Source organism: Zosterops lateralis, assembly GCF_965231275.1.
Source record: "Zosterops lateralis genome assembly, chromosome: 2".
NCBI lineage: Eukaryota > Metazoa > Chordata > Aves > Passeriformes > Zosteropidae > Zosterops > Zosterops lateralis.
In genome coordinates this window covers 57,699,748-57,768,425 of record NC_139763.1, presented here as the reverse complement: position 1 = coordinate 57,768,425, position 68,678 = coordinate 57,699,748, and the positions used below count along the sequence as shown (strand labels likewise).

At 35.7% G+C, this 68,678-nt stretch overlaps 1 long non-coding RNA gene across 2 annotated transcripts; it reads right to left on the bottom strand.

Moving 5' to 3' along the window:
* Nucleotides 1-16,529: 16,529 nt before the first annotated feature.
* Nucleotides 16,530-44,144, bottom strand: LOC310921588. 2 transcript variants are annotated; one of them, XR_014592171.1, is made up of 3 exons: nucleotides 44,072-44,144; nucleotides 25,772-25,834; nucleotides 16,530-17,979 (listed from the first exon to the last, which is right to left on the bottom strand). It is a non-coding gene; the product is annotated as an uncharacterized lncRNA (long non-coding RNA). The 2 variants fall into 2 exon arrangements; XR_014592172.1 differs by lacking the exon at nucleotides 16,530-17,979 and adding an exon at nucleotides 22,386-22,545.
* Between the last annotated feature and the right edge of the window lie 24,534 nt (nucleotides 44,145-68,678).

Here is a 68,678-nt window from a genome sequence, read left to right as displayed (position 1 = left end):
TGTCTGAAATGATGAATTTTCTTGCAGTATTAAAAGTGTTGATCCAACTCCTGCATATTTATTACGGGTATGGAAGTCAAAAAGAGTATTTTGAGAGGGTCTCATTAAAATCATCTTCATCCTGTTTATTGCAATAGCCTTTGTCTCTGAAGGACTCTTGTGATGTCAATCTGTGTGGCCACATGAGATAGATGGAGGAAAATTCTGATGTGCAGGCTGCAGAATTTGCATGTCATTCACACTTTTTCTTTTTGACAAAATCTATAGCTTGAAGGGGAGAAAAATTTATTTGGTGAGAAGAAATGATTCTTTTCAATATTGATACCACAATCAGACCACCAATTGCCAAAAAAACCCTAGGGGATCTGTTTCATCCCTCTGATTCAATGATATAATACTTTAGTTCCATTTATTTCAACCCCATTGAATTGTTCTGTTGGAAAGGGCCCATTTATGGCTCCATATATAACAAAGAAAATACAATTTAAAAAGGCTTTTTCTTAAACTTTTCTTCTCTGAAGCCCATAATTTATATGCACAATTAAGTACTGCCTATACATATTTTGTACATACCCACAAATATATGTTAAAAGAACATATTAGGTTGAGTGCTCAATTGCTCAAAAATGTTGGATTCAAGATTCCTATTGCAATGTTAATATTATCCCTCATACATATGAATTAAGCTATAATCTTTAATTACACCATTACACAACATATTTTCCACAGGACTTCAGTCTCTCTACAGGCCATGAATGTATGATCAGACCTAGTGATCAATATGATGATCAATATTTGCTTTTATCCTCATTATTCAATGTGCGACCCAAGGCTTTACTTACTTCATACAATTTAAAACCTTATTTCTGGATAGGAGCCATGATTACTCTCTTAGAGGATCCTCTAAGAAGTTCATGATGAGGGTATCCTAGCGCTTCATTAATGTGGAAGCACTTACTATAATGTAATATATGGTGATATTACCCGGTTTTGAGGATAGGAAACTGAGTCAGAAGTGCAGAAGTCAAATTCATGCACTAGCTGGTGACAAAATTCGGAGTACAAAGCATTAGTGTCCTTCAACCTTCAAAACTCAGCCACAGCAAAGCATTACAAGACTCCAATCCTTGGGTATTGTGGTGTGCATTTTGGGTTTCCAAAGTTCTGTATGTTTTATTATTGGTTGTATAATGGTTTGTTCTTACACCCCCATCCCCAAACCCCCTGTGGTCTTTCCCTGGTGACGGATCTTGTCAATCCCACTGCCACCCTAAAGCCTGAAAAGTTCTAGTGAGGTTTCAGGGTGATTCAGCGAGTTATCAAGTTCCCTATTCCCCTTTCTGTTCATAGATGGTCCTGCCAATTGTCCCCTGTTCTTGGTCACTCCCCCTGTTTCCTGAGATTGGTTCTAGGTATTCACTTGCTCAGTTATTTAACCTGTTACCTGAAGCCCAGAGCTCACTCTTGAGGTGGGTCTCTGGGTTGAATAAACCTGGTTGCTACCCCCGTGAGAGTCCTCCTTTTTCCACATTACCACATTTCAGCCTGAGGTTCAGACCCTCCAAACCTAAGAGGGACAAGACTGTACTCCTTGTATGCTGACCACTGAGCAAGCTAGCCATAAAGCAGCTCAGGACACCAGCACTTGGGCATGTGTGATTAATTCCCCAAAATTACACCAATGGATGGTGTCATAAGTACAAGACTAGGTATCAGCTGCTACTACAGTACTTAAACATTGATGTTTTAATATGATTATATTTTTCCTTCTTGGAAGTAATTCACTGTAGATATTTCTTGCGGATTTTGACTTTTGCATTTGTGTAAGTCGACTTTCACAATTCCAAATATCTTTCAAGATAAACCTTTCTTTTTCACATTATGAATAAACTTTGAAATTATCCTAGCTGATTAGACAATGCTGCTTGTAATGCCAAGGTTGTGGCTTTGATCCCTGTATGGGCTTAAGAGTTAGAATTGATGATCCTTGTGAGTCCCTTCCAACTCAGTGTATTCTGTGATTCTGTGGATCACTATGCCTTTACTATAAACATGTATAGTATGTATATATACATATTATAAATTGCTGCCATATATCAAATATTCCAGAAGAGATGCAAAGATGACCAAATACACCTAAGAGAAAGTGCTAGTTTAGGTTTGGGTTTCTTCTGCTGTTTTGGGGTTTTTTTAACCTTCTAAACATTTCAGCCTGCAAAAGCAATCTAAAATAACAAGCATATCATGATTGCAAGGCAGATGCATAAAAATATATTCTCTACACACTCCTTAAAATCTTGCAAAAGCTTGCAGCTCCATCTTCCAAGTTTATAGGTTAACTTCTATAAGTTTTCAGAAGTACATTAGAAACCCAGTCTCTGTCTTTTTCTTAGATGTCTAATATGAATTGGATTTCGAATCATAAACAGGTAGTAGTCACATTTAGGTAAATTAAGGACCATTCTTTGTACATTACACTGTTTTTTCCAGCTTGTTGCACTCAGACACAGGCTTTTCTATGTATAGATCAACTTGGGTTCAATACAATCAGAAAATATGCCAAATTACTTTTATTTTTAATAAATAATAATTAGAATCATTATGGAAGTGTAAAACTCTGGCCCACAGAGCTTCTGTATGGTTACAAGAGGAATCTTTTGGAGAAAATCTGCGTGGACAGGTTGTTACAGGGTTACTTCTGAGACAAGGAGGAGTTCTAAATAAGATCAGGCACATAAATGCGCATACATGCATTCATATAAAGGTATGATACAGAAAATACATTTATAAAGGTTAAATAAACATGTATTATTGATTTATAAAGGACTTAAAAAATTTGCAAGAGCACATTTATATCAGGTAAAAGAATCTTTGTATTTTCTGTTGAGAAGTAGTTGGAGGTCAGCTATTAATAGTTATCACAAAATGGATTGTTTTAATTAAATCTGTTGTACTGAAAGAGTCTGTTGTTTATTTGACACTTAGATTTATTTTTCTGTGTTATATAAGCAGAAATAACTCAATGACAGTAGTTACACAAGTTGTCTTAGTGTCAGCTTCAGGTTGGTGAGAAAGCTGACATTTATTCCTAAACAAAGTGAGGTTTAAAAAAAACTCATGAAGAATTATTTGGGTAACTTACTGTGTATAGGACTCCCCATGGTGTGTGGTTCATTTCTATGTGTGCTGTGGCCACTTTCATGGTTTTTGCCAACAGCCAAATAATAATAATAAAAATAAAAACCCTTCCCCCCCCCCAAAAAAAAAAAAAAAAAAAAAAACCACGAACAGAAAATAGAGCACTTCTCTTTTAGAACACTATATAATGCAGAGGTGTGTGATGTTACTGGCAATAGCATCCATCTGCATCCAGTTTTATCATTAACCCTCCACACACTCATTTCCCTGAAAGAAGTATCATGAGCACTAAGCCTGTTTCCCAGAAGAGCAGCTCATAAAGCTCATAGAGTAATAGTTTGGCACTCTTTATGTTTATTTTGCATAACTTCTTCTTTCCACCCTGTATTTCAGTTACTTAAACATCACAGCCTCAGCGTGTTGCTGAAACAGAACAGCTTGATTGAGTTTCCAATTTTTGTGCTGCAACTAAGTGTAATTCTAATCCATATATTTGAACAGTGTTCCAGAATTTAGAGACCGTCAGCTAGAATCCACATGGTGATGTGCAACTCCTCACTCTGCAGATGAGGGAAAAGTAGGTTTTGAAGATCATTGCTTTTCCAATAACTGCACTAGTGTTTTCTAACCTCTTGGATTTTTCATCAGGCTTTTAGCAAAGTCTCTATGTTAATAACATCAGTAGTTTGAAAATTAGCATATTTCTCCCATCAGCACTATTTGTCACCTTAAAATTTGTGCTTCAGAAACTACCCTTCAATGACTGAGCCAAAAGAAGTCATTTAAGACTGAGGTAAAAGAAACTAATATTCTTTTCCTTGGAGAAGGAGGTAAAGAAGATTCCCTAATGAATGTTCAAGTGCCTGTAGATGCAGTGCAAAAAGAACTGAGGAAGAATCTGTACCAAGTAAATGGTTAATGTCTGCTCCCCAAATGACTGTGATATGCCTGTGCTTAACAGTTTGAGGGTATCTTAGAAAGGTATTATGTTTTTAAAGGTGTGATGATCATTAAAACAAAATCTATTTTAATACTTTTAGATCAGAATAAGTAAGGCTTCAAAATCTTATTCTTGCACAGTCTTTCAGTTTCTCATGCTTCCACAAGTTTTTTATTTGTGTTGATCAAGTGGCTAAGTGTAAGAAGCACAGAGCATATAGACCTATCTACATTCATTTCAATGGAAGAGAAGTTCACATATGCTTCTAGATTCTGGGCCTTCATTTCCTGATACTACAAAAAGGAATTACAGCACAGAAGTGCCTGAACCACCTGTCAGCCAGCCAAATGGACAGGAATGTGCCAGAAAGTGCTAGAAAGAGCTACCAGCATGTGTCTGAGAGTGGTACAGCAATTTTGATGTTGCGGGACCTGCCAGTCAACAAAAGCAACCTCAGCAACACCATTGTGCCAATACAGCTGTACCTTTCCATAATTTTGGCTAGTTCCAGGGTCACTCCACTAGTTTCATCTTACAAGAGGGTGCAAAAGCAGCACAGCTGAAAGCTTGCATTTATTAGGAGAAACCGATTCTATGACAGGACCCTGGAGGATTTGCCTTATTAAAAATAATGTTAACTGCTACATATCTAGTGAATTTTTCCTCTTCTCATAGACAGAAAAAGAAATAGATAATAATAAAAAAAATCTTGAAGTTCAGAACTTTATGTTCATGCCAGCATCTGCTTGTAAAGCTGTGTTATAGCTGGAAATACTTTGACAATGCTATAAAAGCTGATTTTCTGGCACTGCATTAGTTTGTTCCTGGAAGAAGTGTCTTCCATGGTACGGTACTTAATATATTTCAGAAGAAAGATTTTCAAAACTCTTGTTCCATGGGCATGACTTAATCACTCAAGCATTCAGTTATTTTAAACTAGAAATATATTTTTAAGAACTTGTATATAATTCAACACTATACATTCCTCTGTTTTTAAAAAATAAAAAAGAGGAAGAGACTTTCAAGATTTTGTTTTTTTTCCAGAGACAGCTTCCTATTCACAATAAAAATTCTAAGATAACTCAGAAATACATAGACAATATCACCATGTAACCTCTTTCAGATGAAAGGTAAAGTACACTTCTTCTCTACTATAAACCCAAGTAGCACAGTACACGTATTAAGCATAAATAAATCAGCAAAAATCACTTCACTACACATATGATTCCTTCCTCTGGGAGAAGATGAGGGGAAGCATAGACCACATTTGAATTCATCATCACATTTCTTATTGGAAAAGCTCAAGATGAATGTGACATAAAAACCTGAATACATTACTGCAGTAACCGTAGCTCTAGTCTGGTGGGAGCAGAATATTTAATTGCAATCAGGCACCAAGGAAGACACAGATCAAGAAAATTCATACTTGGATTGAGTTTTTAAATGAACTAAAAGACTGTGGCTTATAGATCAGGCCAAATCTAGGAAGTACATAGTTAAAACTTTTAGATATTTTATGCTCACTTTTTTCCATGACTTAGGAGCATCTTCCACCAGTACCTACAATGGTCAAAATAGACATATGTTGCATCATACTTTACCTGTACCGTCTCTGTCTAATATAAATGCTCTAAGGTAGCATTCTTTGGTAGTATCTGCAACATAATTCATTTCAGCTCATGGAAGAAACAGGGAGATTTCTTGTTTTAATAACAATGGCCATAAAACACTCAACTATGAAGTACTCCAGCTGACTTTGCATCCTGAATATTTGTTTACCTGTGACTGGGTGTATAATATAAAAAGATGGTTATGAATAAAGTCACTTAAGCAGTAACAGAATTCTCTGGTTTAAATCAAACTGCTAGTACAGTATTCAGCAGGTTGCATAATCTTTCAGACAGAAAGCTGATAATGGAAATTAGTATTAATCACATGGCCTTGCTTATTTCTGAGAAATCATTTTAGAATCTTGCTTTCTAATCACAGGGTGGACCAATGAAAAGGAAGCCTTTAAATAATTTAATTTTAATTTTCTAGGTATTACATCCAGAATTCTATCAAGCAGCACTTGTCCCAAACACCACCTCTCGAAGTTTTGGAAATGCTTGAACTTATGCACATGATTGCACTCATGTTAATTCCTGATTAGCTGGAGTAGAGTTAATTATCTTCACAGTGGCTGGGATGGGGCTGAGTTTTGGATTTGTGTTGAACACAGGGTTGATAATAGCCACATATTTTTGTTATTCTTGAGCAGGGCTTACACAGAGCTAAGGCCTTTTCTGCTTTTCATACTGCCATGCTGGCAAGAAAGTCAAACATGTACAGGAGCATGGAAAGAGGCACAACCTGGACAGGTGACCCAAACTGACCAAAGGGATATTCCAGACCATGTGTCATCATGCTCAATATATAAAGTGTGGGGGAAGAAGGAAGAAAGGGGGACTTCTGTAGTGATTTCATTTGTCTTCCCAAGTAACTTTTACCTGTAGTGGGTCCCTGCTCTCTTGGAGATGCTTGTACACCTGCTAGCCCTTGGGAATTGTTGAATTCCTTGTCTTGTTTTTCTTTGCCTGTGTGTGTGCTTTTTGCTTAGCATATTAAACTGCCTGTATCACAACCCAAAAGTTTTCTAGATTTTACCTTAGCAGTTGTCTCCCTGATCCTGCTGGAGGGGAAGAGAGCAAGTGTCTGTTGCCAGCTGGGGTTAAATCCTAACAACACGCCTTCCTAAAACAAGTGCTCAACAAATCCTCCTAAAAATACAGTTTGAAATCTTGAGAAATTTCAGACATGCTTTTCTTTTGAGCGTCATCATACGTAGGTCTTTTCTTTAGGGTGTCCTATTGTTTTTTTAAAATAACAAAAAATTAGTGTTAATGTCTCTAGTTTCAGCAAAATTTTCCTGAAAGCAAACCATGGTCTAGAAGACAAATTCTAAAATGCCTAATCCCAGTAGTCAGCTGTTTCACTTTCATTCAAGTGAAGCTGTGCTTCAACACACCACACAATTTGTATGGACTTTACTGTCACTACTAAAATGTTCTATTATGCATTGTGACTCCCTGATGTGTCTAATTGTGTTACATTGTCAGCTTTATGAAATCTACTGTAAAAAGCACTTTATTCTTCTGTCTTTTCCTGTGATGTTGTGCATTTCTTTTTGTATTAAGTGTTTGCTAGGTTTCTATTAGATGCTTTCTACTTTAATTAGATGTTTAAAAGTCTTCTGGCTATGAAGGCTGTAACCAAGCTGCAATGCTTGATTTTGATTTTTTTCCTGAAAAATATCAAGAATGTGCTTGAGTAATTTGGGGAGACTGTGCATAACTATACTGTAGAAATGCAATATGATAATAGCTTCCAAATAGAAATCCTCAATACTCAAATGGTCAAGAATTCAAAATGTTTTGTCGAGATTTATCTCTTTTTTTTGGTAAATAATTATTCTCAAAGTAAATCTAATGTGGATATATAGCAATCTACTTTCCAAACATTTATTTGATAATTATATTTATAAATAAAAGCTCAAAAGCTTAGATAGGTTTGGATTTATGCTTTTCTTTTTTTAATTTCTCCACATACTTAAGAAACTTACTTGCATCCAATTATCCTAGATTTAGGCATACCGTTTTACTATTCTTTGAATGACTCAATCTTCTGATGATACTAAGATTTTTTCAGACTTTCCCAGACAGGTATTCTTTAGAGTATATGAAGTATTTTTTAACTGTAACATGAAGAAGTCATAAAAAACTGACTATTTTCTATTTTTTTTTTTCCTTAATAATAACCTTCATACCAATGTGGACACAATGCCACTTTAAATCAGGAAATACCCATGGATTTAAAAAATGTGAGAAGGCAGTAGATGTTAAAATCAACATAAGACCATTGCTACATTTGAAAAAGTTCTTTTATTTTAAAGTTAATTTTTTATAGAAAGAATAAGCTCAGATATTTTAAAGATATATGGAAAAAATACGTTAAGAAAACAGGAAGGAAAATAATACAATGGCATTTAAAATATGAAATGCACTTTGTTACCAGCACACAGATTAACTGTGACAGGGACATCTAAATGCATCATGAAGAGCTGCATGTAAAGAGCTGTACGGAGAGAATCACTAACAATGCATGAGGATTCTTCTGTTGATCCAACAAAACCTATGAAGAATGCTTTAATATACAGTCTTCTGTAATGTCTTAGGATTGTCAACTTCTGAATTTTTTCTGACTCTCATAATAGTATATATTGTTTTTAAGCTTAAAGACTTTTTTTCAGACAATAGTTTATAAAGGAATCTCAAATGTCTTGAAAAGTTTTTCATGTTTGGATTGGTAAAGAAAAGACAGTGAGTATATAGATTCTGAGTTTAAAAACAAAGCAGCAAAAAAGGATCATCTTCAAATTAATACTGTTTTAAACTCATTTTAAAATCCTGCGTCTTTTCGTTTTGCATTATATCTTTGAATGTCCAGAGATGGTACCATTTAATCTATCGTTTTATAAATTTACTAATTTACACTTTGACATGCTCAATCTTTTGAAGCACTTTCTCACAAAACACAGTATATATGGAAATCTGAGTAACTTCTAGGAATAAACAACCTCTCATATTATAGAGTGCAATTTAATTACAGTGAAACTTTTAAAATCAGATGCCTGTTTCAATCTAAAATTGCCAATTTAGATGCACAGTCAAATCCAGATGAAAAAAGGCAGCTTTGTCTCTGGTGTGACTTCTCTTTCAGAATGAAAGTATTAATTTAAAAGGCTTTAAAACACCCTTTTAGTGGGATATTCTACATTTTAAAACTTTTCTGTAATGTTCTGGAAGTGCAAGCACAAATAATTCAGTTTCTTCTACCCCTCTCCTCAACTGACTGCCTCTTTATACTCTGTAGGTTTGTTTTCCAGGGGTTGTTTTTGAAAATTCCTTTGAGAGGCAAGAAGAGTTTCTGCAGCATTTCTAAGAATAGGAGAAGCCTTTGTGACTCCCTACAAAACATCACAGGGGAGCTGCTGTACAGAGGGATTTAAATCATCTAGAAGAAAGGGCAAATAGGCACACAGAATCTGTAATCAGTTAACATAAACCATCCATCTATTAGTTCTCATTCCAAGAAAAGAAATGGCAGGGTGGGACCACCCCTCTGACTTTTGGGCAGTGACACAATGCAGGCAGTATGCCTTCCTTCCTCCTGGAGCTCTCCACTGCAGGCAGGAAGTCAGGAGAACATGCCCTAGCAACAGATTTTCAACAGGATTATAACTCCAGGCAACCTACAAAAGAGATGTAGGGTATCTGAAAGAGTTGTCTTTTGCACATTCATGGCTTTTGATCTGAGACACTCTGCCTGTGTTTGAATTTGAGTTGAGGAGACTATTACAACCTTAAATACAGTAGCACAAGAATGTAGTTTACTGAATTCCATATTAATGACTGTTATTCTAAAATATCACTGAAATGCATTTAGCAGTCTTACAGTATCAAGAAGGAATCATCCCTTTCTCAAACAATTATCTTGCTAAATTCCTGAATAATCTGTTAGAATCATCTCACATAGGCTTTTTTCTTGTATAAATCCTCTAAGATTTTTGGACAGATGGATGAAGTTTAACAAAGAAGTACCAGATTCTCTTCAAAAACGTTTGAAAATAACAATATACATCAAAATTTTTCACAAAGTATCATTAGAGATATCATTTAAATGTTTACAGAGGTATCATTTAAATGTTTGCAGAGATACTACAGAGACAAACCAATTTTATGGAAAGGCTAATTCTATCTCTGACAATTTTATTTGAATCTAAATATTTTTTATTGCCTGTCATATTCATTGTGCCAGTGATTCCTGAATACTTTGCCATATGTGATTTCAAATTATGCCCATCATTGATTTTCCCTTTTCTTCCTTTGTAGAAAAATAAAAATCAACAAAAATTAATGACATTTTTCAATCTTTGTAGAGAAATAAGAGAGAGAGAGGACTCTACAGATGTTACTGACAGTTACCATGGTTATAAAATGTGTTTTCTTTCATCAAGCTCATTGTACATTTTCTAGTGTAAGACAACAAGAGATAATTTTACTATATCTACTGTGTCCAAAGCTTGATAAAATAAGAAAGACAGTGCATAATTAATAGTTTAGGTTACGCTCAGGACAGTAAAAAATCTGTTATATTCAAAAGATTTCATGACATAGTCCAAATATTTAATATTCAGTATGATCAGCCATCAAAAGATTTATGTCAGATTAAAATAAAATATCAGTATAGAAAGCAGATGAAGCTCTAAAGATTAAGCACATGAAGAGAGGAGAGGAAAACAAAACAAAGCAAAAGCAAAGCAGGAAGCAACAATCATACAAATCATCTCCAGCCAATAAACTGTCAGCTTCTTTATCAAACTCAGTCTGAGAAGCTGAGGAATTAGCTTGAGGAATAGCTTTGTGTCATCATCATTTACCAGATAAATATCTTTGTTTGAATAAACACTACGAAATAACCAAATGAGATTTGAAAAAAAAATAAATAAGAAATACATATGTAACTCATACTATATTAAGAAAAACGAAATTCCATTAAAAAAATTACTTTTGGCCAGTTCCAGTAAGAACGTAACCAACTTAAACTGTTAGGAAAGTTCTGTGCTGATCTTTGTTGCCCTTAAGTCTTACATTCTGAGGCTGGTGTCAGAAATATTTTTGTATAAAAATATTTTTATTGAACTCTCAGTAGTAAAGACTATGTCATAAGAAAGTCACAAGATATTTATATAGTATTGCCTGTAATCAGTCTAATTCCTTCATATAGACTTCAGATTCTCACTGAAATCTCAATTGTCTGCTTTCAGCATTGTTCATCACAGTCTTTGTTCTTCGCTAAAGTGTCATTAAGTCACATTACAGACTCATCATTTCCATCTCTCTCTGCTGAGCATCTATCAGTATCCACATCTCACTCTTCCTCCAATGCTTGCCTTTCAACTTTCATTATCCTCATTAGAAACACATCCATATTTTTGCTTTCATCTTTTCTTTAAGGAGCTGAAGGATGACAAAATAGTTTTCAAAGGGAGCTGGGTCAGAAGAATAAGACATTTCTGATGAGATTTTTCTGCCGTGCAAAACACAGCAGAAAAGAAAACAAGAGACAAACTAGACCTATGTAAAATTTATTTTCTTTTCATAAAGACGCTTTGAGAAAAACAAAACTTTTTATGGACCCTAGCAAAGAGTTTGGGAAATATTTTCAACATATGTATTTACAGTAACTCCATGGTTCCAGTGATAATTACATTGATTAAATAAGTTTTGGTACAGAGACTGTATATTCCGATCAAACTCATTTAGCCCATTGGATAGTACTTAATTTCACAAAGGGGTCTTGAAAAGATCTCACTAAGATTGAGTAGTGTCTACTTCCTATCAATAAAGTAAACAATTTTGTTCCTTTGTCAAAATGTGTTTGTAAAACTTGTCAATTTCTCTCTTGCTACAGTGAAAATGAAAGAGGAAAAGAAATCCTGTGAAGACTGAGTACATGATGAAAAAATGTCTTTTTTCATGAGTTTTATATAAACATGTTTTGTCAACTGTTTTGCCAATTACAGAAGAACTGCAAATCTACCAGCATGTGCTAGCTTTGAGAATCCCTTCATTTTGCTCACAGCATCCAAGTGTGGAGTAAGAGATAATTCTTTCTTTCAATCACTTCTTATATCAAATAACAAGTTTGCTATTTACAAAGTTAAAGAAATAATCTGCTTTTCTTCATAGAAAATAAAAAAAAAATCTGTGTCTTATACATTAAAAGTAATATTTTTAAACCATTTTAAAATGTAAAATTAATTAATTAAATTAAGAGCCTCTAGAAAATGCTTCCAAAGTCAAACCCACATACAGAGCTGAGGTATGTAAGAGTTTGTAAATAGGGTCTCTCAAATCAGACATGCTAACTAAAAGACCTGTCCTAGAGCAGTTACGGTACCTGTAGTTTTAGGCCAAAAGTTGAGAAGCAGGTTTATGGAATTCAAATGTGGACTTTCGGACTCATGAACATTCCATTTCAGAAACCTTTTTTTTTTTTTCTGTATCTGCCCCCAAATAGAAAATAGTTCAGCATTCCATTAGCTGCAAGCAAGTTCTTCTTGATTTTGAAACACTGATGAGTACTTTAAGATATAAACCCTTAGTCAAAATACTTCAAGTATTACAGTAACTTTAGACACTCGTCAGTTCAGAGTTTGTATTCAGTATTCAATATATGAGGAAAAAATATCTATACAGGATGAAATAAGTAATATATATAGGATACATGTTTTACATGCAAAGGTAATTGTCGCAAAGACAATGAATCCAATTCATCATGTCTCTAACAGACATTTGAATTTTAATTATAGTATAGATATTTATGGTATTTGCCCTAATTCTCCACCTAATGCAGGATTAGGTTTTTGATTATCGACACAACAATTTCTATACATTTGTGTCTTCAGTCATTTTTTTGATGGCTGTTGTCAAATATAGCCCAGCTATTATAAAATACACTGAAAAAAGAATTAAATCACCAGAACAGATTTTTTAGGTAGATAGAAGGGAGAAAAAAGTAACTGAATATAAATGTGCTGCATAAGAATGAAACAACAGTCTTCTTGAGGTCGTAACAATGGTCCATCTAATCTGTCCTGTGCCCAGGAAAGATGCCTATAGGAAACTATAAGAAAATGGGGCAAGAAGAAGGCAATACTTCTCTCTAATAAATTGTAAAAAATGTCAGTAACCTAATGTTTAGAAATTCCTAATCAAAAGTTTGCATCTGCTTTGCAAATCTAATTCCTCCTGCAGAATTTTACCCAGCTTTATTTTTTTTACTAGCTCATATTCTGAAAAGCCAAAATCCTAGGAAAACTAAATTTATGGTTTGAATTTAAGTTGTGTGAAAACCTTTGATTTAATTATGATTTTACTGAACTTGTGTGTCTGTATAATTTCTAACTTCAGTCAACCATTTTGTACTCTGAACACTAAAGACCGTCTTCTGCTGCTATTTTTGACATCTTTTCTAGGAAGAAGAAATCAGAACTGTGGAAGCATTCAAAAGAGAGGTGTACTGTTGAATTAATCAGTGTTATAATTTGATTTTCTATTGCACTGTTTACCTTCTTTTTGCAATTTCCAATTTTATTTTTGTTCTGCATTTGACAGTCAGATACATAAAATAATCTGCTTTAAAAGCTTCATTTCTGGGACTTTATACCTGATTTAGTATCTACTCTTATTTCTAAACTCAGATTTGACTTTTTGCTTCATGTGCATCATTTGATATTTCTGAATCTTGAATTTCATCTACCTTTTTATTGGTACTCTGTACTGTGAAATCTTACTGCAAATTCAGTCAATTTCAGTTTTGTTCAAGATGAAGAGCTATACAACAGCACCAAATTTTAAGATCTTGCTATTCATCCCAAATCCTGAGTTATATAACAGCATTCAAGCAACTTCAAAACCCAAAACTTGTGGGATATTTACCTTTCCTATTTTAGCAAGTAACCACTTAAGTCTATCTTTTAATTTCCATCCTTGTACCTATCATTGGTCATGAAATTGCATCTTAATCACGGATAATTTTGTTTCTTTATGAGCAGGTGGTGAAGAATCTAGTTGATAGCTTCTTGAAAATACATGTAGGGGGTTTCAAGTAGATAACACATTCATGTTTGTTAACATTTAAAGAGAAACCATGCATCTACTCCATTTGTGAATCTTATGCTTAGTCATAGACTATTCCTTTAGAGTAAATATATTATTGTCTATGGATATTATTTAACACATTTCCTTCAACATTTGCCTGAAATAGCAGTCAGACATAAAAATCTTTAATTTCCCCAATGCTTTCAGTGTCCTTTTGAAAATAGTCATTACATTAATTCATTCATCTGATACTAAAGCAAATTTAAGCAGTAAGCTATCAATTACAAACAACATCAGCAATCTCATATTTTATTTTATTTGAAGCTCTAGGGCTAAAGTCACTTTGTCCTGAAAATACATAGCTATTAATTTGTTATAAAACATTTTTGGGACAATTCCTTAGACTTGACACTCATATGAAAAAAACTTCTTTAATGGCCATCACTGTTCTTACCAATGCAAAGAATTCTTTTATCTTTTATGGAGGACCTTATCATCTTCTTACATTCTTTTTAAAAATCAATCTTATGTTGGTTATACACATTTTGTTGGCACAGTTTCTGTTTCTCATATATTAAAAAAATAAAATATATTATTCATTTTTATGCTGCTACAAAATTACTCCACAAGATCTTTTTTGGCCTGCTTTATTGTGTACATAAGTTTATGTTGCCAAAGTCTAGACTGCCTTCTTTTATCTTTCAGACACAGTTTCTGATTTTCAATTTTAATGACTTCTTCAGCCTTCTTGAAACAAAACCATGGGCAGTGGGGAATGCAAGAGTCGTAGTTCCAGGAACCAAACAGACAGGAGGGGCTTGAACCTAGCTGAGCAGAAAGAGTAGAAAGTGAGTTTCTGATCTCTTATTTGAGGAGTGCTCTGCTTTTCTCTTATGATGATCTGATATCAAATGCATATACTCTGACAGAAGCAGGATCTATGACCTGTCTGTCCTTATCCAGGGGCGAGCAGGGCTGGCTTCCTAGCCTTCTATTTTCTACATGTCTGAGTGACTTAGCAAGGTGACCATCACCTTTTTATTTCATAAATGTCTGGGACGATAATCATTGATTTCTGGAGGAGAGACTTAACTGAGGCAGAGACTGAGACTTCACTCAAAACTCACATTTCTGAGTGCACTGGTTTTGTCTAGGATAACATTCTTCATAGAGGTTTGTATCCTGCTGTGTTTTGATTTGTGACTGAAACAGTGTTGATCATACAGGGATGTTTTAGCTGTTGTTGAGCAGGGCTTACACAGCCTCAAGGCTTTTTCTGCTCCTCACTGCACCCCAGCACCAAGGAGGCTGGAAGTGTACAAGGAGCTGACAGGGGACACAGCTGGGACTGGTGATCCTAAAAGTCAAAATGGATATTTAATACTATATGACATCATGTTCATCAGTATAAGTTGGAGGAAGAATGAGAAAAAGGGTGTGTCCAGAGTGACGGCATTTGTCTTCCCAAGTCACTGTTAGGCTCCCTCCTTGATGATGGAGCCCTGCTTTCCAGGATATGTCTGAACATCTGCCTGCCTTGGGAAGCAGTGAATTAACTCTTTGTTCTGCTTTGCTTCTGTGGGCAGGTTTTGCTTTACCTAATAAACTGTCTTTCCCTCAATCCACAAGTTTTACTATTGTTGCCTTTCCAAATCTCTCCCCATCCCACTGTGGACAGGGTGCAGACTGAGCAGCATTAAACCTCAACAAGCAACAAAAGTTCTCTAAGCACAGGAAAGGCTCCGATTTTTACCCAAATATAAAATTAGAGACAGGGATATCTCTATAACAAAAGGCTGTAGTTTGCTTTCCCACAGCAAGTTGTGTCAATGAAGTGAAATGGCCTCAGTTTACCTTCCATTTATTACCCGGAGTTTTACCTTTACATCCTTTTGATGCATATCTTCCAGAAAGCTGAATGCTACAATTAATATATAGTCATTCCTGCAGTAAACATTCATGTTCCTGTATTGGTGTTTCAGTTTGAATCAAACACAATTTAAAAAGAAATCTCCCCATTGTTCTCACTAGTCGCACTTTGTATCACAGCATGCAGCAGTCTCAGCACACACAAACCAAGTTTCTTTTAGAATGAAAATAAACTGAGGCTTTCAATGGACTCCAGGTACAAATGAGCCTTCAAATATTCATGCATCAGGCTGGTCTAAGTGAGAAACATTGTGCCACAAGACAAAACACTTAGTCTGAAGACCTGATGGTTATTCGATACACAGACTTTTTAGTCATGTAGATGGAAGGTATTAAGAAATTGGTACTAACATGCCTCTTACTCGCAAACTTCTTTTTCTGACAAATCAAGTCAAAGAGTTTAGCCATGATAGACTCAGAAACATTGAAAAGATTAAGTAGAGTTGCATTACATAATACTTCTTTTTAAAGTCTATATAAAAAATAAAGCTGTTGTGATATAATACACTGATAAATCTATACAACCACAGCATAATTAGATCAACATTTTTGTCTACGGCTGCTTATGGCTCAATGTTGTATAATTCTGCATCCCCCTGGGCATCCAAATAAAAAAAAAATCCCTAAATTCAAAATAACATGATTGTACATTGTCCTGATATATGTACTGTTATGCCAAAGAAAGCAATTTAATTTGTTTTCAATTACATTTCAAAATGGATATAAAAACAATTGACAGTTATATATAATATGTTCCAAGGCTTGAAACCTCAGCCAAAAATATATCTCAGTATTTAAATCTATACAAAGCATGCAAATAATCTGGTCTTCTTTTTATTATGGTTTTCAGTTATCTTTTACTATTCGTGGTTCTTTGACTTTTAATAAACAGAAATTTATTGCTGCTTGCCATCAAAGTAGCTGAGATTTTCTAAACTCTCCTTGTCAGAATCATGCAAGTTATGTAACCAATAAAGTACATTTATCTATGCTGAGACTACCAGACTAAATCTTTTCACATTTTATAAGGAATTGTTATTTTACAATATAAGCTACTTGCCTAAAATTTTTTTCAGAATGTAAATAGTTCTAATATTTATCTTTCAAACCATGCAGTTTTCTAAACAGTTTTGTTCTTCTTCAATTACTAAACATTCTGTCAAAAAATCTGTGCTGTTTGTTAGCCTGGTACAACATCTGCACAGATATTCAGAACTCAGAAACACACAGGCTTCCCAAATATCCTTTTACGACGTAAAACAGTCTACCAAACAGTGCAACTTACATTTATAAAGTGTCCTTCGTGGGAAAATCCTAAGCACAACACAAATAAAACCAAGTGCAGTAAATATATAAAAGGATAAATAAAACACAGTATTAAATCTGCCTTACAACTGGATAGCGATTTTCATAGAATCCAAAACTATAAAATCATAGAATGTTTTGGGCATGAAGGACCCCTAAAGATCATCTAGTTGCAACACCCTTGCCAGGGGCAGGAACACCTTTTCAGTAGACCAATCTGGCATCTGGTATTGGACATCCAGGTATTGGACATCTACAACTTTTCTGGGCAACCTGTTGCAGTGCTTCACCACCCTTACAGTAAAGAATTTCTTCTTAATGCCTAATCTAATCTATCCTTTTTTCAACCTGAAGCCATTCTCCATTGTCCTTTCACTACATGCGGTTGTAAGTAATCTCTCCATCTTTCTCATAGGTTCCCTTCAGGTACTGGAAGGCTACAATTAGATCACCCTGAAACCTTCTCTTTTCTAGATTGAACAATCATTGTTGTCTCAGCCTTTCCTCACAGGACAGCCGTTCCATCCCTCTGACCATCTTGGTGTCCATCATCTGGACTCACTCCAACAGAGTCATGTCCTTCCTTTTCTGCAGACCAGAGAGCTGATGCAGTGTTGCAGGTGGAGTCTCACAAGAGGGGACCAGACATCCCTCCCCGGCCCTGTTGCCCACGCTGCTTTTGCTCCAGGACACATTTGGCTGTGAGTCCATGTAGCTGGGTTTTGTCCAGACACTCATCCAGCAGCACCCCCAATTCCTTCTTGGCAGGGCTGCTCTTGTTCTATTCATCCCCTAGCCCTTATTGACACCCAACCCAGGTGCAGCATCTTGCACTTGGACTTGTCACACTCCATGAAATTCCCATGCATCCACTTCTTGAGCTTGTCCAGGTCCCTCTGGATGGCTTCCTGTCCTTCACATGTGTCATCAACAAATTTTCTGAGCGTGCACTCAGTCTGGTACCTATCACATTAATGAAGATGTTAAATAACACTGGTTCCAGCATAGACCCCTGAGGTTCACCAGTCACTGATGTCTACTGGGACTCTAAGCCATTGATCCTCTGGATGGGACTAGATGATGGGATGGGACTCATCCCAGAGTCCTGAGGAAATTGGTTGATGTAGTTGCCAAGTCATTCCTCATGCTATTTGAAAAGTCATGGCAGACAGGATACATTCCTGTTGACTTATAAGAGGAAAACATTATACCATCCTTAAAAGAGTTGGAAATGAGGACCCTGGGAACTATCGATCTATCAGCTTTACCTCTGTGCTTGGGAAGGTCATGGAACAGAAGCTTTGCTAAGGCACATGGAGGAGAAGGAGGTGATTCAGAATAGCTTCACCAATGGCAAATCCTGCCTGACCAACCCAGTGACCTTCTACTATGGTGTGACTGCCTCAATGGAAAAGGGAATGGCTACAACAGTCATTTATCTGGACTTCTGTAAAGCCTTTTACAGGATCCTTCATTACATCCTTCTCTCTAAATTGGGTGGGTGGACTGCTAGACAGGTGCACTTAGCACTCATAGGAAAGGAACATGGTAGCAATTTTTCAGATTACAATTTAAAATTTCAAATGTCTTGCTTTAGACCTGATCAGAAAAACAAAACCAGCCTTAATTTAATCCTGTTTTTTTAACACATGAGACAGTAAAAACATGCTATGAAATTGTACAATCAAGACTTCTAATAGGAGTTCAATATAACCAAGGTCATAGTCATTATCTGAGGAAATTAGAAGAGCTGCCACTTGCTGATATGAGCATGGATTATACCTGAGATATCTGTGTTGAAGAACCAATCAATAGGAATTCAGTTTTATCTTTCCTAAATACAAAACAATTTGTTGATATGTGTGCTTGAATAGCACAAAAAATTAAACAAGTCATCAAGCAGCCTCCCAGGACTGCAAAGACTGGAACAAATGTTCCAGTGAGCTATCAGTACACATGTGACACACCAGGCCATGACAGTAAATAGAAGCAGAACAAGCAAATATAAAGCAAAGGAAAATCCTGAGGAGATGGTGAGAGTCAGGGGGAAAAACAGGAACTCCACAATTTTAAAAATTAGTGGAGATTAGCTGAAACAGTAATTCTTTAAAGCAACAAACTGACTTTTCCAGAAGGAAAATATAAACCAGGCCAAGTTAAGAAAATCAAATTAAAATATTGTTGTCCCTAGTATGATTAGAAAGAAATATTTTTGTAAAAATAATTAAATAACAAAATAATTAAAATGCAGATACTATGCACAGATCTTCTTTTATGTTGTAACAATCTTTGTCCATTTAAAGGCTTAAAGAATGAGGAAACCAGATCCTCTGGATTTCTGTTAAAAACTTTAATGTTGAAATTCAATGGCCTTCACTATGGAGGGTGACACTAGTCAATAATGTTTTCCCATCATTGGCTTTGAACTTGATGAAATAAAACTAAGATAGATGCAGTAGGTAAAAAAAATACAATCAATCCATAAACAATAAAGTTATTTCCTTTAGCAGAATTTTCTAACTACTGCAGTGTATAGTTTTGTAAGCACCTGGCTTCCAACATATCAAATTTTACAGTCCAGTCTTAGAAGCAATAAGAAGGGTTTTTATGAATTGTGAACAGGATTTAGAACTTGTTCAGACTTTTCAAGCAGTGAGGATCAAGTCTGGACTTCCTAAAACCAATTTCCTTTCAGAAATGGGAGATGAGTGGCAGCAGTTAGCAGAGCTTCTCAGGACTGGTGTTTATAGAACTGACATCTAAGTTTACTGTGAGGATAATTCAGTTGTGTGATACCTTGCTTTATCCTGAGAACCAAATGTGATGCTGACTGCATAACCTTGTTTAGGACTGCTTATGGACATTGCCTCAAATGCTTTACCTAGTGAATTTCTTAGATCCATTTAAACTTTGCATGGCATTTTCCGGTGATACTCTTAGGCCTTTTTCTTGCAGTGGTACCCTACATGGAAACCATGAAACCCCTGAAGAGAAATGGTCAAAGATTTGGCTACATCCAAAGAAATGCTATGAAGCTAGTGAAGGACTTAGAGCACATGTTTTATGAGGAATAGCTGAGGGACCTGAGGTTGTTTAGCTTGCAGAAAAAGAGGCTGAAAGAAGACCTCACTGCTCTCTACAGCTACCTAAAAGGAGGACATATGTGGTCCCTTCTCTGAAGCAAAAAAGTGATAGGACAAAAAGAAATGCCCTCCAGTTGTGTCAAGGGGGTATTAGATAGGACATGAGGAAAAGATTTCTTCTGAATGGGTTATACCCAAAAAGGTTATTATTGGGACAAGCTGCTCAGGGAAGAGATTGAGTTATTATCTGTAAGGAGTTAAAGTGCAGGTTATGCAGTGCTGTCCTGAGGCACAGTAGGATGCACACACAAAAGTAGTTAATGTTCTGAGACTTATAATTAAAATATCAACATATTAAAGCAGTGTGAATATTAGTTTCCTGGGTACTGGCTCTAAAATAGGACAGAATTTTACATGACTGATGCAGCAATATCAAAGCTGAATAATTCTTAGATAGTGCTGACAGTCAAATATTAAAAAATAATTCTTTTTAAGGGGAGGGTTATCTTATCCTATTTGCATTCTGATTAGAAAACGAATGTCTTCATTAGTCACAACTCTCTCTTACTATTAGGAAATTAAAATACATACAACATTAAAAGTACATATTTGGGGTCAATCCAGCAGTTTAATACAACAATAGCAGTGAAAAAATGTATCTTGTATACGCAACTACTGCTGGAACATGGTTGGTTTTTTATTTGTGTTGTTTTTAGAAACAAATGCTACAGAAACAAGCAAAAGGAGACCCACAGCCTTGAATTTGTTTTGGCTTTTTCCACTGATTTCAGTCAAATATTCATGTGTCTATGCTCTAAAGAGTTTAACACAATTCACCTCAATTAGAATGTTTTTATCCTGCTATTTGATGATTCCCAAATTAAAAATTTAAACAAGCTAACATAGATAATCCTTTCATGGTAAACAAGCACCATTGCTGCTGGCAAGCTGAGGCGCTTGAAGCATCCCCCTTGAAGCTGTGTATGCCTTGAAGGTGTCCATCTGGTTCCTCAATCTCTTCTTAAGGAAAGAATTCATGGCTTCTCCCTAGGGGAGCCCTGTTTGGATGTTAACAGCTTCAGAATAATTTCCTCATTAAATCAGAAGGTAACCTGGTCAGGATCCCTTGCAAGGCAATAACTGTTCAGTTAAAATTAAGGGAATTGTTGGGTTAATATCTTGGTAAATTGGGGTTGGATGTCTGAGGTGTTTGGGAACAGGAAACTGAATGTTTCATTGCAAGGTCAGAAAATTTAAGGTAGTTTTGATAAAAGACTCATTAGCCTCTAATAAGCTCTCAGTGACATTGCTACATAATATTTTCAGTGTCCATATTTGAACATGATGCAGAACAGAGCAGTTACCAGTTCAGAAATTTATCATATGATGACAGATTTAAGTAATCATCATGTCATACTACAAAGAATAAGATTCTAAGTGGATGTTAATTGCAAATGGGATATCAGGTTATGGTAAAAAAAGAAAAAAAGAAAAAGAAAAAAATTTAATTCCAGGAAGAATAGATGGGAAACTATTAGAGTTACTTTTAGTTCTTCACTCTAGTTGCAGTTCTCAAGCCAGTCCCAGCAGGACTGACATTCCTCGAACAAGCTAATTTCTTGTCATTTTGGCACATTTACCACAAAAGCCAAGGATGGAAGAAGTATGAATACAGAACTATCACCTTGTATCAGCATGTAGGAAAGGCTACAGAAGGGAAGGTTGTTGGCTATTGCTCATTCTCTACCTGTGTACTTCTATAATTTAAAAAGTGAGCTCCCATCTGCAGAGCTGTCCATCTGGTGCAGCATAGAAGCATTAAATTTAAAATGAAACATTTAAACACAAGAGGAAGGCAAGCACTGAACCCCAAGGCAAAACAGGAGCAGCACAGTTCTTATGGACATTGCATACAACACTTGTTTGCCCTCAAAATGAGCCAGAACAAACCTTTATTCCAGAGGCATGACACATGGGAGAAGAAAGACAAGACATGGAAAAACTTCTAGCTGCCATTAAACACAGGCACTGAACCCTCTGCATTTCTGTTTCACAGTGATTGAATTCAGAAGTAAAAAACAGATGTCCTTAAGAGCTCTCTTTAACTTTTCTTCTCTGGCTTAGACCTGAAATAGTACTTATTTATCCTTTTTACAGGTGTGGAAAAACAGAATTATTTAGTTAATTTCTGCAGCATTCTAGCCAAATACACATACAGTGTTTTACTATTTATAATTGAATAATAAAACAATTTTTGAAAAGGTATAATAATTCTTCAGAGGCATAGTAAGATTTATTATTGTACCTGCACTTAGCAATATAAAATAGAAGTCATCTGTCCAAGTCTCTGATCTGACATTGTGGAGCTCACTGCACTCTGATGTTTCTCTTCATTGTACATTTACTGCATATTTGTAGTACCTTTTAAAATCCTTAACAGATTATACTGAAAAATACAAAAGCAAGCAAGCAAGCAAACAAAACAAAACAAAACAAACAAACAAAAAAAAACCTTGCTAAAATCTGAAATGAAAAAGAACCTACTCAAAATGTATTTTTTCTCAATTATTGTTGCCTGTGGATTACTTAGTTGAACACAGACAAGTTATTTTGAAAGGCAGAAAATATGTGATATGACAGTAATTTGAAATAAACAAATAGCAACTAAATTTGACACAATGAGATGTAATGCTTTTGGGAAAAAATCATACAGATATTTTATAAAGAAAGGAAGTTTAATATAGATGGCACTTTGAAAGCACTGAAATTCATAGGGAGATTATTTATTCCCTAAATCTTGATAATTATATCAAAGTTATATTTAAATTTTATTTATTTCTACAAAGAGAAAGCCATGTAAGAGAAGCATAGTTGGCTTTAAGCATAACATAAAAAACATGTAAATACATCATCCCACCCAACTCCTTATAGATGACCCCCTAAAGCAAATAGACTTGTATGCAGTGAAGATTCTCTCAGATCCAAAAGGTAGTACTGATCTCACTTCCTCAAAGGGAACTGTTTGACATCAGTATCTGAACTACTTGCCCAAATATGTCTTTAGCTCAACTGAAAATAAAAAGCAACGAAAAATAAATAAAAGATATAAAGAATAAGAAGAAAGAATTCTGTAAGTACATTGGTTGGAAAACAAAGACCAAGGACAGTGCACTCCCAATAAACAAGAAGGGAAAACAGGTGACAACGTATGTGTAAAAGGTTGAGGTACCAAACAAATTCTCCACCTCAGTTGTCATTGGCAGACTTCCTACATCTCTTAAGTCTCCAAATCTCCAGTTGAGGAGCATAGCCCACCTCCTCTAAGCAAAGAGCTGGTTCAAGACCATCTGATGAAACTGAACTGGCACAAATCTATGAGGCTTCATGAAATGCATCCCAGGGTCCTGAGGGAATTGGCTGATGGTGTTGCCCAGCTATTCTCTGTCCCATTTGAAAAGTCATGATGTTCAGGCAAAGCCACCATTATCTGGAAATATCTTTCCTATTTTTGAAAGAGGAGAAAGGAAAATGCAGGGAACTACAGGACCAGTAAGCTTTGTCTATGTGCTTCAATGGAAAGATCATAGAGCAGATCCTCGCAAAAACGTTGTTGAGGAATATACAAGTCAAGGAAGTGATCCAGAGCCACCACCATGGCTTTACCAAGGACGTATCAGGCCTGAACAACCTGGGGCTTCTATGATGGAGCAATTGGAATTGCTGACAATGGAAGACTGAATTTTCTCATCTACTTAGACTTCTGTAATACCATTGACATAACTCCACATAACATTCTTGTCTCTACATTAAAGAGACATGGACTTGACAGGTGGGATTTTGCTGGATAACAAGTTGGCTGGATGGACACAAAGGGTTTTGGTCAATTCTTATATGTCCAGGTGGAGGCTGGTGACAAGTTGTGTCCCTCAGAGCTCTGTCTTGGGATAGGTGCTCTTTAATATCTTAATCAATTACAGAGACTGTGGGATTGAGTGAACTCTCAGTAGTTTGCAAATGACATAAAGCAGAGTAGTGACAGAAGAGAAGGAAGAGTTGCCATCCAGTGGGACCTGGACAAGCTTAAGGAGTTGGCCCAGAAGAACTACATAAAGTTTAATAAGCTCAAGTGCAAAGTTCTGCACCTGCGTTCAGGGCATGAATATGGGAGAAGAAAGAATTCACAGAGACTAGTCCTGTAGAGAAGGACCTGGAGGTTCTGGAGGATGAAAAGCATGAGCCAGTAATAGGCACTCACGGCACAGAAGGTTGGCCTTTTCAGCCACCATCTGGAGTAGATTAAAGTAGCATGGCCAGCAGCTTAAGAGAAGGTTTTTGACCTTCTGAGTGGCGTCTAATGAGGTTCTGCCCTTGTTATACCCTACCCAGGGTGCTGCACCCAGCTCTGAGGTCCTCAGCACAAGAAAGACAAGGACCTGTTGGCTTGGGTCCAGAGGAGGGTCACAAAGATGATCAGACAGCTGGAACATGTCTCCTATGAAGCCCAAGGTTTTCAGTCTAGAGAAGAGAAGCCTTTGGAGAGACCTCATTGCAGCATTTCAGCACTTAAAGAGAGCTTATAAAAATGATAAGAGTAGGCGAATAGTGATAAGACAAGGGCAATTGTTTTAAATTAAGAGTAGAAATTTAGATTAAATGGTAAAGAGAAATTCATTACTGTGAGGGTAGTGAGGCTCTAGAACAGGTTGCCCCATTTGTGGGAGCGTTCAAGGCCAGGTTGGATCAGGCCCTGGGTAACCTCATCTAGTGAGTTGCTTCCCTTCCCATAGCAGAGGGGTTGGTATTATGTGATCTTTAAGGTGCCTTCCAACCCAAATCATTCCATGATTCTATGAAAAACATTAAAAGCAACTTTCAAAGTATATGGGCTCATTTCTAAAAGTACACTCCAAAAGAAGAAAACCATTTTGCTATTTACCATGAGGAAAGTGTAAGATTAATAAAAGTTCTAACTCATAAGTCTCTTCCTAAAAGTCTACCCTTCATCATGCTCGTATGTCAGCTTAATCCTTTCCAAGATACTTGTTCCTTTCCAGTCCTGTTCACTCACATTAATAAAGAGAAGTAAAGATGTCCAATATATTGAGCAGTGACGAAGTGACAAATAGAAAGCAGAATAAGCTAGATTCATTTTTACCATATGTCATAAATATTTATTGAACCGGAATAGAGACTATAATATCTGTTTCTCTGCATTTTGGATTATAAAGCATGTTCAATGTATCTAACAAGATCCTACAGCACCTTAGGACAGATACATCTCTCTAGCACTAGACAGAAGATAAATTTGGACATTTATGTGGACCATTTTTATGTCCATATGTCCTAATAGATCTAAGCCATATGAGGACTTCTACAGCACACTAGGAACCTAATAAAAATGGTTTTTCAAATTTGGCCTAAGTGACTATTCAACATCTAAACCAAATCTGAGGCTAAATAGGGAAAATATTTCTTCTGCCCAAAATTCTGGCTAAGCAACCGAGTCATCAAACCCTCTTTGGAACCCACAAGTTCCAAATACTTGTGGAACTATTTCTTTAATGAGCTTCTGTTCTGCAACATGATTTTTGTAGAAGAGTAACCAACATTGTGCTTTGATGAATAGATACATTGCATATACGCTCTAGGCCTCAGGAAATCAACTTTCTCACCTCTGAGAAGTAGTTCTCTTTCATGTCTTTCCTTAGGTGGTTTTATTTTGTCCTAATTTTATACTGTAGAAAAAGTACAAAAGGAAAGACAATTTATGAGTGGCAATTACTTAAATAGCAACAGCTATATTTTCTATTACCTTCTGGATTCTCTTATTCTTATAAGTTATATAGCAGACAGACAAGCAATAGAATTATAATAAATAAATCTTTTGTTGATCTTCAGAAAAAAATATAATAATTGTATCATTATAAAAATGGTGCTTCCTTTCAAAGTGTCACACATAATTGTGCATAACCAGACTCAAATGAACCAGTAAATGGATTGGCGTTAATAATTATATTGGATATGCATGCAGTTTCAAGTATTAACTAATAAAAATGATTGATAGTTTTTAGATAATTGCATTTAAGAATATGAAAGAACTTTTAACGAAATGTGACTTGTAGCTTTTTAGAGAAGTTAATTAAATACTTGTTAAACATAATAATTTATTATATCACTGTTGTTTTTTGAATAAAATAAATTTGAAAAAAAAGGATAATCTGCATTTCTTATAGTGATGGAGTGTCACAGGCCTGTAAACATAAGTGTCAAGTCCTTACGATTGTTCTTGTCTTCTATCCATATTATCAATATGGATACTCATTAAACTACAGTGGTAGTTTTGCCTTTAGATCTTATCAAAGATTTGTTAGTTAAAAATCTAAAATAGAATAAATAAAGAATAAAAAAAATAACAAAAAAGCATTACAATTAGGAAATGCTTTCAAGACTCTTGATCCTGAAGATTTACCTGAGATCTTCAAAAGATGATGATGCTTCACATCTTGCAATAAACAAAATCATTGGTTTTAACTTGATTTGTTATAAACTATCAAGTGTTCATCTTAGCAGTGTCAGTTACTGAGGCAATTATTACATCAAGTAATGTTTGATTTTTCAGGGGCTATGGCATATTCTTAATAACATTGCCTAAGTAAAGGTGGGGAGGAAATGGTCTTTATGGTTAATAATTCATAATTTGGCTGAATATACAAAGATATACCCTTAGAATCTTTTTGGAAATCATATTGGCCTACTGACATATATCCATAAAAAGAGGCAGTAGGAGAGCCTTTTCCACAAGAAAACGGAAAAATAAGTGTTCCTTATTAGTTTTGGTTTGTTAGGGATTTAAAATACCACGGCAGTGATCAATAGGAAGTAATGCTTGGGAATTTTCCCCATCAGAGTGTGATATTGGTTAACACGAATGAAAATTCTCTGGATTTCAGTTCAGTAATAGGATTTACCTAAAACATGGGGAATTCTTGGCATGCTGTAACTCCCTAACATGCAGTATATCTAGTACTGTACCTGGAGAAGCAGGATGTGGCCTAGCAATCCCACCTATCCCCGTATTTGCAATGTTGCAAACTTAAAAACTAGCAAAGAAACACACCGGCCAAGCAGCAGAATGAGTCATTCAGAAGTTACGAAATGCTGGAATCTTCATTCATCTATCTTCACACTGTACTTTATGGTGCAGTTCATAACTATGTGATGAGATAATATTTTTACACAAGTTCATTCATCATTTCAGATAGAGAATGGAATATGTTCTGTAAATGAGAAATTCAGCAAAAAAACTTTCACTAAGCTGTCTTTGGTTCCTTATCTTTAGTACTGCAGACTTACACAAGTGATAGAAAACTAAGACTTGGTTTCTACTTTTCTTAAAGGAGTATTTGAAGATCTGACAGTCACCTCTAAGATCAGAGCCAGAACCAGAAAGCTATGGAATATTTGGAAAGGTTGAAAAAAACTTTCAGAGTGTTTTCTTGAGGCAGTTCAATTCTGGTGAGCACAGTCAAGAGAGAAGGGGCAAGAATTTTTGTGACCATCTTAGCTACTGGTCCTCTCACTTTGTATTTCAAAAATCACTGAGTGAGTTTAAGTGAGGAACAAGAACTCGAAGCACTGAGCTGAAAAGAGCCTTCCTTTAAATATCCTACAGACCAAAAGGTACAGCATTCAACAAGGAATATTTAAATACTTTAAGGTGCTTGTATTTGAGGAATGTAGGGATATTTTTAATATTTTATTGTTCACATTCTTTAAATATTTTCTAATTAAAGAATAAGAGGAAAATATAAATATTGTCAGTTCTCAAGGATGATTGATGTGGTTCTTGCAGTCCACTCAGTAAGACAGTTGGTAAGATACGGGGTAATGAGGCACTTAGGTTTCAGTCTCTGCCCTAGTGAAGGTTTAGATTTTGTATAGGAAAAAATAAACAATCAAGCAATTAAATTTCTCCAGAAAAGTATCAGTGACAGAATTTAGGCAACAAAGCAGTCTCTGCTGAAGATATTTGGCAGTGGAGCCAACTTCCAGAGGCAGAAAGGGAGTCTGTATATTTGACTATCTTCAGGATATTATTTAGTTTTTGCCTTTTTTGGGCAAAGCAGCATACAGGGGGAATAGGGAAAATAACAGGGGACATACTGTCTATAGTTTTTGCCTATGTGCTTTTCTAAGGGAAAAAACTCTTTCTCTTCCAAGCAAAATTCTCATTCTTTAAATTAATAAACCATATATCTCCAATCAATCTCTGACTTATGGATCACATATATATCAGCAACATAGTTATTCTGTTTTGGAAAGAGTTATAATGTAATCACATTAAATACAGCCAAAACAAAAACAAGCAAGCAAAAGAGCAAGAGCAATATGTACATATGTATTTATAAAGTTGAAATATTTTAATTGTATTTTTCTTCTGAGTTAGCACTAGAGAGCACCCATACAAATTTTTGAATGTTTGACAACAACTATGCTTTTATGAGTAACAGTACACATTTACTGAACATTACTGTTCAGAATACAACAACCTTGCTGATCAATAGCGATGCTCAAATGTACACACCTGTTTTCCTCATCTTACCAAATAGAAAAGAAAGGAATTGCTCAAAGAAGGTTTCCACTTCTTACCCATCTCACCACCATCATTTCATCATTTTCCCGAGAAAAAATTAGACAAATAGATCTTGCAATATTTTTGTATGACCATCAAATTTAGATTATTCTGAAAAGGAAATGTAAAGAAGAAATTCCAGATTCTTAGGAGATACAGACACTTCTTCTTCGGTATTCTCCCTGTTCTACACTGTATGTGACCTAGGTTAAATACCTAAAGTGACTTAAAAACTTTTCAAAAACTCTATTGTTAGACACTGGCTTTTTCTTTCTAGGGAAAGACTTAGCTCTTTAGTTAATGGTGTAATTAACCCTTTGTCAAGCACATGACTACTGTTACTGCTTTTATTATCAGATATATCCTTAATTTATAATAACTGATTACAGGTATATGTTGCACAAGTTATGGATATTTTAACAAAGTATTTATATTTCATCAGCCAACAACAAACACATGCCATTGAATTTAGGATGAGTGAATGTGAAAACAGAAGGCTCAAAGCACTTAAACAAGTTTAAACATTAGATCTGTTCTCCCTTTTTTAATCATATGAGCTGTGAGCACATGAGAGAGGGAAACGTTTATACAGCAATTAAAATAGTCAGACTTCTAATTATTACATACATGCATAATCCAAGATGATCTGATCAACTACTTTTGCATAAATTTTCAAAGGTCAGTGAAAATTGCACCTGTTTGATAATATCACTTCTTTTTTGACTATTTATCTACACAATTTACATTGTTGATTTTTGCTGTTTACAGCACAAACCACTGATCCTTTTTTATCACATGCTGGACAGAATACAAACAAAAAGAGTCAAATCTTTATTTTATGATAGCTTATATCTCAAGCAAGAACAATAATCTTTAACAGAAATAGCTGTAGAGATTCTGTGAAGAGGTTATACCATATGGAGTGAAGGGAAATTTGTTACTCTTGCAACAAAGAACAATGACAAGAAAACAGATTTATCATTTTGAAGTAAGATCAAGGACAGGTCTGTGGAGAATTTTTTTCAGTTAACACTGTATAATGAAAAGGATTTGCATTGTGCAAGAGCATAAAATATCTCTACAAACGTAAAGTGCAGATCTCCAAAAGTTACAAAAAAACTGGAGGTTAAAAATATACTTTAAAACTTTTAGGGCTTGAAACCACAAAAGGCATCTCACATTAGTACTTGCCAGCCTTTAGAAATAAGTCATGATGTAGCCTTGTAATCACTTTACCTGAATATGTCATTCATCAGTGTTGACATGACCATATTTAAAATAGACTTACCAATTTAAAATAGACTTACCAATATGCAGGTTTTTGCTCTTTTTTTTTATTTTCTCACTTACCTTGATAAAGCATAAGAGTAAAATGTTAACATGACTCTTGAAAGTTCAATTCTCACCTTGTATAATGTATTTGGCTCAGAAATGGCATATACTTGGCACTATTCTGCTTCATCAGTGTTAATCATATTTTCTTTCAGCTTATCTTCAAAGACTTCATCTGTCTTATACATTCAGTACTTCTAGTTTCAAAGTCATTTTTTATTTTCTTATCTATTTTTAAGTTCTTCATTGTTGGTTATTTTTTTTTTTAACATTGTTGAACAGGATTTTAGAAGGTATCTCCCAAAAGATATCTAATCTATAGAATATAGAGTTCACCTTCAAAGCACATTGGATCACCCTGTACTTTAGGTTACAGAACATAAAAATGTAAAAGTAAAATGGCTAAATTATATTTTCATCAGAATTCTTGCTCCAAAGTCAAGGAAGTCCATCATTATTATCAGAAGTACAGGAAGCAAAGCAGTAATGGAATCAGAAAGGTAATTTTTAGAGGATACATATTTTGAAGTACTGTACAACATCCAGTAGCATGCACAACAATTTAGATCTCACCTAGGATTCTGTGGAACATTAATGCCTTTAATTTTATGATGTGATATATGATAGTCAGTCATAAAGTACACAGAAATTCTGAAATGTCAATGTATACAGCACTTTGTAAACAAGAAACACAACCAGGAAATCTGATTTGTTCCTGGAAAAAATACCCAGGCTTAAAAGACTGAAAAGGGAGAGCTGCCATCTTCTGTCTAAATTAGAACTCTATGAAGAAGGAATATTTGTTTTTAAGTCTGATTTCACAGAATCCCAGATTTAAAGATAACTAGTCCTTATGAAATTTGAGAGAATTAGATAGAGGGACAGAGGTATATTTTCTTCACATTAGAAAAATAAGAAGTGTAACCAGAAGATCCAAACAATGATTTGACACGAGTGTATCAGAAATAAAGGTTCCTCCTTTTCTTCATGTTTCAAATATGCTTTTATGCTTCCCACAGTTGCCCCAGGATGTCCTACTTATTAGGAAAAAACAGCTGATTTAGGAGTAATATACGTATTTGTATTGATTATAGGGTTCAAATAAAATAGACTTAAAAGACGGCTCCAACAGAATTGAAGTTCACCCAGACAAGGAGAAATCTCTGCTTGTACAAGTGTTTTGAACTGAATCAAAGAAAGGTCATTATTTCTGTTGCAGAATCATAGAATGATTTCGGATAGGAGGAACCTTAAAGATAATCTAGCTCCAAGCCCTCTGGCATGGCCAGGGGCATCTTCCACCAGATGAGGTTGTCCAGAGCCCCATCCAACCTGGTCTTGACCAATGTTGTGGAAGCTTTTTAATGCTTATTCATTAACAAGTCATTATATAGGAATAACCAATTAACTAGAATGCAGTAGGCATTTCCCTCTAGATTTGAGGTACAAACATCTCCCTAATTTCCAGCTAGAAAGCCAAAATTTTTGTGTGCAGTTGGTATAGAGTGTACTTACTCTGCCCTCCTCATCAGTCAGTGAAGAAACTGACACTTCTCGGAAACAACTCAGACCATTTAAGATATGAATCCACCAAAATATTTCAAAGACTTCACCAATCTCAAGTGATTACAGAGATCGCAAAAAAGGAAGACATTTTCCAAGTAGACCTAGCACAGAAGGGACAGTTTCATCTGTGAGGCTTTCATTTCCCAAGAACTACTTCAAAGCGGCTGTACTCCTTTCAAAGCAATGTCAGAATGTGATATGAGTGCTGCAGCAAACATCACAGACTGTAAATGACATGAAAATGTGCAATAGGTAGTTCATGAAACATAAGTGAAGCTCTTTCTTAATTATTCTGGAGAAAAAAAACCAATCTAATATTTGTTCTTGCTTTAGGAAGGAGGGAGAGGCTGTGTTCATCCATTTGTTTGTACAACATGGCACAATGGGCTTCCAAGGCAATAGCAGTACTTCAATACTGCTGACACACTGATAGATCTTGCCAGCAGAAGTCACATGGCAAACTTCAGTGGTAAGATTATTAAAAGTGTTGAGAAACTTCTTAAAATGACCAAATTTTTCTTATATCATGTATAAGAGATTAAAGAGCTTGTTCCTCAACTGAACAAGCTGCTGCATTGCATTTCACCCATACACTATCCTTCCATATTGGAAAGGTAGCCACCATTTTGCTGTGTTGTATTACAATCTACTACTTTGTCAACCCAGCCATAAAAAAAGAAAAAGAAAAACGAAAAAGAAAAAAGAAAAAGAAAAAGAAAAAGAAAAAGAAAAAGAAAAAGAAAAAGAACATTGTTATACTGGCCAAAAATTGTTTGACTGGTCATATTCAAAATTTAGGACATCCGAAAATTTAAGGAAAATAGAAGCAGTCAGTTTAGGTGAGGCCAAAAATTCATCTTGCCCAGTATCCTCCTCTCTGAGATAGGTCTGTTGCTTGTTGAATGCCTGTTTAGTGCCTAGGGAAGAATGTGAGAAAGGGGATGATGTACAAGATCCCAGAACATTCATCCCAGTGAACTCATTTCCTCGTGGAAAATCATAGAAAGGACAAACCTGCTATGTTTCAGTTCATTAACAAAGATAGTGAATTGAAATCTGAATTCAGGACTACAATTTTCTTCTTTTAAAAGAAAATACAAACAAAGAAATCCATATAGAAGCCAAATACCATGAATATATAACCGTCTGCTTCACATTATTTCTGAAAAACAAAGACTACACAGTCCATTTTGCATTGCCTACATTACCACCGAATGAAATAGAAAAGTAAATCAAGGACAATAATGACAGAACATGATTTAAAGAAGTACTATGCTTGCTTCACTGTGATTTGTAGGATCTTAGTAATTATTCAGACAAATGATAGGTACCTACAAAAATGTCTGCACATCCCCAAGGTTTCATCTATTTCACAAAGAAATGCTGTGTAGCCAACAGCCCAGTATTCCAATTGTAAATTTTTGGTTAAAACCTGTTAGACAGAAATCTGGCAGGGCAGGTAATATTGTTTAACTTGTGTCTATGTTCTCACTTATTCCTATTTTTCACTCTTTTAATTAAAAAATTATCAAGGGTTTAATCATATCTCACAGCCTTGGCATATAAAGAGTGATGAAATTATGGTCACAGATGCTAATTTTTTGTGAGCTTGGAGGCATAGGAGCAAAATATGAATTATCAGGTAATCAGGATTTAAGACTAAATCTGAAGGAAGGAAACAGAGTCCAAAAAACTTTCAACAACATGAGCATACAAAGGACAAAATCTTCCTAGTAAAAGGCAGAGATGTTGAATCTTCTCATTGTAGCATTCTACAATGCTGGCTGCCTTGGAGAAAGGCACCCCTAAATGGATAGGTTCACTTACTGATGCTATATGAAACATGGTAACAATACCCATAACATTGTCTTCATAATCCAATTTAGAAGAAAGAACCCAGTTCAAGGGCTGATGTTTTAAGTGGAAAAAATATTCTTTCTGATTATCTTACTCTTGAGAAGTGGTCAAGTTTACTTAATGCTGTTACTAAAATTCATACAAGTGAAATTTCCAAGAATGTTCAAAAATAGTAATATTCATTGGAAGTCTGAAGAAGATATCCACTACACTATTGTCATAATCATAGTGATGATGTCTACTCTCTGACAGACAAAGGACTATGATTTTATTAACAACACTGGCAAAGAACGGCTAGTTTTCAAAATATATATTTTACTCCTGCAACCTTTTCCTCTTATAGAATCTGAGGGACCAGAATTATAGCAAAATCTGCCCAACTGTGCACCATTTATACAGCAATCATATTTCTGTTTTCTATCACGTGAGGCTGCATTATGCTTCTTTACCCACAGGTCTGCAGGTATGTTCAGGATTTGGTAATTGGCACTGGTCTTAGATGGATAACGCAGAATTAAAAAGACAATTTAATTTATATTCTGCTATGTTCTATTCAGACAAGTCATTATATTAGGTGAAGTCTACTGACTACCATAAAAAATCCAGCCTCACACTGCCCAGACAAATAGAGATGTCATGATGAAAATGGAGTAATTAATGAAGTACCATTTACATTAATAGCCCAATTTATATAACATACCAGGCTAAGTTTATCGTGTTACTTCACTAATTCTCTGCTCTGATCTCATTTGGCAAAGGATTTTTTCTTTTCAGTTTTGACAATTTTTTTTCTGTCATCAGCTCTGTGTGCAGCAAAAGAAAAATGAGTAATATCTGAATGTGGGTGATGGACTCAAAGAGACTTCTTTTATAAAACATCTCTTTAAAATTACATGTACTGTTGACATTTTTTCACCATCTTTTTATCTTTTACAAGATATTTTAGATGACAATAATTCCAGGAGTGATTATGTTGATTTCCATAGAGTCACACCTGTCATGAACTTGGCCCTTTGTGTTTTCCTCAATACACAGTTGTCACTTAACTCTGAGACATTTGTTGGATCAAAAGGGACTTTTCTTGACCTCAAAGCTCCTCTAATTCTGTCTGTGGCTCTTTTTCTTAGTTATGTGAAATGTAATCACATTCTGTTGACTGATCATTGGTCTGTGATGCACACTCGTTATGTAGGAAATCTATTAACCCCATGGTAATTTTGCATATTATTGTAATTCCCTTAACCACATAAGGTGTCCTTACTTCTTTCTTTGTAATAAATACAAAAATTAAATGGTGTGTATGTGGATAATATCCAAATAGTTCAGCTTTGTTCTTCTTTAATCCGTATTTGGCCAAAGATATCATCTTGAATGTCTTTGAAAAAAACCAAGGAATTATTTCTCCAGAAGCCTATTTAAAAGGACCACAATGACCAGGATTATAAAACAAGCTATACTTTTGAACTAAAAATAAGAAACTTTTATCAAACTATTTCTATTTCTGCTGAAAATGAGCAGGTTTCACTACAGGTTTATCTTTTTTGGCAAGTCCTTTCAAATCCAACCATACTGGATGAAAATTTAGGTCTATGGAGCAATGTTTCCTCAACCCTCTTTTTATTGTTTTAAATTGGCTTTGAATCCTTGCCAGCCATGTCTTTCCTCCTCTGTGAGCTCTTTTTTCCTTCTGTGTCTCATAAGTTTCCAAAAGAAAAAGAGAGCACTGCATCAAGGGGAACTGAGAAAAACATAACTAAGTAGTGGACACATACAAAAGATCCCAAAGGATGAGGAAATGATCAGACAAATGTTCAGTAAGAATCCTTCTTCTACCTGATCACTTGTATCATCAAGAGATATCTTGAGAAATCCTCCGCAGTAAGGTGTTCTCACTGGATATTCAAGTCTTCATTGTATTCTTTCAAATACTGTTTTGTGACACACAAGATTTCTCACTTTTATATATTTTTTGTAAGAAATTGTGCCAGTCAAAAGTACCAAACTACATAAGATATGCATTAAGGTGAAATATAAGGAAAAACATGTTTTAAGTCAAACTTACACTCTTTGAAGGATGAATAGTTGTTTTGGAGGACATGATCTGTTTCCCTCTACAAGAAAAAAGAGAAAAAAAGGTCTAAAGTAATGTCTAACTGGTTATTTATAATGGTTTTAAACTCCAAATTTTTATTATTTTGCAAAGAATTATGGGATATTTATAACCTCTTTTGCTGGAAGGCATGAATCTTTCCTATATACTACTTTTCTTTCAGGGCAAAGTCTACCATGTGGGTTTGTAAAATATTTTTGAACCTTGCAGGGAAAGGGAATTTTCTAGTTTGACCTTTCCATGAATCAGTATGAATTCCTCAGGAAATTATAATTATCAAGGAAACATTACAGTAAGAAATCAGGAACCTCTTCTTTCCTGGAAGGCAAGGAAGAACAAAAGATTAGGTCTACACCAGCAAGAATGTCCTACTCTTCACCTCATTAAGAGTTATACTTTAATCATTGGAGAATATTATGATTTCTGAAACTTCAGACAAAGGAGTTTTGTAATACATATTCTTCTTCTTGTATTTTTCATTATCACGACTATTTATTCTTAGTAATAATTTAATAAATGAAGACTATTATTTAGCATTAAACAAGTGATGAAAAACATCTTTATAGTAATGAAATGTTACCTAACAGTGGGTTGAATTATCAGAAGGTCAAGGGAAGTAATTATTGCCACCTATTTAGCATCTGTAGTCCACATGTAGTTTTACCTGTTGTTGAGCCCTTTGATTTAAAACCGATATTGACCCAATTAAGATAATACAACAAAGCAGAACTGGAATGCATAGGGAATTGGAGCATATGATATGTTAGCAAAAGTTGAGAAACCTGAATTTGTCTAGACTAAAAGAGAAAAGGCTTCGGGAAGACCTAATTGCTGTCTTTAACTATATAATGGTGAGCTACAGAAGAGGTTGTGGCACACTCTTCACAGAGATGCCTCATGAAGCAAAAAGAGACCATGATCCTAAGTTGAAGCAAAAGAGTTCTCATCAAATACAAGAAAAGCAAATTTAATTTTAAGAATGCTTAAACATAGGAATGAAACTAATTTCTGTGGGATGCTTTTTAATGTTCATCTAGAGTTCCAGGTCCTGAACAACCTGATATAATTACAAAACTAGCACCACTTTGAGGGGGAAGTTGGACTAGAGGATCTACAAAGGTCCCTTCCAACATAAAATGTTCTATGCTTCCATGAAGTGTGACAATCAATATTCTGAACACCTCAAATGGCCATTTTGCTAGAATTCTCATCAAAATGTATTCTTCCTTTAGTTGTATTACCTAATAATTCAGCTGCACAGCTAATTTTTTTACAATGCACTTCAATGCTGCAAAACTTTTCCAGATCTAGATTGAAGTTTTTCTCCAGCTTCATCAGTTAGCTTTTAAAATAGCATGACGATCGACAAAATGTAGCATTACTTTTCCCTTATAATTTTTATTAAGTTCTGAGTTATGCGGTTTATGCACAGCCCCACAGTTGAGCCTGTGCTTCCTGGACCTCCATGTTCACAAGAGGTCTTTGTGTACCATTAGTTATTAATTTACATTCACATTACACCTGCAGCTTGAGGGTCTGTGGTGTAAGACTCCATCTGAACACACACCCTTGGGATCACCTACCCCATCCTCAACAAGTTAAAAGTCACGGGAGAGAAGACAGGAAAAACTTATGAAAAGGAAAGTAAAGGCCTACAAACAGGAAAATGTGTCTGAGAGTGTTGCTGAAAGACATAAGACATTTATTCAGGTCACATTTTGGAGCCAAACAGATATTTATTGAGAATGTTTTGAGTGATTTATTCACAGGACCATTTCTTCCTTTCTTCTGCCCTTCTCCATGGCATACCAACTGGCTTCTTCAATGAAGGAAGTCATAGCTCTGCCTATCCTGCACTGGCTTACACTAACAGGGATGACTGCTCTCCTTGGTTATTTCTGAAATAAATTCCAGCTACTGGAAAATGATGACAAATATCTTGTCTTTGTTTACTAATCATTAATGTGAGATAATGGTTTCTCCCTGCACAAAACACTTACCTATTTACACTCTTCCTTGGGATATTATTAAAAATAATGCTTTTAGGAGGCAGTTCATCACAACTAATTTAAACCTCTACATTAGAATGAGATAAATTGAATCTTTCTTTACATATACTACAGAAACCATCTAGTTAGGGTATCTAGCACAGAAATAGAGTGTACAGATGGATCTCACATTCACATTTAGTAGATTAGTTACAAATCTACCAGCCTAATATTCATAGGAGGTGGCTAGCTATTTCAGATAAGGTCTGTATATTGGCTCTCACTTCTGGGAATCAAACCTTCTCTTTAGTGTTTCAGGTAGACTGCTCAGCCATTATTTATGTTGACTGTTTTAAATACTACTTTCTTTAAGATAAAATATCCCAACACACTCAAAAACTTTAAACCATAAACTTCATTTAATATTAGGTCCATGGCTTTGTGCATCATATATAAAACTCTTTATGGTAGTGACAAGCCTCAGAAAATACAGTCATTTCTGTGGTGGCTTAAATCAATATAATGGTTTCCAAGTACTTAACAATTCATTTTGATGCATCTATCATGCATTTATACTCAGCTGATTATCTTATTTATGTACTCAACATCATTTAAGTTACTATCACTATAGGAATGACACATAGCTGCTGGTGTCTCGCGTTATAAATGTTAGATGCAATTATTTCCATGTCATCCTCTTGTAGTAACTCAGGCTGTGTAGATATTATTAACCCAATGAACAGAAATCTTTCTTTATCTTTTGTTTATCTGATTATCAAATAATCACTGCTTCAGTGACACAGCTACACCAAGTAGGTTCTCATCTTTAGATCTACATGTTATTTTTCAATCCAAAAAATATTATCAAGTTCAACATTAAAAAAAAAGGACAAGAAGAAAGGTATCAGAATTACCTAACATTAGTAGGTGTTGCTGGAGATAAAAATTTGCTGGTTGCCTTTTAAAAACCTTTGTGGTCTCCTCATTTATGATGTTGACAGTAATGTTCAGAACCATTTTAGGCATCTATGTCCAAAACCTTGATTCAAAACATTCCACAATAAAGTGGGAGACTCAACAGTAGTGTGCAGGCCCACCAGTGGCCAAATCTCTGTCAGTATTTACCCCTTGGTCACCCTTAAGCTATCTAACACAAATGGATTCCAGGTACATCAAAAAACAGAAAAGAAGGAATTTAATACTGTTTTAGATACAGCACCATGTGTGAAGCAGCAGTTAGTTCAGACAGCAATACTACTACCCATGCACAGATTAGGCATTTTCCTACCTCTCTTACCTCCACAGCCCAATTCAGTAAGTATTCTTCAAGACTGGTTAATTCATAGAAATCCCTGCATAGTACCAATAAAAGGATACAATCTTACATTACAATGGGATAGTGACAAAAAAGATGCATGCAAAATATAGACAAAACATATTCCTTTTTCACTCTCTTTCCAGGAGAAAAAACAATTTAAACGAAACAAATTCCAAACGGAAAACCTGTGTCCAGTTTTCCTTTGTATGTCACTCCCAGTAAACAACATGGTTGTGCCAGCAAAAGCCAGTGCCTTATGGACATTAGAATGGAGTCTGAGTAGGAAATTCATCAGCTTTTACCCTATTTCCTAGACCACATATCCCAACAGAATAGTTATAATCATTGCCACCTAAAAACCTATTACCTGAGACTTCTGAAAAGTTTTAAATTTCAAATTAATTGAGGAAGAAAAGCTTTCCCAAGATCATCTAATCTTGGAACAGCAATGGCTATCTGCCACTTAAAGCAGAATTTGACAACTACATGCCATTACCAGAAGAACTCTTGAGACTGTTGAATGTTAGAGTAACAGATAAGTTTAATTACTTAGGTAATGTGAAATAGAGGAGGGAAAAGAACTTCATTGTCTGGAAGACAGCTTCATAAAACACAGACTAGAAACTCAAGCTTGAAAGGATGACCTCCTCCATCTGCAGTTCACTGACAGCGTGGGAGGTTTTGAGAATGGAGAAAAATAAGACTTGGGTCAAATAATATTTTGCTTCATACTAGGCAAGTCTCATGTCCAGAGAAAGAAAAGAGTTATATAAAGCAGAAATATAAAATTAGCAGATGAAACATATATGAATCTGTCATTATTCTAAGAAAGGAGAGACTTAAATGAAACAGGTATTTACCTCATGGGATAAAAAAGAACAAAGCAAATCACTGCCAACTGTTAAAAGGATTGCTGAAGGGTTGCTGCAGCATGACCCTGCCCAAATTAGTCAGTCATGAAAGCATCCCCAGAGAAAAAAATCTTATGAAAGATAAATCTCATATGAAAAGGAGGAAATTATAGAGAATGCAGGGAGCTGAGTGTTGTTGAAGTTATAGGTCTGTCACAGATATGGTATTATAAAAGAAGCACTGTTCTTGCATTTTAATAGTGTATTTCTGATGTTCAAAGTCATGACATAGCCAGAACCACTAGAAAGGGCTGTTGTTATGTTTCACAGAGGCTCACAGCAAGACCTTGGGTATCAGTAATGCCCAGGACTAATGGTGTCATCCAACCCTGCCCTGAGAGCACATTCAGCTGGGAGCCATTGAAAAAGCCTAATATGTCCACCTCTCTCCCCACCCCTTTCTCATACAAAAATAAATTTAGATGTTCAGATAAAAAAGGGTTGTGTTTGTGAAATACTGCAGTTTAACAAAGTTTCAGTTTTGGATTGTTAGGCGACCAGGACCCCACAATTATAAGACACTAGTGCTACAAAGATCAATTTACGTGTGGCATAGAAACAACAGATCTCTCTAAAATCACTTGGTCTCTGATGGAGTAGTTAAAAGATGAGATAAAATTGACATTCCTGAAAAGAGAGATGAAAACAGAAAGGTTTAAAAGTTAACGAATCATTTGGTTTCTACAAGCCATGGTTATCCTAAGAAAAGAAGACAGAAGAAACTGCTGGTAACAGCTGGTCTTGAATCACTTAATGTTTGTAGTATTTTGCAGTTAATTCAGGTAGATGAGACTCAGGCAGAATAGACTCATTGCAGAGATGTAATACAGATATTTGAGAAGTGCTGCTCATTACATAAAAATGAATCACATCAGCAATGCATTTCTAAGCAGAGAGCACAAAAAACCTGAAAACATAGAAGTGCTCATGTGTGAAGAGCTAATGTAGCAATCCAGGGATAAACTGAATCCTTGATAACATTCGATCATGATTGGAATCTGGAATAAAACAGCCTAAAGGAGAAATTAATGCAAGACTCAGATTTAACTCTTGATCAGTTATGAGAATTTTTCTAGCAAAGAGTTACAAAGACCAGACAAAGTCATGGTCTGCAGACAGTCCTGTGAGACTTGCAGACATGACAGAGAATCCAGAATACTGCAAGAAAGAGCACCTGAGGCAGAAATGCATTCAGAGGTCAAAGTATGAATCTGTTGAAGCCAGAACATGATGTTCCACATGCTGGGGTAAACAGCTGGAGTCAGCTGAAACAACTGAGCCCCAGGATATGGCAAAACCAGAACTAATAGACTTACTGCTCTCTGACGGTAGTCATCCTTATTTCTCACATGAAACTCTCTCCCCACTCCTACATTGTCCTAGGACTGCATGCAGGGCATATCTAAGATTAAATCACACATTTCTACTTGGTTGTAATTAGCAATTGGGTCATAGAGATTTTAAATTTTGCATTATGCTACATTATATGTTAACTACTCAGCTACTGTTGGTAAGTTCAACTAGAAACAAAGGAAAGATAAGAACATGTCTTTATGTAACCCTGTTACAAGCTATTTAAAACTAGATGTAAATATAATCTAAATGTAGAAAAGGTTAAGCGGTTACAGTTTATACACTGACAGATCCAGTTTTAACTGCCTAGCTCTGAGAGGTAATGCTTAACCCACACACTGGCCCTGTTAAGTTAAACTACTACAGATGCTGGTGACTAGATTAAACTAATACTCACAATCTGAGGAAAATTCCATTTTTAAGGTATTGTTCCAGACATTTTCACTTGTTTCTGAGACCTGTACTTTTTGGTTAAGCTAAGGTCTGCAAAGAAAGGTGGAATGTGGGCATGCATCAAGAGAAAATACAGCTACAGATTGAGTGTATAATTCTCACAGATATCAGCATCTGACAGTTAAGGGGTACTTTGATCTGCAAAAGAGCTTGACAGACACCAGATAAGTTGTGAAAGAACAGGCAACACACACACTGGAAAAAATTCCTTTAGATAGTCCAGGAGGACTGTGTCCATTCCTCATTTCAAAAGAAGAATACTTTTCTTAAGAAGTAATTTGGTGAAGGATATCTTTGATGGTTGAAAAGGCCATATCTTCAGAGCATGCATTTTCTTCTTTTTTCCACAACTGAGTTCTCTAAGTAGGCTTTAAAAGACATCATCAGAAACTATCTTTGAAATGAAATAGGTACCTAAGTAAACTTAAACTTAGAAGTTTTAAAGACTTTCCTTCAAGTGTATATGCTTTCTTGAAGCTTGAGATCTGTCAAAATTTATATGGTATGATGAGGAGTATCATGCAGCAAATGAGACATTCTCAAGTGGGAAGTTAAAATAGATCCATTATAAAGGCCTATACAAGACACACATAGCATTATAAATATTCTTAAGCTGAATAAACTCACATAGTCAATGTATTTGTCTCTGATATTGTTGGTATACTTTGATATAAATTTAATGTTATTTGCCATGATCCCCAATTCATTTCTCAAGTCTATTCTTTCACTCTAATATTTTGAGAAAGAAGCAGCATTTAAAGAAATATGACTGCTTAACCTTGATGCTCACTGACTTCTACAAAAGAGAAAGCCATTACCAGATAAGACCATATAAGGAAAGTAAATATATCATCATGGTTAAACATACCAAATATACAGTGTATGAGGAAGCTACATTCTCTATGCAAAAGAGACATTCTGCTCTATAATTTCAAACTGAATATTGTTTTATCTTTCATTTTGGAGAGCTTTTATCATATTCACACTTTCCTACTTTGCTAGGGAATAATGAATTACTTCAAAAGGTTATACTTTTAGTTGAAAAGACTTTCATCTGAATTCTAATTAAATAAAAGAACAAAAAAGAAAGAAAAAATTGAGAAAAGGGGAAAATATATGGCAAAGTTACCACACAACATCTTTCTGCCTCCAAGTGAGGATTTCTTTTCTAGCATGGTGTAAATGGCAAAAGGTGTACAATATCCCTTTTGATACCTCTGAAACCTGTATAGAAATACAGTTAACACCACATGCTAGAAAAAGAACAGTCAGCAGCACTTAGATTTGTCAGCAAATACAAAGAAGCAAAATAACAACTACTATCTGTCTCAGGATGTCGGAGTCCAGGGCATCCCTCTGGGCACCCTGGAAGGTCACAAGACCTCTGTAGAGAGGCCTGGGACCTGAGAAAGAGGGTCTGGGGTCTGTGCAGGGGGGTTTGTCTGGCACAGAACCCAGGAAGACACAGTCTTTGATTTCAGTCCATGAGAAAAACTTACAACACAGAGAAGAATTGCAAGTCACAAATGTGTAACAGAGAGTAGTGTAGTTTATCACCAGGTAGAAAGTTTTGTAGTTTTGGGTTTTTAGAGGGAGACAAGATGGTAGAATTAGGGTGTTGCCCTGAGTCCTTTTCCTTCTCCCTTGGCATCCATCTTCTGCAGTGACGTGGGCACAAGGTAGTTTGAGTGGATTGGGCCAAAGTAGAAATGACCCTTCTTGTATAGGTGCTAGGCATTGGCACAGAATTGTAAATAATAAGTACGTAGTTATCTGTATAAAGGCAGAGTGGCCTCCCATAACAGGGGGAGTCACATCGTGTCCAGGCTGCTGTGAACATTTTGGCCGGACACAAAGAATTGTAAAATAAGAATTAATAAACAACGTGAGAAACTAAGAAAATCAAGACCTTGAGACTCCATACCATTCTCGCGCCAAGCACAGACCCAAAGCCTTCAGAGGTCACAGAGACAAAAAAAAGACCTACTCAAACCACCAGCCTGGAATCTCAGGCAAAAAGAAACCTAGACCCGAGATCAGGAGAGCAGATAAAACATGCCAAGAAATGGTCTTCCCCATGATGAATTTTTAGACAGTTGAATCCAAAATGCTAAAGCCAGTTTCTTCTAGTTTTGTTTTCATTATAGAAGGACCATTTTTACACTTCTTCAGTCTCTCCTATAAATTATTCCTACAAACATTTACATGTGAGTAACTTTGTGTGAGCCATTCTTTTAGCAAAGCTCTATATATGTGAACATAATTATTTGCGAGAACAGGTTACTGAACTGCGTGTAGCACATAGCAAACATTATCCTCTGGTCACAGACAGAAACTAAGCACAAAACAGAGAGCTAGAATAGCTTGTCATTTGAGAATAATAATGCCCCAAATCCATATACAATATAATGAAAATCCTCTTAATACTACTAAGCACAGTATGTCTGCTTACATATTTCCATATGTATTTGAAGCACAATGTATACAAAGCCCAAATGCTTTTCGGATCCTATGTAGCATCATACTGATCACAAGAGTGATAATTTACAGAATACCAGAGTTGGAAGTCAGCAATGGCTTTCAGTGAATCATTCACATCCAATCCAAGATGTAAAAAGACAGTGGTTAAAAGTTAAAAAGTTAAAAATTAACTATGGTGCCAAATATTATTTTAAAGTGAATATTTCTAGGCTATTCACTCTTCTCAAAACACCTGAGTCTTAAAAAACATTTTTTTTTAAAATTAACTTTTACCAATGAACCAGCTTGCCTTCTTTCTCAAATGTTTGCTGATTTATAGATTCTTTCAATGTAAGGATTTTTCTTCTGTAAAAACAGAAGACCAAAAGCTGACTAATGCTCTGCAGAATTTTTGAATTAATCAAATGGCAGGCCATGGTATAAAGCAAACCAAGTAGAATTTCCAACTGCCTGAATCACATGAAGACTACCAGAAGAAAAACATAACAGATAGAAATCTGAATGGACATGAAGTCAATGAAGAAAATTGTGCTTCTTGATGAAGAAGCCAAGATTCATTACAATGAAGATGACATCATAAGTAATAACAAATATAACCAAACTGCATGTGGCTCTGCAGATTTTCACGTCACATGTCCCACTGAGTAAAAGACACAACATTCTCAGGGTCAGAAGAATGTAACCAGGACATGATGTGGTCCGCTGAGTTCAAGTAGAAAAATATTGCAGACCCATTGCTGTAAATTGTAACTGGTAATAAAAGCAGTAGACCTGTCCAGACTAGGGAAGGAATTAAATAAAAAAGTCTGCTAAAATGTCTGGAGAACACAGGAACACATTTTTCAAAGTAAAGAATAAATGAAATATAGGCACCATATGCTGCAAGGATCTTCTGGAATGTGTTTTGAATGACAAACCATTGTACTCTTTGGCAATTACTTGCTTAATAAGAAATAACTAACAATTAATGAATATGAACTACTGAAGTCGTTTGTGAATTTTAGCTCTCCACTGACATCATAGTACCAAATACTATCACAACAGCAACCAGCATATAGTGGTGTTTCTAGACTGTGGCTCTCTAGATGAATAGCATTTGGGCTAAAATTCTCCTTTTCTGCTGATGACCTGCACAAGTCTACAAAACCCCTAGACTTTGAGCACTTTGTTAGCACTTTGGCTTCAAGCAGAGTAACTGTTCTGAACTTCACCCCAGAACTGCCAAATTAAAATAAGAGATTCTCTGCACCGTTTCCTCAAAATAAAACAAAAGTGGTAATACATTAACTTTGAACCTTAATTTACGTCATTATCGGCCAGATTATTCTAAACAATAGAATAACTTTACAATCATTGCTGTAATTAGTGATGTTTTCTTTTGTCTACTGCACTGTTCAATTAACACACAATGTACAGGTAAAATTCCACTTTCATTTGCAAGGTATATAATTTTTATACTTGATTAAGCTTTTGGGCTTCTCCAAAGCTTTCTTTTGTGTTCAGTTCATTTTTACCCCGCCCAAAGGCCAGGAGAAATTCTTTTCCCCCATTTTCCAAATCAAAGATGTATACACCACCAGAGCATGGTGTGACCGGATCACCCACATTAAGATGGCATCTACCCTAAATTACAAACCCTTGTCTCTCCCAAAGGTGTTTTCTTGGTCTGTGGTGACTAGGCATGGTCAGGCATCTCCTCTCACCTTACTGGAAGTCCCCGCACAATAGGTAAGTTGGGGCCGTTTACACCCAACAAAACCTAAATTATGGATTGGACCCAAAGGAATGAGACCAAATTCTCAGCAGTCCAAAAGAGAGACTTGGCAAGTCTTGACTCGGACTGTAATTCAGAAATTATTTACTGGTCCAGGGCAAAGGCTACAACCGCAGCAGTTTTTCTGCCCTAGGTCTCAGTGGCAAAAACCATAGGTGAATTGGGCCGATTGGAGCACTAGGTGGCTAAACAAGCCAACCTTATGTCCAACGCCTTATTGGACCTCCTGCAAGATGAGGGAGTAACGAGACAGGCAACCTTACAGAATCTGTCAGCGATTGATTACTTGCTTTTGCTACATCAACATCACTGCGAGGAGTTTGAAGGACTTTGCTTTTTCAACTTATCCTCCCGAGCTGCAGACATCCACCAGGCAATATCCAAAATTAAGGACATGGTCGGAGAAATAAAGAGAGAAACCGGAGACTGGCTGGGCAGTCTCTTTAAAAACTGGGGACTTTCTGGTTGGGTCAGGTCAATTGTTAAAACGGGACTCTTGATTTTGTTGATCATCATGATTTTAATTGCATTTAGACTAATTCGAAGAATGATTTACCGCTTACTCTCCAATGCCACCGCACCCCCCGACGTCAACCACGTCATCACACCCTCAGCTCCAGAAGAAATGATGGAGTTGGAAGTTGCTGCACCTGAAAATAATAATCCAGAAGAGGTCGACCATGAAAACTTCCTCACAGAGCAAGATGGACAATGGCGAGTTCCTTTTGAGGACTGGCCCACAAACCAGCAATGGTTTGGAGACATACCCTAATTCAGAATACCTTGCTCCCCAAGCTCAGTTGTCCTCTTTTTAATAGAAAGAAAAGGGGGAGATATAGTGGTGCATTTTCTAGTTTCTGTTTGTATTTACTTGATGTTTCTCTGTAAGTTGGTTTGTTCCGTGTACCCCTTCTGTTACTTACCCTTGGTTTCTTCCTAGTTACAGTTATGTGTCAATCTTGTGTTATATAACTCCCAGGTCCTGTCCATCACTCCAGGGCATCTCCCTGTGCCTGGAAAGTTCCAGGGAGAGCACTGAGTGATTGGACAGGATCCCAGCTTCTCCCTCCCATGTCACCCTGATTAGTTGTTGTGTCTGTCAGTTATGTTCGAAGCCACTCCCATGTTGCTGTTGATTGGAGCTTTGCTGAACCCATCCCCCTGTAACACCCCTGAATAAATGTCACTGTACAAGGGTGTTCCTTGGCGTTGCTGAGGGAGATGCCCTAGCCTTTAGTTGTCTCCCCTGTGCGGCAATAAACCCAATTTGGTGAAACCTTAATGGTGTCCCTCTTTCTTTCTCCTGCCATTATTGCCTCCAGCCTGAGGACACACCAAGTCCCACAGGGTCCGGAAGGTGGTCCAGCCACTGGAAAGTACCTTGCTTGCCGTGGTTCCAGGGCTGGCCAGGGTGAGAGAATCAGTGCACTGTGACAGGCTAATATGGAAAATATCCTTTTCTTTCTAGTTTCCATGTTAAGGAATCTTTGTAGTGGGGAGGGATGTTTGCTTTGTTTAAATAAACTCTTTATTTTGTATTTCAAGAAGAAAAATACTGTGGAATAAAACAATGAATATATAAAGAGAGAAGAAAATCCAAGAAATAAACTTAGTGACAGCATCATACCAATAGGCAGGCTGTTTGAGATGTTGAGAAACATTTTGAGCCTGCATCCAAAGATAAATATTTATATGTATGATAAATGCATATCTGATTCACCCAGGGATACATTCCTCCCCAGGGAAAAACCCTCTTAAGAGCTACACACCTTCATTTCACAGATTTTAGGCTATAATTCAATACATGTAATTCAATATACTCAGTAATACACACTGAGTAATTCCATTTTCATGTCCTCAGATAACGAACATTTTCTCCCACTCAAAGTGGAGCAGAATTGTTGAAGCTGTTTGTAAAAGCATAGAGGTTGATTGTATTGTTTATTTGGCTGATGACTTTCTAGTTATGGCTGAAGTAAAAGATGCTAGAAGACGAGGTGTTTTTAAGTCAAGAAATGTAGCTATTCCAAAATATCCCTCATGTCACAAAATGCATTGAGAGATATGAGAAAGTAAGATGTGTAAATAAATTAATTAACCAATCAGGGTCTTCTGCTTTCTATGAAGAGTTCAGTTGAAGTAACATTCACTAAAGTTTGCAATTCTCAACAGTTTTGAGATTCAAAAGAACTCAAGGATATTTTATAGAAACCATTACAGTACATACCTGTGAATTGTATTATAATATATTGTGTTATATTTGTTATATATGCCTACACATATAGATTCTGTTTTATAACTTCATAATGCAATTGTAGTATTGCACATCTGAATTGTTTTTCTGCTACATAATGATGTGACTTTTTATTGTGATGTTTAATTTAAATGTATGTGCATTTATACAACCACTTCTATAAGTCCCTCTTAGGGGAAATATATGACATTAAAAACAATATTCGAAGTGGAAAAGGGTTAGTTTTTCTTGTTAGGAAAAGCTAACCTGCTGCAGGTAAATTTTTGTAACTTTGTTATAGGTTAGAGGCATTTTGCTGCTTTAGAGGAGGAAAGCATATTTCACTATTTGACCAATGACACAGCCAACCCTATTACATATCCTGCAAGAATTTCAAAAACTTCTATTATAATTTTTTGTTATCATCTGTCCCAAAGCCAAAAGCCCCTGTGATGAAGGAAGTCTTACGGCTTTTACCAAATTTAAAATAAAGTCAAAATGTGGAAATCAGTGACAGAAAGAATAATTGTTCCAACTGTTGAAAGGTAATTGGATTAGAATAAGAGCACATGTTTCGGGTTGGTAATTACTGTACTTTTATTTTAAAAAGTACAGTAATTACCAAAAAATTATTGTGCAAAGGTAATTGTACTGGAGATTTTCAGAGACATGTTTTTATTTCCACAGCTACTGTATTTTGCAGAGTGTAATTATGACCATATCAATTAAATTTATTACAAGGAGATAAAGATATATTTTATAGAATATTTTATATATTCCAACATGTGGTCTGTGAAGTGATACACTGGGATTTTTCAATGGAAAGGTTGAAAGAATGCATACAGTGTTCATTGGGACTACACTGTGTGTAGGTGCCACTTGTCCAAATAAGCCATGGGTTTTGACTTGGGGACCCCACTGAGCCTTGTTTATGAGTCTGGTGTATAAGCAGCAGCACCCTCAGATGAGTGAATGCTGGCTCTGGACTTGCAGCCTCAAGAGTTACAATCTCACAGGCTTGACCAAGCTGTAGAAGTTCCCTTCCACCATAAAAATCAAATGAGTAATGAAGATCTAAGTCAACCTATACAACCAAGGCTTTGAATACCTGCCTGGAAAAAATTACCCTCTAGGCTTAGGATGACTGATTTTTGTGAGTGAAATGGATTATGATCAGTCTCAGCCTAAGATATAGTCTACGTGTATATTTTGGGACATAACAGTTCTGAATTCCCAGGTCTGTGTATTCACCTGAACTCTTCCCAGTACTCTACAGATCCCCATTTTCAATATACTACCTTTCACTGGCCTGAGAACCTCAAGTTCTAATTTTCACAGGACATGAAAAATAAGTGAGTGGAGGACTGGGACCTGTGTCAATATCTGAACGAGTGTATACTGTGGAGCCTGAGTTACCCATCACTTTGCATACTGATGCGTTCCAGTTACTGAGTTCAGATCAGCAGTAGTGTCCTTGCACTGTAGTCAGCTCTGCTAATTAAACCCAACTGAGGCTACAAGCAAGCTGTCACTTGTAAAGCACCCCTTTGTCTCTTTGCTGTTACCCAAAATTAACAGCTTAGAAGCCCTAGAAGAAAAAGTATATAAGCATTGCTGACATTCACCTTTGGATATTCTTCTTAGTTGCATCAAATTCAGATAGCTTCTCTCTGTATGTAAAAATTCAGGAACCATATTTTCTCTGTGATATGTTCAGGAGAATATTTCAACTATAATAAAAAGAAGATATATTGTTCTAGGAATAGCTTCTGTCCCTGTTGTGGCTTGTTCCCTGTTAGATAAGGTTGCTTTCTCAGTAGATACTGGATGTAAATGTAGATAAACAGGAAAAAAATTAAAAAGACTGGTTTTGGACTTTTCACTAATCTGCTTCTGATGTTCCAGTTATTTAGGAGTTTCAAAGTTTATATCAAAGTCAACAAGCGTATCTTGTACTATCAAAAAGTTGTTTTGGAATAGGAAGAAAAAAGTATGAAATTATTTTTCCTTTTTCTCTCAGTGGACATTACCTGTTGCTTAAGTACATGGTTAACACCACTTAATAAACATCTTTGCAAATTCCAGTTATCTTGTGAGTTTTAACCCACTATTTTCCAATGAATATTTTTATTTTAAATATTTTTTACTATTTATCTTTTTTCCAACTTGAAATGTATATTTCATCCCCTCAATCAGTTTTAAGTGACAAGTTATGTAACACGGATAGTATATTGAAATTTCAGTTAGTAATCCAGAAAACTATAGGTATCTTTATTGAACAGTGATATGATAATAGCTGTTTGACTAAATATGGTGACATGGATTTTCATATTACATTAAGCATGCTGCTGTTTAGGTATCTACATCTATTTCTTTTTATAACTGATGAGACAGAAACAGTCATTTAGCATACAGTACAAGAGACCTGGTTTAGACATCTAACTCAAGAGAGCTCTTTGAACTTCTCCTTAGAAGCACTTACTTCTCCTGGATGATTCACTGTATATTGCACATTTCTGCATGTAATCAGTTGAATTTCATGGCCAGGCATTCCTCAAGCAGTGCCTTCAAAGCAAAGCAGCCATTAACTGTAAGGCAAACATTCCCAGAATAGTCTTCCTTTTCCCAAGCAGTACAGTAGCATGCAATTTGCCCATAATTTTCTCAGCATCAGGCTAACGGTTAGGTGAAACAGATATGACTAGGCTAAGAGTACTTTGTTTACTGAGAGTGTTAGAACTTTGTAATAACTTTGTTTCAGTTTTGGCCACCCCAAACATTGTGTCTTTATATATATTTACTTGGCACAACAGATAAAGGTTTTAACCTGCTAGACAAGAACCCAGCAGATTGGGATTTCTCCTCATACATTTCTATTTCTGCCTCCGTACATCTTGAAACCAGTTTAATATCACAGGGAGGGGATCCTGTTACATCTACTCTATTTAAAAGTCTTTAGGGAAGGAGGAGAGATGTGAGACTGTCTCCTTCCTTCTCAAAAAACCCTCTATGTACCTAGAGAATTCTCAATTTATAAATGTCTGTTAGACAATCCCACCAAATCAAGCAATTGTACCACCTTTTTCATTGCTACCAGGGAGAATCCTGTTTCATTCTTTGAAGAGGAGCTGTAAGTAAGCAACTTAACTTCTAGGCAGGGTACAGTGTCAGGGATCATAAGTGGCTGGAGGCATCTCCCAATGAGCTTTCAGTCAGCCAGAAAAACTTCAGAGATGGTCAGGTTGTTAGAAATACACCTGTCATCGCTGATTCTTATGCTTATATCAAGGTAGCTCCTCAGGCAGCCCAGAGGTTTCCTGGATTCAATGCTGAGTTGCTCAGCTCACTCTAGATCCTATGAGGGAAGAATACATATATCTAACTTGAAACTCTGAATCCCACTTTGTCCCAAGGAAGACAAGGTAAAGTGAAAATTTATCAAATCCTTATTTTTGATCTAGCTCCTTCCTTTTCTTTCTGTGGCTCAATACACTGTAAATTATTCCCTCCAACAGCCTTAACAGAAGATAATAGTTGGTAACAGTGGCTGAGCCATGTAAACACTTAGTTTCATTATGTGAGACTGTCTGGTTGATTTGGCAATTCAGTCAGAAACTGCCTCTATTCCTGTTTTGTCAGGTCTTCTTAAAACTGGATAATACAGTGAATATCCATTGAAGACTTTGTAAGAGGGAGATGGGGTATGGGGTTTTAGAATTGCCATATGTTATCAACTATTTTTAGTGCACCAACAAAAGTCAGATAGCTGGGGCAAAAGACAGCAGCTAGAAGTATATGAGGAGGACAGAGGGTTTTTTTAGATTTTTGGTAAAAGATGTGAAAAGCTGCAGAAGTAAATAAATAATGAAACTGTATACTATAGATAAAATGCAGAAAGTACTACTCTTAAGGAAACTGCTACAAGTAGGGGAAGAGGCATTCCAGAGAGTAGTATGTTTGCATTAACTGAATAAAACTGCTTTTTCACCTCAAAAGAAACACGGGAAAGAAAAGGGTAGCCTTTTAAGTTGAGGTAACAATGTGATTGGGTATTTCACAAGTACTTTTGGTAACCTCAGAAATTAAAGATCAGGAGCTAGATCCTGAATTCCGGAAAGATGCTCAATAGAGCATCACAGATATAACCGTACTATATAGGGAGTAAAAATAATGGCAGCAACAATCTCAGTGAAATTTCTCTTATATCAACCAGACCTTGAACACTTCTAGAGACTGGACATCTACAACTTCTCCAAGAGACCTGTTTCACTATCACACCACATTAATCATAAAATGTTTCTTTCTTACATTTACTCTGCTTCCTTTCAGTTGAAACCACTGACCATTGTTCTGTCACTACAGGTCCTGCTAAAAAGGTCTCTCTCAAGCTTTATTTTAAGGCCCTTTAAGTACTGGAAAGTGCTGGAAGGTCTCTCTGGAACCTGCTCTTCTTCAGACTGAACAACCTCAACTCTCTCAGCATGTCTCCACAGAAGAGCTGCTCAATCCCACTATCATTTTCATGCTCCCTCTCTTGACTGGTTGCAACAGATCCCTATCTTTCCTGTGCTGAGGACGCCCTGAGCAGTGCTCCAGGTAGGGTTCTATGAATATGTAGTTAAAGGGGCAGAATCACCTACTGGTGACTCTTTTGATGCAGACTAAGAAAGGTTTGGTTTTCTGGGCTGCAAGGACACATGGCCGGCTCACGGACAGCTTTTCATCCACCAGTATCCCCATGTTCTTTTTTTTCACAGCTTCTTTCCATACATGCACCCGCCACTCTTTACAGGCAGTGGGGATTGCTCCAGCCCATGCACAGGACCTTGCACTTGGCCTTGTCCACTTTCATGAGCCCACTTGTCAACCTGAAAAGGTCTCGCTGGAGACCTCCCTGTACCTACAGAACTCACATTTAGATCTAACCTTTTTTATGGGTATTAAATATATATATATATATATATATATAGTCAATATTAAAACATTTAATGTGCTTACAGAAATAAAAATAAACCTACCTAGATGATCTTCATTGTTAAAACTGCGTCTACACTTGAGCTTAAAAAAAAAGAATATATGCTTTAGCATACTAATAGCAGCTGCTATGCCCCCCACTCCCCAAAAAATCAACCAGTCATTTAGTCCAGTAACTTCTGCCAAATATTTAATAAGATAGAAAGAATTCTTCATCATGAGAAAAGATGAAAACCTAAGAAAATCATTTAAAGCTGACTTTTGACAGAACATGAGATTTAGGACTGACTATATTGAAAGACAGGGAAGTGAAACACAGACCACCTTGTGCTTTGTACATTTCAAGTAGATGAATTTCATTGGCAACTCAATCTAGAAGTAAAGTAAGTTTCATCTACCTAAAACACATCCATGTTCTTATGATCTTAGACACAAACAAAATAGTATGAATACAACATAAAATTAAATGTTTAATTTTGATTTTTTTCCAACAGGAAAAAAAATTATAAATTAACAAATGACAATATTTTGAGCAAATTCTTTTTTTTTTCTTTTATTTCAGCAAAAAATCTTGAGTTACATATGTTTTATATGTGACATGATATGTATGACATGTTGGGGAAAATTTGTGTTAATTAATTTGTTAATCAAACAGTAATGGACCATCAGAGTAGGAATAACAACATAATAGATCAACTAAGGAGAAGAAAGCATTTATACTACACTTAGACAATGTTCTTGGCCAAAACATAGAATTACCTTCTAATTTTAAAATTCATCTGCTATTTTAATTTGATATATTTAAGTTACTTTGACTTTCATAAAAAGAAGGAAATTACAGGCATTAGTAACTCTAATGCTTTGCAAATGTGCTAAAGGGCACAAAATGGCACAATATATGCTGCTTTCAGTATTTCCTACCCATACAAATTGGCTATACAGAATGTTGACCTATCCAGATGCCCCCCAATCCTGAAATAATTCTAAGCAGACTTGCATAAGAATAGAAAAGAGTCAATGTAAATCTTTTTTATTCCCAGTCTCACCATTTTTCTTTTTTATAATGTCCCATCCAGACTGAGGTCACACATCCTAGGAAATTACTGCAGCATGATAGCAGGTTATATTAGCTAATTTCTATTTTAATTCATAATTCATCATGTTGTGGGTTTTATTAGGGCAACCCTATAGAATTCTGATTAAAGAAAGGCTGGTGAAATCACAGAATCCTTATCTTTCTTCTGCCTTACAAGAGAGTCCAAAAGTAACCAGTGGTATTTATTCACATGGTGTGCAAAGCAATCTACAGAGACAGAGAGCCCTCTGTCATCTTTGATAGGTTATGTGCTCCAAATTGAATATCAAACAGCTTGTTGGCATCATCAATCGTGAAAGAGGTATCTTTTCTCCTCTATTTGGAGCCTTAATTTCTTTGGAAGAAAAAAAAGTCGTCGTAGTATCCTTCCCTACGAATTCTGTCTTTAAGCTCCTGAATCTATATAGACTAAGCAGAGGGGATTTTGCTACTTTGGGAAAAAAGTGAATTCTTTGACCTCTAAACATTACTTGGATTTTTGCTTTTTTCTTTCCTTTTTCTTGTTTGTCTGCGGAGAGTATAGTATCACTTTGTGAAGACACTACAAAAGAAATAATTTCAGGAGTCATCATCTACAAGAAGACGGATTCACAGATGTTTTAGCTGCAGGTCAGACTGTCTTTTTTGAAACCACTAATTTACTAAACACAAAAGTACCTCTCTCTATATGCATGTCTTAACATCAGCAGCAGTTAATCTGAAAACTTTTCTGCTTTTAAAATAACTTCCCAGACGCTCAGTTTTAAAGGAAAGTGACATACCTAGTAACAATTACTTTTACATTAGCGCAATTTTCCTTGAAGGCACCAGACGTTAAAAGTGACCCATACTATTTAGTAGAACTGTTTCTTAAAATATTCCCATCAGCAACCAGAGATCCTGAACTCATGACTATTATATTGCCATATTTGGTTGGGGTTTTTTGGGGGGGGAGGGTTTGGGGGGTTTTTTTGTTTGTTTGTTTGTTTGTTTGTTTGGGGGTTTTTTTTGGGTTTTTTTTGGTTTTTTAAGGAAGAGACGTATTATTATTTTAATTTATTGGTTTAAGCAAACTCTAAGCAAACTCTCTTATGTTTTATGTTTTTTAACACGAATATTCATATGTGCTTTCAGCAAAAATTTGTCAAAATTAAGCCTGTTTTTCATATGTGGAAGAGGTCTTACATTGGGCAGAAAGGGGAATACTCTATTTAATAATGAAGTAATCTCCTATCAGTTCTAATTCACCCTGGTCTATAGGCAAGGTTTGTACAGAGATTTCATGAAATCAAATATTTCCGGGATAACCTCATCTTTCTATGATGCGAGAACTGATACATGCCTCCCAAATATGTATGACTACTCTCTCTGCTTTGACAAATGTGCGAGTTTTCTTAATAAATCTCTTCCTCTTACTGTTCACGTGAACCTCCTGGTACAAATCCAGAAGTTTTACTAGGTTTTACTTTCTGTTGCTGCATGCAATCTGTTCTGTAGTTTCATCACAGGGCCTGGAACATGAATTTCATGAGCCATAGCTTTAAAAGAGAAAGCATAAATACCTGCTTTATAAACTTGTCCCAATCTCCAAATTTGAAAAATGGGAAAGACAGCAACCCTTAGCTTTCCCCTAGGGAACAAGTGAACAACCTCCTACTCCAGCAATACTAATCATGAGAGAGAAGGTGACAGTGCCATCCTAGTTTTTATCAAGCCCCAGCTTTACTGTCTCAATTCCTCCCAGTGCAAATAGCCAGAAAATGATTACTTACACTCACACTCCTCACAAAACAGCAGGTTTGCTCACTGGGGTAAGAATCCACGAATGTATTTCAGGTGTCTTGTAGTCTGCATTACACATCACTGTCATTAGATTAAAAGAAACAAGGACAACTTATAAATACAAGATGAATAGTTATGCTATACAAATAAAAAGAGAGATCTTTTCATTTTTACCATGGTACCAAAGTGCACTTTTTTCAGTTCTGAGAATGCTTAATACACAAGTAAAAGAAAAGTAAGTCTGTCTGGATCTCTTCCAGATTTTTGTGTTAGAGCAGGAGAGAAGTTATATAATCTTATCATAAAGGAGTTTACAGAGTCTTTCACATGTTCCCTGTGCTGCAAGACACCTTCCTGCCCAGTCAATGTAGGACTCGGGCCAGGTCATAGAAGTTACCTGCATAGTTAAATAACCCTACAAAAAGACCAAGCTGGGAAAAACTGAAGCAGGGGAAGGGAAAAAATTCCCACAAGCAATACTACTGAAGAACATGAAGTTGCAACTTAAAAAAAAAAAAAAAAAAAAAAAAAAAGGCTTCTTCCAATCAAGTCCACAAAGTTAAAAAAAACAGGTGAAAAATTTTATATCTGCAAGACCAACTTGAAGAACACTAGACTGAAGCAACTCTATTGTTGTCTACTGTCATTGGGAATATGGCCAGATAGAGAACTTGTATTAACATCAAAACAAATTCTAGGTTTTCAAGTGAGATGAAAAAAATCTTTCCTTAGAAAATACAGATGTGATACAAAAATAAAAAAAAAGTACTGATGCAATTTCCAGTTTTCTTAAGGGTTCCTATGATACAGGCTCTATTTATCACGTATATCTCTTAGCTAGAGCTGGAGCATTTGGTCATTTTACTTGTCAGACTTTTGCCTCACTGTTAAAACAGAAAATCAAATTAAGAGACCGCTTTTCATCAACTTTGACTCCTTTATTACACAGGCCTGTATCCACTGATTTGAGGATTTTTTTTACTCAAAGAATGCAAGTAAAACTGCAATATCTTGATTTAAACCTAAGTAAATGAGTTCTTTTAGTCTATTTCCCTTATGGTTATTTTATCTAGTTTTTCCCTTCTTTCCCTTAGAACTGATATTCCCATTTCATTCTTAAAAGACTCTTACAACTCTTTGGCAGATAATTTAAAAATGCAATAGATTTTTTCCAAAACTCTTACTTTTTTCCATGTTATGTACTTCATAGATATCTTACTGGGGGTCAACCTCTTTCTGCTTTGGTACACAAATAATTGCATTATCACTTTGTTATCAGGCAAAGGATCAGCTAACAGTTTAAAGTTTAGGGTCAAGTGAAATCTATCTGTGGCTTTATGGGTAATTAGGTTAGGTTACAAGAGTCAAGTGAATATTCATTGCTTACAGGATGAATACTCAGCATGTAGTGGCAATTTGCATTTTTCCATGCTTCCAAACCTAATTCATGACTAGTATCGACATAGCAATCACATTACAGGCATTATTTCCTTCCAGACAAAGGAATAATTGATTTGTAATAATCCTTAAAGTAAACCATCAAAACTTTCTAATTTTCCTTTAGAAATCTGATAAAATTAATGCTACTTTCTGCATCTGTTATTGCTTACTTTTCTCTACATTTTTTTAAAGTGGACTTGCATGAAATAGCAGAAGTTATAATAATTGACATAATTTTATTAAATAACATCACTCCATTTTGCACAGAGCCTGACTGACATATTAATGTCAGCAACATTTATATCTCAGCAGTCAGTTAAAAGAATTTTAAAAGCCTGAAAAGGATTGCCCAGAACATTACATAATATGTAACTGGAGCTTAAATACATATGTTCTGTCAAAAAATTCATTACATTTACTTAGCGTCAGATATTCCTCATCACTTTCAGCCATTATAGTTTTTTTACCAAATGCTTACCCAGATTCCATTAGTACAGCACCTGTGTTATATAGCAAAATTTCACTCCTGTACTTTTTTTTTTTAATTGAAAGAATTTGACAAGGAAGAACCAAACAGTATAGGGATGGCTACTTAAAACTAATTTGTGATGATTGCGTCTATGAAAGAATCTTCCCTTCTCAGAAGCTAAAAGGAGACTCATCAGCATCTGTAGTAGTTGCTGACTTTTGCAGTCTTTCATCTTTGAGTTCCAGTCGTTTCTATGGGGTCTCTAACTCTTCACATGGCCCAAGCCAAGGCAGTTAGTAAGGAGTTTTTAGTGCTGAATAGACAGGTACAAGCTCTTTCTGTTCTTCTCTCCAATCCATAAAATAGAATCAAAAAGTCAATAAAGCCAGACATCTCTCTATTGCTTTGGAGAAGAACAAAACAGAGCAAGTAGTTTTGTTTCTTATTTTTAATAATGGAAATTTCCAATTTAGATATTATAACACTAAGTAGATAGCAAACTATTTTCAAAAATTCAAATTAACACAGTCACTATAAATATGCAGTTTCAAAATTTTAACTCACTGAAATCAGTGATGGGCCAATCATTGAATTTCATGAGACCAGAATTTTGTGAATTACATTTTGACATCAGTTTAACAGCAAAGGATTAATGAAAATCCATTAAATATGTAGGTCAAATTTCTTCAAATCAAATCAGATTTGATTATTATCTATTTTTCTAAAGTTATCACATCTCACTTTAAAACACAGTTGTATATCTGCATATAGTTTATTCCAGGACCCTTATATTTATCTTTCCAGAATTATATTGCCAAGAGCATTAATTCCAGCACAAATACTTTTGAGAAAAGATGTTGTTTTTTGTGGGTTTTTGTTTTTTTTTTTAATCTGGATGAAGATAACAGCCAGAAGTGTTCACTCAGCCACTTTGTTTGCATCTCCAAAAAGATCCATATATCAGAGGGTTTTTGGCATAAAAAGACAAAAAAGGGTTGAGAAGTTTTTGGGTTTTTTTAATTTTGCCTATAAATTCCATTAACTGAGCACCTTGCATGAGTAATATTAAGTAAATGAGATGGAAGGGCATCTTGGAATACAAAAAAAGTAGGTTCTTTCACTAAGGAAAATAGGTATTTGCAAAATACATGGTTCACACACTCTGGAGGAAGATGTTAACGATATATCCCACTGGAATGCGAAATATAATTCATGTTGGAAAATACCTATGGTTTTGGCAGCATACCTGGTTACGGAGTGATTGTGTGCCCATTTGGCCTGTATCTAGACTAAAAAGCTAAAAATAAAGCACTCTGGCAATAGACATAAATTTCAGCAATTTGGCATCTACTAGGTGCTTGCAAAATACTCAAGGAAGCCATAATATGTATTATATATTTTTTTTTTCTTTTCCATCAATAGGAAAGAACCCAGATCCTGCAAAACTGACTGAATGTAAATTCTCTCATGCAGAGGTAGTGAAGAAATTAAGCTACCTTATAGGTCACTTCATTGGCTTCTTTATCAATTTAAAGATTTTTCATTGTCTCGAATGACACGTTTTCATTGTACTCTGCTTCAAGCTACTGAAAAACAGGTAATACACTGCACAGCTTGGTGGCCAAATGTACAGCTCAATTAGCAAATTTTGTGTACTGAACAAAAATTTATCAGGTTATCAGTTCATGTAAACACCCATCACTATAAGATCTAAATGTCCCAAAGGTAATTATTTGTTCTCTGAAGTTATTGACCTAATCTATAGAAGTAATATTGCCACTCTTCTACTGACATACAGTACACAGAGAGAAGTTTCACAGAAAACTCATTCTATGCTGGAGTAGTCAAAACAGAAGACATTTTGATTTTTTTTTCCCCCTCAACTTTATTTTCTTTCTGTTCCTCAAACACAGCCTGGAACAAGATGAGAACCATAGATATTTTTTAGTATCTGAATGAAGTTTCTCAAGAGTCCTTATTAAGAGGATAGCTTCTTCTAAACCATCCACTTTCCATGCAGGAGCCCAGCAAACCAGTGTAGAAACCCTGTAGAAGAGGAAGCTACTTCCTACTGGGGTTAATAACTTGAGACAGCATGTGCAGCTGTTGCGAGAAAACTACACAGCTTGGATAGATGGTGAGCCATGAGAAATCTGGTATTGCCAAAGAAAGTGAAAGGTCTAGAGTGTGTTATTCCCCTTATGGCCAACCAGACATTTTAAGGGGAGAAAATAGAGATTTAGAACTAATTTAAAATTATTTATTAAAAGCAATGTTTGAGCTTTCACAAACTTTTCTATTATAACTGATTTTGAAAAGTTTTTTTTTTTTCCTGAAATCTCATTTTAATTTTACACTGGTGCAATACAGAGGAACTTCTTTTAGTTTACATCAGTGTAACTGATACGAGCATCAGACCTACTGTCTCCATTTTAAGCAAGTCATGAATGGCCATTCTTCATGGTCATATAAAATGATACAGGTCTCTTGGCACAATCATTACTTTTTCCATTTTCTGTAGACAAACAAACCCATAAAACAGAACTGACAGATGTTATAACCCAAGAAAATGAAAGAGAAAAACCCACAACACTGAAGAACCAAAGAAATTCTAAATAAAGCAAGTTTGTGACAATCTTCCGGAATACACCTACTTGTATTTCAGGATTTGGAAAGCATAAAAAGTATGTAAAAAAAGTTACTGCCATTGCTGTCCTTGCTAGATCAGGGTACTGCAAAGAGCAGCAGAAAGATCCTAAAACACTTCTTTGGGATGAGCAATTCAAGATTCTTTCAATTTGTTATACAACAGGTCTGTATAAATCTGTTCATTTTAATGTGGCTTAGATTTTGGTTTCCTTTTTAAGAATAAAAAAAGTCAGATTTTGATTTTTGAAATAGCTTAGTACATGTTTTAGTTACACTCAACATCCAAAATAAAAATGCATACTTTTCTACATACTGTATTGAGAACATATTGTAATGTAAATTTGCAAGTGTTAATTAAAATAATATTTTCAAATAACTAAAGTTCTCAGACGCTGAAAACTTCAGTCTTTGTTGAAACTATGATCTGAAATTCAGCCTCAGTCACAGACTGTAGTTGAAAACTTCTGAAGTAGCAGGTCTCAGGCTGAAGATACTCTCAACCTAGTGGGAAAAAAAAAAAAAAAAAAAAAAAAAAAAAAAAAAAAAAAAAAAAAAAAAAGCAGCATTTCTTTGAAAATATTCCTTTTCACATATATATGCACAGGCTAGAGATTTATCAGTTCTCTGATTTGAGTGGTTTCAAATGTAGAAATTTCAAGGATCTCACTTAGCACATACCACAACTCAAGCTGCAGTTGAAAGTGTAGGTTTCAATTCTGCTGGAGGTTTTAGGAACGTAGAAATTAATAATAGATTGCACTGAATAAAACACAAACAACACATAAAAATCCTCACACTGACAAAGGGTTTTTTCCTACTTCTTCCCTATCCTGGGGCACATGGAGCTAAGGCACACAGCTGTAATGCATATTACCACCAGTGAATTAGTGTTTCATAACAACACCAAACCTCGTCAGTAAAGCTGAAAGCTGGCTTTCAGTAGTTTAAACTGGATTTTGCTCCAAGCTCTGCAGCTCTATAATTTTCTGACTTTGGACTTCCTCAGATTTGAACATTGAATCTGATATTTTTAAAGGAAAATGTGCACATACATAAACACATCCGTTTCTATTTGCCTGTGTTTGTGGATATTTGCCTTTACCAGTCATTCTGTCTACTTAGATATTTATTTGAGTAGTGACAGTAATTGGAAACCAATGTCATAGAACTATAATTGCAAATACAGAATTAACCAAGCAAGCTGCTTTGGTCCTTGAGCAACTTCTCATTAAAGCATAAAGCAGACATAAACCCCTAAAATGCATGTAGAGCTATTGTAAGGTTCAATTAATGGCTTTTAAGTCGCTTAGGACACTGAATAAAATGAAGATAAGCACAGGAGAAATGATGCATACGTGTTCATATGTGTTTAAAATCGGTCTCTATAGCTTTTAGGCTTTATATGTTCTGGATGCAGTTGCATTAGTTGAGTAACACAAAGGAGTCATAAAACTAACTTAACCAGCCAGTTTAGCTACATTAACGGGTACTTTGCATCCTTGTAGTGGATGCCTTGGGTCATCAGAGTAATTCAAAGCAATTGGAGTAAAGGAGGAAAGGCAACCTTTGAAGTAGGTGAGATCCCTTAGAGCTTGATCTCCAGCCAATTGACATCAGTAGCAAGATTCCCATTTATCTTAAAATGCTGATCATAATTAGTCTAACTTAATGGATTGAATCAGCCACTTCCCCTGCACTTCAGTGTTGACCTGAAAAACTGTTTGTTAGCCCTTTTTTTCGAAATAACAACCAGGGACTTCAACGTGGCTTAAAACACACAGCATTAGCTGCAGTGATTTTTTTAAGGTGAATACAAAACTCTGGTTGTGCTGTACATAGCATTCCTGCAATAAAATTCTGAGTCATATTTTTGGTTGCTTTCAATGCCTGAATAATTCTCTGTTACTGATGATACACCTTGAATGATTTGGGTGCTGTGGTAGTTTCAATGATGAATGCCTAATCTCTTCACTCTAGTTTATGTTCTTTCTTATTCCCTCTCTGCCTCGTGGCTGCAACAACGTCCTTCACACAGGCCTGCCAAAAGCTTAGTGAAGCTGACGCTGCTCTTCTCTCCTTTTCCTCTTACCAATTGATAGAATCCAGAAAGCTTCTTCAGAATAGCATAAATATTGTAAGAGATAAGCAAGCAGAAATTATGAGACACTTCTTCTGGTCAAGTTTCCATAAACTTCAAAAATCCCAATGGTGGTTTCTGCTGGGGATTTTTATTGCTAATACCCAGGCTCTAAAACCTCATGTCTAACATGTTTCTTTCACACACATCACCTTAATTACCCTCAGCCTTTTCACTTTCTCCCTGCTGTTTTGATATTGCATATGTCTGCACTGAAATTGAAGCTGCCAGGGATGGTTTTCTGTAGCATTTGTTAACATGGTTATATCATTCTTATCTTTAAAATTTCATTAAAAAGCTAAATTCAATATTTGTAATACTACCAATTCGAAGGAGGTTTTATATATATAAAATTAGAGAGACAAGATACTGTAGATCTAGGTAAATACTACAGAAAAGCCAGATTACTGACTGGCAGTGTTAGCTTTTAAAAACAGTGGGGTTTTGGTTTCATTCTGGACATTTGCTCATCTGTCAATCAAAAATCTTGTTACACATGAAACTGATGTCAGATCAATATCTGACAAGACTTTTGACTGTCAGGACAAATTGTTAGACACGGATGTAATGCCACATCCATGTATAACAAGGCCCATGTAGAACAGCTGCCAGTGATAGAATCCTGTCATTCATACACTATCAAAACAGTTAGAGTGACTCCCTGAGATCTCATGTGTAAAGTAACTACATCAGAGCCTGAATTTCATCTGTAAATCATGAGAAAAACCCAATAAAATTACAGGTTCAATTAAAGACAAGAATCCATAATTCTCTGTGCTTTTTGATTCGCAATTATAAAAACATTGTGAGGGTTTGTTCTCCCCTATGGTCTCTTCAGTATAGTAATGCTCATGTTTTACTTTCCTCCTATCAAAGACATGAAAATGTGTGGGATTCACATTAGTGTGCTTAACCAATGAAACATTCTACAAATCACACTGACAGATGAAAGAATCGGAGGGATGGCAGCAAGAATTGAAAGGAGCAGAAAAGGAATAAACGTACATTGCACCTAAATCCAAAGTTAGATCACCAAGAAAGCCTATACAAAAGATGTTTAAAGTTCATCAGCTGTACAAAAGCATTATTAAACAATATTTATTTGTAATACTATTTATTTGGAATACTATTTATTTGCCCTAATGACACTAAATTGGCGGACTGATTTCTACAAAGATAGCAGAGTTCTGAGACATTGTCTGGTAGTAATGTCCACAGCATTTTAGAGTAGGTTAAAAGCATTCAGAATTTTCACAGGCTGCACAGAAATGCAAGCATTTCAACTGAAAACCAGTGGGGAATGCTGGAGGAAATGCAACGTTTTAAAAAGGCATTCACAGTGAAAACAGAAGTTGAAACAGGCACACTCAAATCTGTAGGACAAAAGTAGTGAAGGAGTCTGATAGAATGATTAATTTGCCTAAACATGGGTTACTTAATATTATCTGAGTTACTCTAATGTACCTGAGGTCTCAATGTGGAGCTGAGAGCCAGAACACTTGAGAACCCCGTATCTTTCTCATGTAATAGCTGGAGATTAGGAGGAGTACTCTCTATATATAGGATGGCTCCAGATTATTCTAGCAAGTCAGGTGAATCACACCCCAGCCCTGCTTTCATTTCTCTACCTGAGTCATGTCTATTCTACCTATTACCATGGCAACTCTCCAAGGACTATTCCTTTCTCTGAACACAGACCATAAAGGGCTAGTATCAAATATAGTAAGTATAAACATCTGACATCTGATACGTATATATACTATATATATAGTATAAACAGCTGACATCTCCATCATACTTTTAATATTCAAAACCTACAGTGACACTGTATTCAAGGTAATGCCTTCCTAGTATGTGTGCATCCCACATATACACTACCCTTTTCTATCCTTAGGTATCGTAGCTGTAAATCTGTTAGCCTTAAATTAGATTTCCTTAAGTCTATCACTAGGGCAGGACTAGGTCTTTCATGTTACAGGTATTTTGAAGAACCTATATAGAACTAATCTCTTGTGCTAGTGAGTGACTTTGGACTGCAAAAAAAAACAAAAACAAAAACAAAAACAAAACAAACAAAACAAAAAACCAAAAAAAAAAAAAAAATAAAATAAAATAAATAAAAAAACCCCACCAACTCTGTCCAAGCTCACAGCAATACTACAGACTGAGATTTGGAAGAGAGGTGAAGTACTCTTTGTCCAAACAGAATTGTGAAGCATCTTTAGGTGGATAAATATTACTTTTAGTGCTAGAAACAAAACAATTCTTTAAATGTAATACCTCTTCTCTTATAAAGGGTGATTTGACCTTGCATATCCCCATATTTTATGTCTTTGTACTTGGTTCAACACCAGATCTCATTTGTGCTTCATTGCATTTAAAAGACAATTCACTACACAGTGTTTCCTGGCACCAGGAGTTTTAATCAAAACTGAATTGAAATGCAGCCTCTTTTTGGTAAACAGGATCAGTTCCTGAAAAACCACTGATACAGTTAAATTTATAAAGTCCCTCCCTGTACAAAGAAAAATATCTGTGCAAGACCAACACTGAAACTAACTAGTTCTGAAGGGACGACTTGATCCATGGACATCTGATGATTGAACATTATGACAGGACTGGAAGAACAGTAGGCAGTGAAAATGCTGTAATTCCATAAAGATGAAACACCGAGACACGTCAGGCCCTTCCTTTGTCGCATTCAGTGTCAAGCCCAGATGCATTTGTTCTCAGATCTCTTTCTTTAAAGAACAAAAGGACAAGAAGTTAACCTGGTAAACATAGCTTCACTTGAGAGACCCAAATTTCTTTGGAGGATTATTTTACAGTAGTAGCATGCTCTCAACTTTGCTTTACCCATTTTTCTGAATACTATACAATTTAACACATTCATTTTATTATTCTACTAAACTGTGGATGATACATTGACAAACCTGTTTTCAGTTACCATACCTTGTACTACTTCTGTTTGCTGACAGTATATTCTATTTTAGTAGTTGGTTATGAATTGCCTTAAGTCATCTGAACTGCATGATCCAAAGGTGTTCATATTTCTTTCCTTCCCTGATGGCAAAGAACTACTTTCCTTTCACAGTCTTTTTTAAAAAATTATAATTAGTCTAGAGTCTTGCCTCTACACTCATTCATCATTCTCTCCTATTAGTCTTATCATTCTGTAAGGCTTGAGAGAATTGGCTAGTGAAATCACTAGTAACTCAAGTTTGAAATAAGGCTATCAAAGCAGATAGGCTAACATGCCAACTCTTTGGACAAAGTGTAATTTTAAAGTATGGGACAAAGTGGTAATGAGAGGAAAAGCTTCCACCTTTGGGACCCCTGCTGTGTTTCTGTCACTTTTCCATACTTCTACAGGCAATTTTCTGTAGCTCAACAAGTAGAAGGCAAAACCAGTGATAAGAAATTTCAGTTACTCATTTAATTAATAGTATTGTTGTCCTCTCTTTATTATTATACTAAATATTCATATTAAAATACTTTGAAGTAAGCATTGTTGTCTGGCTTTAGGAATGGTATTCTCCAGTTTAGTGCTCTTGCTAAAACTACGCTTCCACTCCCTCACTTCCCCCTCCTCACTTGTGGGTGACCAGAGAATTGGAGACACAAAAGCCAAAGATCACAGGCGGAGATAAGAAACAGTAACAGCAATGACATTAAAAACAGAATGGTACAAAAAGAGATAGTGATTCACATGCAAAAAATCCTCACTGAAGAGCCCATGACCTGACTGTGGCCACACCATGCCCACCCACTTGCTCTAGTTCGGGACCAGTGCCATGCTTACTCAACCAGAAGGAACCACTTTTCCCTGGAATAGAGTCCCTTTTCCCCATCCTCAGCAACAACATGTGATGGTATAGAATAACCTCTGGGCCAGAGCCTTGCCCCATTCCAAGTACTGCAAAAATCAACCCTTTCCTGGCCAGAAACAGGACATGTGTTTACAGTCCTAAGCTGTGATATATGAAAATGATGGCTTATAGGAACCTCCTTTGCAAATAAATTGATACGGTCCTTTTTTTTTTTTTCTCCCTTAAAAAGTATTCTGTTGCCATGATCTGCAGCTTTTAATGCCATGAAATAACATGGCAATAGGAATGGGGAGGTTAGAAATTTTCTCTCTCATCTGATACTTAAGAAAATATGAGAAGATGCTTTTTGTGAATGAAGGGTGCATTTAAGCAACAGAAGCTCTATTAATGAATGTGATGAAAGTTATAGAATCACAGTTGTTTGTCCACAAGCTATTACTGAGTTAAGTACAGTGTTGTTTTAGGAAATCAACTTCCATATCACAAAACAACCTCAGATCTTTTAAACTTTAGAAACTAAATCTAACAGGAATTCCTACTTTTTAGCTGTTTGATTATGAGCAAATAAGAATCTGAACCATTCTTGAAGGCTGAAGTAATACCTATTGTTGCAGAAAATAAACATGTCAGCTTATCCAGCATGGTCAGAGTCTGTATCTTCCAAAGAGCCACAAAAGATCCAGGAAATAGATTTTATTGTTTACATCTTAAGATCACATTTTTAGATAGCCATATTCAGAAAACGGGATTGGAGTCACTAAAATATGCATAATTTAAATGGTTAAATCTAAGATAGATTTTCCTTAGAAGTGGTAAGGATTATTGTAATTTCTGAAGTGTGAATTCTCTGACCAAATGCAAACAAACTAAGATAAATGCACCTTAAGCAGACTGGCCAAAGTGAGGTGAGTATCACAATGAACTGAAAACTAAAAGCTTCATCTCCACAGAATTATAAGAAATGTTAGAATTAAGTACTTCCCAGTTATATGTCAGTTAAATTTATGGTCATTTACACACATAAAATGGATTACCATAGCTGGTGTTGCTTCAAAACCTCCTTATGCCAAGAGAGATATGTAGGATGGTTTTTTTCTATGCAGAATTCTCAATATCCATCTGGGAAGGATCTCCAAGAATCTGAGATATCATCTCTCAAAAACTGAAGAATTTCTGATAAGCTAGGTACTTCAAAACTAGACAAATTGTACTGGAGGTCTTTTCAGACCTGAAGTACAAAAAAATAACAATAACCTCAAATACTTTTGTTTCTTCTTTCAGCCTTAGGCTGAGTATTTTAAGGAACTTTGTACAAACATTGCATTGAATTTTATCTGAAAATTGTGTGAAGATAAATATAGGGGGATTTTTTTTATTCATATGAAATACAGAGTATAAAGTAAATCCTTATCAGAGTTATGTAAAACCTTGGAGAAAGTATGACAATACCATCCTTCTTCTCTTATCTTCAGTGCTGTAAACATTCTTCAGAAATAATATTACATGTCTGACATGGGGAATAGTAACATATCCAAGTGAAACTCATCCAAATCTCCATGAGGCTCTCCTAGGAGCTTTAATGACCTCCACTTATACAAATGGTCTACTTAATGCAGAAGAAATTATTGCTAGTCTTAATGAAAAGAAGACTTTGACAGGCACAGTCATTCACATATTTACCAAATGACTAATAAAAATCACTTTTGTATCTGCTTTCTTATGTGAATTGCTGATGCTGCTGGAGACAGAACAAATTAGCAGGTTATGAGGAAAGAAAGTCAAGCTCTGAGAAATAAATTAGGTTAGTCCTAATAGCCTGCTGGGCTCCAGTCTTGTCTATTTTTCTTGTGTAACAAAGAACTGTTGGCATCAACAGACTTGACATCAAGTGTTTTCTTGAGTATTTTCTCCTTACCCTTTTTCTCTTCAAATAGCCTTTATCAATGAGGTGTGAGCCATGTGTCATGTAACTTCACTGGTGGTAAGAGGAAAATAAAATAGAGAAGAATAGAAAGGGGAGCATGCCTTCCCAAGAAATGTACTTCTTTAATACTTCATTTCAAACCGTGTTTGGACATACAGTGGCCTATTAAGAGGCATGGGCAGCAAATGAAGGATGAGGGAGAGAATGAGAAAGAGAGGAGTACTGAGTCAAAGAAGAAGGTAAGAAAGAAAGGAAAAGAGAGAGGAAGGCAAAGGAAAAGAAACAGAGAGA